Source organism: Sinocyclocheilus rhinocerous, unplaced genomic scaffold (assembly GCF_001515625.1).
Source record: "Sinocyclocheilus rhinocerous isolate Xijiao unplaced genomic scaffold, SAMN03320098_v1.1 scaffold153, whole genome shotgun sequence".
NCBI classification, from domain to species: Eukaryota; Metazoa; Chordata; class Actinopteri; order Cypriniformes; family Cyprinidae; genus Sinocyclocheilus; species Sinocyclocheilus rhinocerous.
Genome location: NW_015660878.1, coordinates 3042359 through 3103306, shown reverse-complemented (window position 1 = coordinate 3103306; position 60948 = coordinate 3042359). Strand labels below are relative to the sequence as shown.

The window sequence follows — 60948 nt, the reverse complement described above, 5'->3', positions numbered from 1 at the left end:
GGTAGAGCCAAAAACAACATTGGGATAGTTAGTTCTCACACACACATACTCACACGGGGTCTATGCACTGCAAACACTGTTGAGAGTGTGTAAAAGCCAAGCTCTGTGTGCAGTATAGTCCCTCTTTCAGCATTTCCCAGCTGAAGCTGTCAGGCACTGGTACACTGAAGCTTTACTGTGACACGATTTTTCTTTCATAGATACAGACTGAACTAGTTTGCGACTCTAATCGATATCACCACTATATAATCTCTATTCATGATGTGATGTGATGGCATGTGTTGATTGGCTCTCAGAAACGCACAGGGAACTAATTTATGTCTAAAAATGCAGCAGTTTCTAGAGTGCAGCTGTGCCCCAAAATAGCCTTTCATGGAGAGTTACGTGGATATGTGTGTGTATGAAAGAGAGAGAGATAGAGGGAGATCGTAACTCTTTGCCATGCTGTCCACAAGCCTCGGTGGAATTTCGAACTTGAGTGTAGAGTCAGACACTCATAAAGGGGCTCTGTCAGAGTTCTCCCTCTCTTTTTCTCTCCGTCTCACCCCGAGGACCATGGTCTGCCCATCAAGTACTCCCTGCTCTTCCTCCACTCCAGCTGGTCATTGCTTTCCTGTGAGCCTCTTATCATTCATATAACTCAAATTAGCTCAAATTCTAATGATGATAACTGTTGAAAAAAAAAAAACATTATGGGTTTGACAACAAAATATGAGAAAGAAATATGGACATTGTTAGTTATTAAGAACTTGTGATTAGGGCCATGTGGAATCTAATCCCAGACTTTTATCCAGTCAACAGAATTTCCCACCAAAATCAGCATAGAAAATGGAAAAACATCTGCAGATTTCCTCTGGGTCAGCTAATGACAATGTGAATATGATGTTTTACTTTCCTTCAATATGTATGCAATGAAAATGTTCCATGGATGTTAAAGGTTCTTCATGGAACCATATAGAACTTTTTTTTAAAAATACATTAATATTTCCATAACATGCTATATTTATAAAAAAAAAACTTTATATGTCATCATTATGTTTAAAAAGAAACCTTTTATGATGTCAGGCATCTCACCTGTGACCTTTCAACTTTAAAGCACAAAGCAGTCATTGAGTGCATTCAAGATGGCTGCTGGGTTAGATGGTGACTTCTTGGCTCTTGCAAGTGAGTTAAAGACTTTCGAGGTTTATATTTCAGTATCACTGGCTGTCTAAACCCTGGTAATGAACACTGAGTTACCCAACCTTAAAAATTTGTGTCCCGCAAGAACATCTTTATACTTATGCCCACAGAACCATGTAGACACTGTAAATGCAAGGAAGGTAACAATAGACTATTGATTGGAATTTTGCTTTTTAATTTATCTTTGCTGTGATTTTTATGTACCCTAAAATAAATTTGTATGTATATACCCAAAAAAGAAGCAACTTTTTTAATGGATGTGTATAAATAGTACTTGGTGAGCCAAATCCTTGATTTTTAAGACACATATGCCTCTTGTCACAACATGTAAATTAATCTCCCGAGGGTGTGATATATATTCCTTTAAATTATCACATATATAAGAAATTTTATAAGGTTATGTCACTTGATATATTGTGGACTGATTATGCTGCTATATCCAACCAGCCATTCATGTCCTCTGTTTACTAACTCTATTGCAGCTCTTCTACATGAACATTTTAAGATCTCACCAGACATTAATCCATCTGATTCAATGTCTAGCAGGAAGATGGTAACGCTGAGGTTGATGTGGGGACTCCTGGTCCTGTGTGTGGTGGCAGCCTCTCCCCGCAGATACATCCGACAAGCAGAACTAGATAACTACGACAACAACAATGTGGATTTAGACCTGAATGTGGATAGCGATGATGTCTATGACTATTACGATGGAATTGATGAACCACAGGTGAGAGAGTCATTCGAGAATTTCGGGATGACCCCATTTTTGCAGCTTTACTTTCCATAAATGAGTATTGCATTAGTACATGAACTCTTTCCTTTCAAACAAGCAAGTAAAAGTACTGTTTTCCAATTTATGTCTCATCTAAGTGTTTCGAATCAAGCCTTATTAATATTTGGACCACGATTGCTGATTCCTCTCTCTGCACATTCATTAGTTTCCTCCAGTCTGTTGAGATGGCTAATGTTCAAGCATTAGACTCAGTTCTAATTGTCATGCAGGAATGTATTTCTGCAGTTTTGCTTCAGGGTGTTTGACAACTTTTCATTTGCTCTGCTGATCCAAATGTTCCTGGGGATAATAGTATCCAGCTATGTCAGTCTTTGGTTTATGATTTCAATTTAAAAACTGGTTTTAACCCAGCTGCTGTGCTTCAGGGTTGGTCAATGAGGGAATGTGGGCCTGTATTTACTCATCCTCTTTGATTTCAGATCAGTGTTAGGCTGTGCATACTAATATTCGTCCCTTCTCAGTGAAGTGAAAGAACTGCCATTTTCAGTAAATTGCCTATTTATGATACAAAGCTAAGTTTTTGTTCTTGTACTTTGTTTAAAAAACTGATTGTGGACAGAGGCATACTGGTGCAGCAAAGTTCAGTGTGTCAGTGAAATGTTCTCAGCTGAATTTTCCACTGGCACAACCCTATGGAATGAGAGGCAGACGCTGGCATTTTTTACTGTACTGAAATACACTCATAATCAATAGTTGTACAACACTAGTCATTCTCGTGCTTGTCAGATTTTTTTCACTTAAGTGGCATTTTTTGCCTGGATGCACAATAACATCATTGGTGGTAGCTCAAAGCATCTAATTTTGCCAAAGTTTTCGGTCTAGTTGGTTGTCATTTCCTAAATTACATTTGTAGCAGCATCCACATTGAAAATATTTTCATTTTAAAGGAGTGTTTTAGTTAAGAACATTAATTTGGGAATGTCTGGTATTATTATACTTAATGTTGCACATCTTTACACGCTTTATTGTATTAAATGTTGTTGTAAACTGAGTTGTGCACTGAGGTTTGATAGCCAGAAGTTAAGCTGCGGGTATGAAGAAATGTATTCAGTAAAACGATGAGACAACAACAACCAGTTCATCATCTTCAGCATGGAAAAAAGTTGGGCCAAAACTATGTTTGACTGGCACAAACCAAGATGGGTTTTTAGAAGAATTACATTGAAGCCAAGAGACTTAACTTGATCCTGATGTGAATGTTATGTAGTTAAACCAACAATCAAAAGCACACTTGTGAGTTACAACACATTTTCCTTGTGTAAGGCTCTTCATTTTCAACTCTTCAGGATATTATGAATGTTTCATAAAGTGTGGGAATGTTTGTTGCTCCTCACCATCTGGAGAGTTTTTATTATTATTATTATTATTATTAAGAAATGAACCGTTTCAGACGTGTTAAGAAGAAATGTTTCAGAACTGTAGTTTATTTTGATTTCTGGTACAACTTCTTAATGTAAATAAACTGACTAAATTTATCTTAAATTTAGACAAAAACTTATCTATAAATATAATCTTACATAACTGAGTAGTTTATTTTGATTTCTGGTACAACTTCTTAATGTAAATAAACTGACTAAATTTATCTTAAATTTAGACAAAAACTTATCTATAAATATAATCTTACATAACTGAGTACATGTCAAGACTCTGTTTTTGAGTAGTTACAAGTTGAAGTTGCTTGTACATGTAAGAGTGCTTGTAGGTTCCTTAGGTGCATGCCTGTATTTGTCTGTGCAAATGCATGTATGAACAGGGACATATAATGTATGTGCAGGTGTATTTATATTACTCTCACTAGAGTGACTGCTGAAATGTTGCTCCTGATGCCATGTGAATCTTGGGGGTCTAAAGGTTGGACTTATAATATACTCAATATACCTGTTCTAGAGGTTTCTGAAAAAGCATAAAGCTATGCCGACAAAAAGCATGAAGGCATACAATCCTTTATGTATAGTTGCAATACAATCTATGCATGTTTGGTAATTTTTATGCTTACTTTTCTCTATTTTGCAAATCAGTCACAGCATGATGAAAAATAAAACTAACTTTCAGTTTAATCTAATGACCCCTTTATATAAAAGCATAAAACTAACTGTTTCATTGCTTCCACCACAGAAAGATACTTTCAAACTTCAACTTTCAACATTTATTCAGAGTACATTACTTTATAAAATCATCTTTTGTCTACCCTTTCTGACTGAAGAACAAAATGCTGACAGGCTTGTGAGTCACAGGCCTGGCTGCTGTAGAACAGATTTAGGTAGGGGTTCCAGAAAGCTCTCATGCATCCCGGTATCTGAGTCACTAGCACTGTTTATTGCTTTACACATTGTTGATTGCTCTTAGCCATCCCTTTAGCCTTTGGCTTTGCGTGTTTGGCTAGGTTTTTGTATGAAAAAGCAAGCATATTCTAAGCAAGGCCTCTCAAAGGCTTGTTGTTTTATGGATTCTCAGCATAGATTTTGGCCATTTGCCTTTATACCTTACTGTTGACAAAATTAATAGTGTAGTGCATTTGAGTAAAATAACTGTTCTATAGCTTAATAATGGTGTTTTTTGAAATATTGTTTAGTATGATAGGTTCAAGTTGACCATTCTGTGAGACAACTGAGAGACATCTCTGGAGTTAATTCAACACTCTGGAAAGAAGTGTTTTTCTGCTACCATGTATGTCTTGGTTCCACAAGGACCATTTCTGGAGAATTGCAGCTGCTTGCAGATAAGACTGTGAATGGTTTCACAGCTCCACACTCTGGATTGTAGTGGAATCGAATACAAAGAAGCTGATAAAACTAGTCAACATTACAACATTTGCGGAGTAAAAGAAATGAAAAATGGACCATTTTAAAAATCAGCACATCAATATGATCTGTAATTTGTCTCACACCTTACAACAATTAGCATTCATAAGGAAGAGGGTGACTTTGAAAGCTTTGAATGCATGGGGCGATACCAGTGAAAAGCCTATTCTCTTTCAATTGGACAGCCATTTGCTGAGTCACACCTTTTACTGAACCTCAAAACTGTTTCTGTCACAATCACTTGTGTTAATGTGTCTGCATTTTTTATAACCATATGTGGTGTGAATCAGTTCAGTATAGCTCAAGGGTGTTCAGTCCCACTCATGGAGGGCAAATATCCTGCAGATTTTAGTTCCAATCTGCCCCAACAAATCTAACTTGAAGTTTCTAGTCATCCTCAAGACTTTGATTAGCTGGTTCAGTTGTGTTTAATCAGGGTAGGAGCTAAACTCCACCTTACGGTGTCCTTCCAGGAGCAGTATTAGATACCTTAACAGAGTGAGATAATTATGTTCTACTTGTTTTCTGGAGTCTTTTTAAACCAGAACTTTAAATTGCTTTAGCATGTTTAAACCACAATTATTTAAACCATCGGCAGTCTGAAAAGGCATCGTTAGGGTTTGTAACATAACAAAAATGAGTATAGTGTTCTGACCTAAATTCTTCTTGCAGATAGAGATTGGCACCTTGAGCCCTGATGAGGACATTGATCTTTCACATCATGCCTCATTGGAGGAAGAAGAAGAGGAGGAAGTGGAGCATGTGGAGCATGAAGAACGGAGGACCGTTGAGGGGAGAGAGGACAAGGAATTACCCATAAAGCCTCAGCTTATTCCAACTGGCTCTGGGGAGTCCGGGACTCTGATGGGCCCTAGTGCACAGGGAGGTCTGTACTATTCATGGACAAATGCACACACTACTAATTGTCATGACCAGCCTGCCAACCATTTCATCATGCTGTCATTCCATTTAACTGGCAATCTGATTGGTTAAATGTGTTTTAATAATTCTTTAACTTGGCTTTTTTTGTGCATCATATTCAATTCATCACTCATAGTGTTTACTGAACCAGTCCATATGGTATGGTTCTAAGTGTAATTCTAATTCTAACAACTGTTCTAACACCTAACCTTGTCTTGAACAAGAGGAGGAGCTTCGTCTGACGCCCATTGACATCCTTCAGATTTCTGGGGACATTTCGGGTTCTGGTGACTTGGGCTCTGGAGACTTATTTGACGACAAAGCATCCGGTTCTGGAGAGCCTTTGGGCTCTGGAGGTTCTGGGACCTCTGGTGACATATCAGGTTCTATGGACTCAGAGGACCTTGGTTCTGGAGTCTCTGGGCTTTTTGGTTCAGGCATAATATTGATCTCAGGTGGAGGTCAGTACTCAGGACTTTGGTTTGCTTTATATATTTATCGTTAGGGGTACAACAGCTTATCACTGGGGTAGTAACCTTGTGCCTTATATCCCTTTAAATGGTGCATATTAGATGTCCCTTTACATTTTTTAAATAGTATAGCTTGAGAGGATTCTTGATTACTTTAGCACAATATTTGTTTTTTCTGTGGGTGGAGTCCAATTTATGGTCTCTACCTGTTAGACCTGTTGGGGAGGGATTTCCTGAGGATTTTAAAGCAAGGAATCATGATCTGTAATTCACAACCATTTAACAGTTTTGTATCGGTTAAAATTTTGATCCAAAATGGGTAACTCATAATCATTGCCAGCACTGCTGTTATCTCATCTACTTTTGAGGAGGCTAATTTCCTTCTTGCCACCCCACCTTGTCTCTCACAAGAGGAGGAGCTCCACTTGACGCTTGAAACCATTCCACACGAGGCCTCTGGGGATTTTGGGGAGTCTGGAATCTCTTGGGTGTCTGGAGCTTCTGGGTTACCTGAGTTGTCAGGAGAGCCTTCAGCCTCTGGGGTTCTTGATGTATCTGGAGAGCCTGTGGCTTCTGGGGTACTTGAGGTATCAGGAGAGCCTGGGGCCTCTGGAGTACCTGAGCTGTCAGGAGAGTCTGGGGCCTCTGGGGTACCTGAGGTGTCAGGAGTATCTGAGGTTCCAGAGATTTCAGGAGAGTCTGGGCTCTCTGAGGAGACAGAGTGTTTCGGAGAGTCCGGGACCTCTGGGGTGCCTGAGACGTCTGGAGAGCCTGTGATCTCTGGGCTGCCTGAGGCGTCTGGAGAGCCTGTGATCTCTGGGCTACCTGAGGTGTCTGGAGAGCCTGAGATCTCTGTGCTGCCTGAGGTCCCTGAAAAGCCTGGACCCTTTGATGTGTTTGGAGGGTCTGGGGTCCCCGAAGAGTCTAAACAGCCTGAGGTCACTTTGGAGTCAGGAGAGTCTGGGATCCCAGAGGAGTCTGGGGTGACTGAGGCCCTAGTCGTCACCACTGAAATATTAACTCCTGATTTAGATGAAGGTCAGTAACATGATATCAATACTATGCACTTCTATGAAATCTGGTAGTGTTGGTTACAACTTACTAGAATAATTTTTAGAAGAATAGTTTAGACAAGCTTAGCAAGAGTTACGATCACTATTGAACTTATTGTTGCACCCATCAATTCTAGGCTCTAAGCATTTTCTATCAATCCCCTGATGTTATTCCCTCTGTGACACCCATATACTTCATTTAACTGTCTAACCTTGGTTAAATGTGTGTTCATTTGCTTTGGTGTGCATTATAACAATATAATGTTCAACTTCTCAGTGTCAGTATTACTCACTGTCTGTCCTGTTCCATTGTCCATGTGCTAATCTGTCTCCTAACACCTTCATGTTGTTGTGTTTAACAAGAGGAGGAGATACTCCTAACTACCCCGACCACTCCCTTGGAGGGGACTGGGGGTGATATAGGGTCAGGGGTACCTGCTATTGACAAAGATATTGACACAGATACAACAGGTCAGTATTTCACTTGTATTTAATCATTCTGAAGGCAATTGAAATGATTTCATAACATGTATCCTCAGTAGTTCTAAGACCTGTTCAGTGTATCTAATGAAGTTCTGTTGCTACCAGAGATACCTACATATCACTATGAAGTTCTGTTCTGCAATATTGTGCAGAGGTGTCCAATCCTGCTCCTGGAAGGCCACTATCCTGAAGAGCTCCAACACACCTGCCTGGAAGTTTTTTAGTCCTCTTGAGGACCTTGATTAGTTCAGGTGTGTTTATTTGGGTAATGGACCTAAAAGGGGCTTTCACACCAGAGGAACGTTTCATAGTTCCTAGAACTATTGGCGGAAGTTCCTGCTTTTTAGCGTGTTCGCACCGCAGAAACTAGAAACGTATTTAGTTGTAAGAACTCCGTTTGGGGGAACTAAATTAGCTCCTACTTTAGAGTAGGGTCTAAAACAGTTCTATAGGAACTACGAGTGACATACATGTACGCTGATTGGCCAAATGCACATGAAACACCAGCTACCCAGCATTTTTAAAAAGCAGTGTAAAAATATTTACTCCATGAACATGGAAAACAGCAATAACAGCATTTACCTGTTGTCTGCAGCATTGTGTTCTTTTCTCAGCCTCGATGATATGTAACTCTGCAAGTTGTCATAGGAGATTGACACACCAGGAAAGTCCGCTAGTTCACTTGCTTTGGTCTGGACCAAATGCAATGTTGATTTTTTTTGGTGCGGTTCGTTTTCACTCTGCCCTTTTTGCAAGTTAGCCAGAAACTGTAAACAAAACCACACGTGTGCTTAAGGTCATCCATTCATTGGTTCATCCATTCAACCATACCAGAATTTGTTTGGAACCTCTTTAGCTGGGTCTCGGTACGGTTGTTTGGTGCGCACCTGAGTGTGATTGCTGTATTCACACCTGCCCAAAAGATCTGCACCAAAGGGGGAAATGAACTTGAGTTTGATTCAATTCAGGTGTGAATACACCCTTAGTCAGATTTTCATGCTCTTTCAATCGCGTAAATTGTGTGTTTACATTCCATTTCCGTTATCACGAAACCCACAACACACAACAAAAACAACTCCGATTACGGCATTGTCCAATGTCCATTCTCCAGTTGTTGACATTTGTAAATGCCGCGAATAAAGACGTCGCTGTCGGCCGCTTCAGAGTTCCCGGTGCCGGTGCAAATGCAACCAGGAAAACGGCCCGAGGGAGAAATTGATTCTCTAGGAAACACCCTGCTGGCTAGTTCCTAGAACTACGAGGTGCGAAAGCGCCTATTGTCTGCACTAAAGTGGCCCTCCGGGTGCAGGATTGGATACAGCACATGTTCATGTGACTTTTTTAGTCTCTTAACGATATGATACAAAAGTGCAAAAACTATTTGCCTCATGTCTCCAAACAGGTGGCCGCTGGCATATGCATCAGTACAGTTTCTGTGTTTTAATATGTATTTGTGTTTGTCTTCTGAATGCCACCTGTTAATTTGGTGGTAAGGTATGGGTACCTGTATGCTCTGCACCTGCCTGGTCGGATCTGTGTACTGTGATGACCTGAAGCTGGACCATGTTCCTCCCCTCTCCAAAGAAACCACTCATTTCTATGCCCGCTACAACAAAATTGCTAGGATCGGCAAGTTTGACTTCGCCAACCTGAGTATGTGTTTCATCAAAGGTTCACAGACAAAAATGTATCAAATCAAGCTCTGCCCTAAATTTTTTCTAGCTGAATATCTGGTTTCATAAAAATACATCAGATTACAGAAGCAAAATGGGTTGCAAATGGCAATTATGGTTTACTTGAATCCAAGAGTTCAGCAGTTTGTCTAATAACATTTCATAACCAGATCTGTTAGCTTAAGCAACATTTGATAGCATTAGCTCGATTCTAAAATATGAATTTGATGTTTTCATGAACTTTAATGTATGGTCTTTTTGTCTTCTGTTGTCATAAAGATAAATTAAAGAGGATCGATCTGACTAGCAATGGCATATCCAGGATTGATGATGATGCTTTCTTTGGCCTTCCTGCTCTGGAGGAGTTGGTATTACGAGAGAATAGTATTAGACAACTTCCTGCTCTGCCACCCTTTATGACCCTTATTGATGCCTCTCTCAACCAGCTGGGCAGCACTGGCATTCAGAGAGAAGCTTTCAAGGTAAAAAAAAAACAAAAAACAATAACGTGGAGTTTAATGACAAAGCATTATCCCACCTTTAGCCCATTCTTTTCTAAGCTTTCCTTGCATAGTGTTCCTTGATCCTGTGATAGCCTACTGTTGTGCAAACAGACCTGAGGGAACAACTTACAGTTCATTTAAATTAGAGAAAAACCAGACAGCAGAAAAATGGGAATTGCTGCTATTACTAGATGTGTTGAATGCACCTTAGACAATTTTGTTTGACGGGATTGTCATCAGCTCATGTTTTCTGTTTCCAGGACATGCCAAGGCTACTTTACCTTTACTTGACAAACAACAACATAGACCACATCCCGGTTCCTTTGCCTGACAGTCTGCGCTCTCTGCACCTACAGGTACCTGTACTCCCACCTCACTAGTGCCACCTTGTGGATATGTATGGCACTTGCCAACTAACTGAAACTGAACATTTGTTTAGATTTTAATTTAAAGAGCTAGTTTACTTTTAAGAAGTCTTCCTGGTGATCTGCATAGTGCTCTTTAATGAACATTGACATCTTTGCTGGATGCTACATTGAAAACATTCTCCGTTTTATCATTCAGAATAACAATATCCAAATGATGCATGAGGACACCTTCTGCAATCCACATGACTTGAATTACATCCGCAACGCTCTTGAGGACGTTCGCCTGGACGGTAATCCCATCAACCTCAGCAGAACCCCACAGGCCTACATATGTTTGCCACGTATCCCCGTTGGTGCCCTTATTTAAGCTGAGAAAACGCACACTCAAATGCACGCGTACAAAACTCACACGTATGCACAAACTCCTCTGTGAGTACCTCTCTCTCTCTCTTTTTTTTTTTAAACTTTGGGCTCAAGCAAACACTTGGATATGAATGGCTGTCTTTAAAGGAGCTTGGCATAAATACATAAACTCACACTCACAGGAGTTCTGGTGGACACTTCCAACTCTACGCTGCTTGTGTTTCTACCTTTTTACACAGTACATACTTTTCATAATGTAGGTGGTTTGTAATCATATCTGGATTTATGACGTCTCAAAAACACATACAGTGGGTACGGAAAGTATTCAGACCCCCTTTCTGTGTTTTTCTGTCAATATGGGGTGCTGTGTGTACATTAATGAGGAAAAAAAATTAACTTAAATGATTTTAGCAAATGGCTGCAATATAACAAAGAGTGAAAAATTTAAGGGGGTCTGAATACTTTCCGTACCCACTGTATGTGTCTAGCCTCATAAACAATCTCTTTTAGAGAAACAGAGAACCATGCATAACTCCGAAAAGTTTTTTTATTTATCAAATACTAATGAATCTTTGAGGAAAACAAGATGTCATTAATTTACAAGTGCAAATATGAACAAAACCGCACAAAAACACTCTTTTTGTGTGCTGTACTGGTTGCCTGTCTGGGGTTAGCTGCAATAGCCAGCCCAAATTGTTTAAATATGTTTGTTTTGTAAATGAAATATTGTTAATATTCATATAGAATTTAACAAATGTTTATCATAATTAGCATAAACTAATTGAAGCTGGCACTCAATGAATTTTTTGAAAGGTAAATTTGACTAATGCAATAAAAGAAGCATTCTAACAATGAATTTGTTGTAAAGTCTGTACTGTAATATAAATATATATAAGCTGTTTTTTTTTTTGTTTTTTTTTAACAAGAACTACAATATTTTGGTTTATCACAATTCAAGCTGTTGTTATGACCAATGGCCTTCAAAATGAACATTTCAGAACTGTTGTATTGGCTGAGGGGTTTGAGAATGACTAGGGGGAATGGGGGGTAAATATTAGCTCAGCATTGTGTGTTTTGTATGGAAATAATCACACCTGAATAAAGTTTTCTGATGACCTCTCCAAAACAGAGGTGGCTTAACGTTTTCATTGTTAGCTTCAAAGGCATGAAAGCAACACTTATCGCTCTCTTAAACAAGCATAGCTATTAACATTACAAAACCAATCACTGTAACACAGCACAATCCACTTCTGGCAACAGAAAACGGTTTTACTTCAAACAGAAGGTGTACAAAAATAATGACATATACATAATGGGTCCCATTCAGAACATTTAGTTCCATTTTAGAAGTTCTCAATGAGCTTTTCAAACAGGTTGAGGAATTTCTGCCTCCTCTCTAAGGAAGCCGGTTCCATCACTAAGGGAATTGAGGTATTAGTTCCTTCTGTATTATCGTTCAGATTAGCCGTCTGCTCCCCTTTTTCCGTCCCACGCTGCTGCTCTAGAATGGCGCGCTCTCGTTCAAGCTTTGCCCTTTCTCTGTCGAGAATCGCTCTTTCCTTTTCCAGCTGAGCTCGGATATACTCCACAGAGGCCCTGTCTCTCTCCACAGCGGCCTTTTCTCTCTCCAGAGAGGCCCTGTCTCGGTCCAATGCTGCGAGTTCTCTTTCCACTCCCGCTCTTTCTCGATCTAAAACCATCTTTTCCCGCTCCAGGACCATCCTCTCATATTCAATAGCGGCTTTGTCGCTCTCTAGGATGGCCCTCTCGTGCTCCATCTCGTCCCTGTCTCTGTCCAGCTCTACCCTGTCTCGCCCCATCTCTTCAGACATCATATCATCCTCTTCGACGAACAGCTCGATCTCGCTTCTGTCCGGCTCGCGCGATCTCTTGCTCCTCCTGCGCGTGGTATTGTTCGGGCGATACTCGCTGTCGTCGCCCACTGTAGAAGTGTCTAGAGTGACTTCACTTCCCGCGAGTCTACCCTCCATGGCGTCGTCCATGAGGGAGAACCACGGCCAGTTAGTGGGGTTCACCGAGACGCCAGGTGGGGGATTCTTCATTTCCTGATACACACAAGGTACACAGATACAAACAGTTTAAGTAGAGAGCAAGCAGAGTGCACAATCATGCAGATTAGGGTTGTAGAGTGTAATAACACAGTATGATGTTCATAATTATGTGTAAATAATTATAATATCGATATGTAATGGCATTTAATGAAGTTCAGATGTTTATGTTTATTAAAATAAATGACATTTGTGACCCTGGACCACAAAACCTGTCATAAGTAGCACGTGTATATTTGTAGCCATAGCCAACAATGCATTGTATGGGTCAAAATGATTGATTTTTCTTTCATGCCAAAAATCATTAGGAAGCTATTTTGTAAATTTCCTACCGTAAATATATCAAAACTTATTTTTGATTAGTAATATGCATTGCTAAGGACTTCCTTTGGACAACTTTAAAGGCAATTTTCTCAATATTTAGATTTTTTTGTACCCTCAGATTCCAGATTTTCGAATAGTATCTCGGCCAAATATTGTCCTATCTTAACAAACCATACATCACTGGAAAGCTTATTTATTCAGCTTTCAGGTGATGTATAAATCATCTGACCCTTATGACTGGTTTTGTGGTCCAATCTCACATTTAGTTAATTTGTGTAACTTTAATTAATGTAATGTGTAATTATATAATACATTCATTATATAAATTGTACTATATATTTTTATTAATTATATATAAAGTTTATTACATTCTGATGTATAATATAAAAAATGTAATTTAGTTAATTTTGTTTAATTTAAAAAAATGTTATGCATATAATACATTCATGAAAATATGAAATACATTTTAATGCTAAAATTATATATATATTTTCACACACACATTACATACATATTTAATGACATTCTGGTGTTTAATATTCAAATTTTAATTACTGTTATTTGTAAGTATATAACACACATTACATGGAATTATACTTATAAAATAATTATTTATATATTTACTATACTGTATGTGTGTGCTATTGTTTATGTATATAATGAAATCATTCAAATGCATAAATGTATCTGTAATATACTATGAAATATATTAAAATATGTAATATCTAATAATTAATCAAATTTAATTATTTATATATTAAAACCTTTACAGGACACTATCGGAAGACTGAAAGGTTCATGGAGTCCGGAACTTATGAGCTGAATGAGGTGTGCTAAATATGGGCAATATCCAAAATGTGCAGTGCTGGGGGATACTTCCAACTCTATGCTGCTTGTGTTTCTACCTTTTTACACAGTGCATACTTTTCATAATGTAGGTGGTTTGTAATCATATCTGGATTTATGACGTCAGAAACAGAGAACCATGCATAACTTTATATTTATTTATCAAATACCTTATACTTCATCTTAAGGTTTTCCCATTTCCTCCTGGCCTGGCTGGCAGAAATTTCCCTTTGCAGACCCAGCTCTTTCAAGATGGCCCTATGGCACAAAGATATGCAGACTTTACACACTAATTGCTGCAGCTTGTTGGCATAAACATCTAATGTATGCTTCTTTATAGGTGCAAAGACTTGAATGTTTGTGTATGCATGTGTAACTGTCTGCTGGTGGTGACTGGTTTACCTATAAGCCAGAGTTGAAGAATTTCTCTTTCCAGTGAAAAGTGAGTCGTTGGTCACGCGCAACTTCACGAATCTAACGAATTCTTCATTTGACACTTGAGGCACACACACACACAAATAAACACAAATGCAGATATTAATAACGGTAGGACACGTGATTTGTATAATGCATGCATCCTATTTACGTGGCCAGCTAAATGCTGAACTGCTAAAATAAGACAGTTAATTAAATACACTGGTACTTTAAATGCATAAAATTAATTGCTACTCACTTTTATAAATGAATTCTGCATGATCTGGGCCATCCTTAATGTCCTCAGAGGGACTCTGTACAGTGTAAAGTTCGTGGTCCATACTTGCGTCTGTTGTCTTTGAGTCATCAAGTGCGCTATTCATGGCGCTAGTGCACAAGCGAAGGGCACTAGAAGAGAAAATGGAGGGTTTGCGTTCATTTCTTCTGCTGTTGATTCATGGTGGTCCGAGTGTGCAGGCCGCCACCTACTGGACTGCTGTGAAATCACAATGTAAAAAGTCCGGGATTAAACATGAATTTGTTATTAGAAGTGTATATATTAGCGTAAACCTTTAAAAATGTGGAATTGATATTGAAACCTGCACATGTTTGCAGATATACACAACACATTGTTGGTTTGTTCACATCGTATGGCAGTAGTATGAAGTATTTGAAACAAATATGCTTTATTATTATAGCCTTAAATCTTAACGAAAGCATTCGTTTTCTAACTTTCAGGATGTGCTTGTTTACAAACAATTAAATGACTTTCAAAATCGTTTCTTCGTAAAACTGTAGTTTCGCAGTGGGGGCAGTGATAATGTAGTGATGGTCGAGAGTCAAATCCACATCTGTGAATGGAGAAACCTACAGCATGAAAAATTGTATATTATGAAATGAATGCTGTATATATATTCAAGAAAAACACACTGTAGATGTACGCACCCTCGTGGAAAACTGCCCTGTTAAAATGTCGTGTCATATGCAGCTTTAATTTGTCATTTCTGGTAGATTTAAATACAGTCTCAGAGCAAATAAAGGGGCAATGGAAACCACTGCAGCACGTCGTGCATTGATGTAAGGGGGCAGTAAAGTGGCCTTTCTGAATCGTTATATGTGTCTAAAAGAAAAACAAGACTACAAATTAATCCGCCAGGAACTTCTAGTCGATATTTTACTTTATAACAGTACAGTAATAGAGGAAAACTGGGTATTATAATAATGCCCCGTGTAAACTAAAGCACCACAAATGTGTTTATCCATAAATTCAGCCATAAGCATATTTCCATCACTAGGAACGCGAAAAGCATCCCGTTTTGTGTCAGCTGTCGTTGTCTCAAACCCGTCAATGTCTACTCAATGAGCAGCTTAGTGTCGAGATCATGTTGCACGTCTGTCTCGTAACGTAAAATTAGAATCGACAAAAAAGCACAATATACTCACTAAGATAGGACCAGATGTGCTTTCTTTCATTTTTACATTGTCACTTGTCATGATTACTAGTGTTGGGTCGTTCTTGAACGATTCGTTCGTTTTGAACGAATCTTTAATGTGACTCGGGAAGAACGAGTCGTCTCGGGGAGTGATTCGTTCAGTCGCGCATGCGCAACATCCTATAGGTTCTGTACTGGAATTAGTCAAGTAGTTCACCTGGTTGCTGAACGTGACTCAAAGGTCCGAGTCGGTAAAATGATCCGAACTTCCCATCACTACAACATTAACTCGAGTCCCGAAACTGTTGGCCTACATCGGTTGGACTAAAACTGCTGGTGGTGCTGTATTGTAAATGGCGGTGCAGTAATGCAAATACGCCCTTTGATACAGACAAGTCACTTTGCTTAATGAGAGAGTTTTTGTATGTAGGGTCAAAAGAACAAACATCTCACACATTTGGGTGGTTTTCTGGAGAAAAGGCTGACGCAAGTAAAGTTTTGTTTCGCAAATAAATGTATTTTATTTTTCGTAAGTCTCTCCGATACAAAGATGGCAGCAGAGAGCTTCAAGAGACAGGTTCAAGCAGATGTTTAAACTTTAAACATGGACGTTGCGTTTACGTGGCCTGGGAGCGCCGGCATTTTGGAGCGGTCAACATGGAGCTTCAGTGTGCAATATAAACCGCTTTTGTTTGGGAAATAACACAAATCGAAGGATAAATACATATTTGGGTTGATATTGCTCGAGATGTTGGAGTTCACTACAAAAAGTGGATTTTTTTAATCTCCGCAAACAGTGACTGTCGCCGAACTAATCAAACTAACCTAATGTAAATGAACACAGATCAAATGATCTCAGTGCAAGGATGTCTCGCGCTTTTAAATTAAAAGGGCGTTTTCACAGAGAATACGGGGAAAAAAAGAAGATCTAGAGACACTTTTTTAAAGGGGAACAACTTTTAATTTCAGAACTTAATAATAATTATAATATATTTCATTTATATTGTGACATTTCTTTAGAATGCTAGCCTACTTTATGAGATATCGGTCAACCATCTCAGCCAGAAAAACAAAGAAAAGCAGTGCCGTGAAATACAAAATCGTGTTCTGTGTGAACGGCCCTAGTCTATCAGGCGGTGACCATCAGTGTCATTTCATGCTGTTTTGGAGTTTTATATCATATGAAATATGCAAAATTGTTTGATGGTTATGTCAAACCAAGCATTTTAATCTGTAAATAAACAATTCGTGATTGACTAACGGATATTGTCCTTTTCAGTTTTGGCGATATTCAGTAGTCTAGGCCTATTAACATGTGAAAAGGCTTGCTTGTATACCTATTTTATTTTTTGTAAGTTTGTTTATAAAGTTCCCGATTGTTTTTCTTTATACTTGAATATGTTTTGCTGAAAAGGACCAACAGTTGCTAACGGGGCACTAAGTTTTCATATCAGAGCGCCACTCAACACCGCCGAATAAGACGAGATGAAAGCTGATTCGCTGGAAGCGAAAAACGTCACTTCCGCAAGTTCCTTAAGTACGTGAGACACACGTTCCTTAGCCACGTTTTTGTTTCGATCGTTGGGGAGTAAGTAGTTGGAGCTTGTCTCTGTTGTGGGAGCTCAAAAGCTTGTTTTGTTGTTCCGTTTCAACCACTACATGATTGTTTTTTTAATCATTTACTTTTGGGCAACCAAAGACTGCTTTTTTTGGTAATGTGTCTTGAATTGACGACAATGACAGGAAACTACCAGAAGGACATGAAGGCCGCGCCTGATCACAAGAAAAAGTGGTCAAAATCAAAGAGGAGGACTTTTCAGCGCGCAAATATGGGAGAAAGGAGGCGAAAGGTCCGCGTTTGGTCGGCCAAGAGACCACAGCTGAGTCCGGACCGTGTCGACGGTGCAGCTAACGTTACGGGGAATCAAAGTTACGTACCATCTGTAGCCATGGCACCAAGAAACACAACGCAATATTTAATGGACCTGGTGTACGCTGACCGATTAGATGTTTGTGATGTAAGCCATGATTTCTCAACACAGAGTAATGTCCCATCTGATGAGAGCGTTTTCTCAATGTCGGACTCTGATTACGACAGATTTTTGGACTTCCAACAGAGAGACTTCGAGAACGTGTTCTTCGGGAATGAAATCTGACGCGTTTCCGAAACCTAACTTGATTTCGTCGGAACGAGACGACTGGGCAGCTGTGGACCCATAGACAGTAATATGTGCGTGAAAATGTCAGTGCTTTCATTGTTAGCCCTGTAAAAATATGAAATCGTATCAGACAATGTTTATTGAAGCCAAGGCGTCCAACACAATGCTTTTGAGTTGCATGTTACGAGTTGAATATGGTTTCATTTGTCGGCTCTCCTTGTTCTCACAGCATTGCGCAGACTCCAACTCAGGGAGGCGGAACGCCCTGCGTCTCGGCTGCGTGATGACGTGTACACCACGCACCGCTCCCAGTACGGCCACCATCACGTGGCCAGCAGGTAAACTCGCTCCACCCTTTGTGTACGCGGTGTAAGAGCGCTGCAGTAGCGTGCTGTCGCAGTGTAATTACTGAGAAATGTGCATGCATTGTTCTGCCAACGGATGCATGTGTTTTGGGAGACTTTTACAGGTTGCTGATCCTCCTCGGTGGATCTCAGCTGTCTGTGCAACCCACCCAGAGCCTTGGGAAAGCCTGCTCATCGCTGCTGGGTAACTGTTTGAATGTAAATCTACACAAGTGCACTCAGAGCTACAACTCATGTGATATGATCTACTTTGTGAGAACTTTTGTAAATATTGATTGCATTAACTATTAAAATTTAATTAAGTTACATCTGACTTTCATGTTCTTTTGTTTTGTGTTTATTAAACATTTATATACACTGCATTCCGATATGATTATTTACCAGTATCAATCAAATCCTTGCAAATACACTACATAACCTGATATTTTCAAGGAAGCTTAAGTTTTATAAAGTTGGCACAAGAAGGCCTCACACCGTATGAACTCCTGGTTTTCATAGACCAAGAATGCATAGAACAGTGATTTTCAGCTGGGTGCTGCTAGATGACCTTAATAATAAAATGAAAGATATAGAATGTGCTAGCAGATATTTCTTGTCTATTGTCTACCGTTTTTATACATGCTGTACTTTTGAAGTCACAATTAGTTTGTAAGTTTTAAAATGAGATGTTTTTTTTTAGAAGTATTGTTTGAGTTGTTGTCTTGCACAATTTGGGCCCATGGAGCTTGAGGACTGCTGCTGAAGAACAATGGAGTAGAAAATGGGTAACTTGTTCAGGTGAGAACAGATAATGCATAATCGTTAAGTAGGAGTGTTTCTGTTTTTCTTTTAGGGTCAGAATTTAGCATAAATGAGACTTTGTTCCTTGAATTTACACACAGGGATTGGAGCTGATCGGGTAATGATGAAATGCTCCATGTTGTATTAATAAGTATTGTTTGATATTTTTGGAGTTAAATTATACAATTTTACTACTACTTGCTTGGGGAGTTTAAAAAAAGCCAGCCTACGCTGGGTGGTTGACTTAAACTGAATGTAGCTTGTCAAGTTAGTTATAGCTTTGACCAGCTAAAGAAGAGGTCAAAACTCCCCAATAACCAGCTAGTTTTAGCAGGGAGTGCACTCAATCCTAAAACAACTGAAAATTACTTAAACAGCTTTGCAAATCTAATATATTTTTAATTTATTTATTGCACAAGAATAAAATGAATACAATAAAACAAAAGTACAATTCATATTCCGCACTGTTTTAATATACTCCAAAACAAACCTTATGTGGTACATAAAATGCATTAAAAAACAATTACAAAGCACTAAAATGATCCTTTATACGTTTTTATAACATAAAGAGGCTATATTAAAGACCTCTACAAATGAGAACTTTAGGAAGATGAAAATGTGAAAAATGACGAGTTAAGTGACACCTGTGAATGTTCTTTAAAATACACGTTCTAAATTGCTCTGGAATGTTACCCTCACTTGAATATATTTTATACATAAACACATATTTGAAAAATATTAATATCATAAATAGTAAGAACCTGAGATGAAGTACAATGAAGAAGCAGATGAAGTATATGCATTTTATCGGGTTGCAATCCTAATAAAACGCCTCTGAAGGAATTTTTTTTTTTTTTTTTTTTTTTTTTTTGAAAGAGCAGTAGGAAAAGTACTCGCCCAAACTATATTACAATATGGAAGATACGTATAAATTAAACTATAGTAAAGCGTAAGAAGACACTGTAGTAACAAGATGCCTAACCCTCCTACCAGTAGATATAGGCCTATGATTTTTTGGTTTTTTTTCTCACGTAATCAGCTTGTTCCCTCCAACTCAAAGTCTCATCAACAAAAACTCACAAGAATGTAGTATTTGACACTTGAGGCACCTCAATAGACTCGATAGTAATTTTTTATAAATCCTTAGGGTGGCCTTTATGCAAAGTTTAACATAAGAATTAATGTATTTGTTTGAAATTATGACTTTAGTTTTAATTTTTGCTTTTTTTAAAAAAGGGTTTATGTTGATGATCAATATGCTGCCAGCTGAGTTTTAAAGTTCTATTGAGCCCAGAATATTCATCTGACCATAATCATGACCGCAGTTTCAGTTTAGACAAATGACTGCCAAAAAAAAATTCCAAAAGCACTTTTGTAATAGAGTGAAACATGGTTTGAATATGTTTTGGAAAATCAGCAAGAAATGTGTGACGTTGAGTCAGCATGGGTTGAAATCACTGTTTCAAGCGCCTTGTTAGATTCATACAAGCTATTCTAGAATCAAAACATTTGTTTCCTGACAAATATACTATTGGACAGAGCAATATGTGGGTTTTAAATAGGCGCACAAAGCACTTCATCAAATGAAATGTAAAAAAGCTGCGGATCAGCACTTCTGCTAATTGACTGTCTTGACATGATTGTTTTGAGCACAGGAACACCTTGTTCCCTTCCTCACCCCACAGCTCTGTTTTTGGCACAAGGCGGTTTCAAAAAACCCATGTGGCAAACAGGTGCAATTTCCTAACTGGTTTTCAACACCAGGTGGCCCTAAAGTGCCACAGTAGAGTAAGGCCCACCAGGGCAGTCTTTTGTAAGCAGTACTTCAAGGAAGGCTGACAAGAGCAATGTGTTGATAATCCTAGTGCCACATTTAGATTACAGTGCATGGCATCTGTTTGTGAGGGGCATGAAGCAATGGAGGAGACTCAGGCAGGACAAACCTCTTAAATTACAAAAAAGATGAGGATTGAGGACACACACCTCTTTGTCAATGGAAGGGTTGAAGGAACCCACACAAGACAAGGTCTGTCTCTATTTCTCCATGTTTCTCAACTCACTCTGGACTTTAATAGGCCAAACTTTGTTTCAGTCTTTTTTTTTTCCATTTTATGGTGAGTGTTTCTCCCACACTGACAGTCCTTAGTGTCAGCTCAGTTGCCCCATGGTCCATCTGCCAAAAGTAATAGATGAGACAACTCGTCCCTGGCCTGCTGTGTGCTGTCAATGAAATGACGGCAGAATACAAGGCTTGTGCATTATGATTGATATGGAGCCCTCCAGCCAGGCCTCACTGGCAGTCTATTGATTAGTCACCAGCCTGGTCTCATGGGAGGGCCTGTCCCTTTGTCATCCATCATACCGATTTTCTCCCGTTTTAGACAGACAAGAAAAGTTACCAGGATAAGCTCCTATTTGAAAGTGCAGGTGCACCCATTTAGAATATATATACTGTATATAATCTTACCTGATTTGAGGGAATGGTACGCTTCATTTAGGTGAGATAAGGTTGTAGGTTGGCTAAGTCATGCTGGCCTGAGCTTCATGGGATTTTAAACTAAATGTAAACTAAATAGGCCGTCATCTTTCTTGAACTTAATGATTCCCGTCCATTTCTTTCACATAAAACCTGTGGGTTTATAAAGATATATATATATTTTTTTTTTTCGAAATTATGTAATCCGGTACAAAAACACTCTGATTCACTGCCTGTTTCATCAAGGCCAGTTTTTAATGGAAGTGGAGTTTACTTCATTCCATTAATGATACCAAAAAATTTAAATTAGTCTGAAGATTGACGACTCAATGCAAACCATTTATCAAATTGATTGTAAATGTCCCTTTTCTTTAAAAGAATACATAAATAAATAAAATATATACAGGCTGTCAGTCTGTGCATTATGGTGAGAGTTATTTAGTGGCTCTTTCTGCTTACAAGTTAACATACATATTAAGCCATTAGGTGACGCAAGTGAATGAGTCTTTGAATCATTGAACCGATTTGTTCAAATCACTGATTCATTTAGGAACGTCACAATTATGTTTTGCTCGGAGACGTTTGGTTCGCTGTGGTTTTGTTTAAAAACATTTTCGTTGGCGGAGCCACAAAGGACAAAGTAAATGGCAATATTGTGTCTAAAATGTAAGCTTAACAATATTAACAGTTTATTGAACTATTGTATAAAAGATCAAGATGCTGTAACATAATTTTTAATTCAGTTTGGACTGCTGTTTCTTCCAGTGTTAATTGGGTAAAAATAGGAAGTTAATCCCACACTGAAATTGGTTTAATGTATACGTAGGCCAATATGTTTGACGTTCAGTTTACATCAAATCAACGTCATGTCAAGTTTTTTTTACATCAGTTTGATTTGTATATTTGTCCTGTATTTTGATGTGAAATTTGATGTCAATTTGAAGTCTTTTCAACATCAGTTACCCACTGGGATTTTCTAATCACGCCATTGTATTGTTTTCCAACTTTGCATTTCTCACCTCAGGTTAGCAATTTGTCTTACTGTTTTGGCAGATGTTATGAGAACATGGAAAAATAGGCTATGTGTGAATCAGCTGTTTGGTGCTGGACGAACTGACCAGCTTTCCGCCCTCAGAAAGCACGAGTTCTGTACAAAAAGATAAAGGTAAGACCCCAGGAAGAAATATGCTTCCCTTTTGCTTTTCTTTCTATTTTGTACACTTAAAACAAAACCACAACAACAACCACAAAAATTGCTGCTCGCGCATGCTTGTACTGCTTGTACTTAAAATGCAACGCAATTTTTAAGTCAGTTTAATCACATCAATTTACTTTCTGCAGTTCATTTAAATGGTAAATTAATTTAATTTGCGAAGTTCATGTTGAATTAATAAATAATTGACACTGAGCTGAATTGTCATTGCTGGAACTGGTTGGGGCTGGTTAGGGAAAGTAAATATCAAAATTGATTAGTTTAAATATTGCTTAAATAATGCCCGGTATTCATAAAATATGCATGTCTATAGACAGAGAAAACAGCACTTTGACCTTCACAGAGACAGGAAGAGACAGGTGCCTGTGGCATTGTGGTTGGACACACTCACGGAGTGGACTCTGTTCGGCCGAAAGAAAAGGTCACAGAAATGTCATGCAGTCATGTCCTTGTAAGTTTGATCAGACTTGATAAACGCAAACCAGCTGCTTGGTTTCTTCCTGCTGTACTTTTCAACATCCGTAATAATACCACACTAAGCATTTGATCTATGTTGCTTTAAATGTTAGCTGTGATGACTCAGCTAACAACCGTTGTGTCAAGTTTGCATTGAAATTGAGCATTGAAATTTTTTTTGATGTTCATTCAACATTATTTCATGTGACAGATGCAACTGGAAAAAAGGGAGCTCTGTTCCTCATGTTAGTTTACAGAAGGAAAGAAATGCAAGGGTAAACGTGACAATTATGTTATGATATGGCTATATGATCATTTCCACAATATGCACAGCAATCTGAAGTATCTATTTTGCATGTATTATAACTGGAGTCTTGCAAGATTTATGCTGAATTTGGAATGCCATACTGCCATTATAAATACAGGTTAGACCCACATCATAAAGCAGTTTACCATTTTTTAATAAGCCACCAATTGTTGGAAACAAGCAATATTGTTGGAATCACTTTATAATGTTTTTTTTTCCAGCTGTTGAACGTTAAAAACATTGATGTTGACAGACAATCAGAATCCATCCAAGCATTTAAAGCAGCAGACGACTTCAACTGCAGCACACACTTAAAATAAACAGAACAAAATGGTGTGTTGGTGTGTACGCTAATATAGGTATTGTTATACTGTATTCAACATTTGAAGTGGATCAAAAAAGTTCATCAAAGTTGTCCTAAGACAATAACGGGTATTGTTTTGGTTTTAGGACAACTTTGATGAAATTTTTTGATCCACTTCAAATGTTGACTACTATAGTTCACTTTATAGTTATCGTTCTTGGTGTGAACAGGCCTTTACTGCAGCTTTCAGGGTCACATGACCATTCAAAAATCATTCTAATATGCTTAATTGGTGCTCAATTATTAACAAATGGTTCTTCTTATTATCATTGTTGAAAACAATTGTGCTGCTACATATTTTTGTGGAAACCAGGAAAATATATATAAATCTTTTTCAACATTATTAATGTCTTTTACTGTCACTTTTGATCATTTTATTGTACCCTTGTTAAATAAAAATATTAACTTCCTAGTATCACAATTTTGTTTAAAAATATGAAGCATGATAAGCATCACAACTGTTTACAACATGGATAATAATATTTTATTTTATTTTGCACTAAATCTGTATATTTGAATGATTCCTGAAGGATCACAGATGTTTGACTGGTAGGGTAAATATATTTACTGTCACTGATGTACCTGGAAACAGGTGTGGAGGAGGGTGAGGTGTGTGGGGAGGGTCCTAGCACACCAAAAGTCAATGGTCAACCAGGACCTTTCACCCCATGTTCAGAGTCTGTGGCGCCTTCTACTCTGTGACCCTTTTAATGAATTTCTGTAGGGGAAATAGGCCACGGGTGAAGGGGGCAGGGGCTTTGACGTGAGCGTGCGCACCTCCGGGAGCATCCCTCTCCTTCAACCTCGCCTCATTAGTCTAACTGGGCAGTTGCAGAGCTGTTGTGTGTCACATCTATTTTGGTCCCCCTAAATGCCAAAGTGGCCCCTCAACTTATCTTCCTGTATTCTCCATTTCCTCTCTCACCACCCAGGAGACGAGGTGGAAGAGATGCGATTGGCCCCTGCTCCGTCATCATCAAGGAGACAGCTTGGCAAGGAGGAATCGGACACTAATGCGGTCGGCTAACTGTGTCAAGGACTCAGAATCCAAACCTGGTACAGTTCACCTGTGAGAGACCTGAGAGCACAAACGCAGAGAGGAACTGACCCACTAAACCAACTTACAACTCTACAGTCTGCACTCTTTCTTAAATTAAAGGTATAGTTCCCCAAAAAATGAAAGCTTGTCATTGTTTACTCACTGTTATTTCGGTGGAATGCAAAAATAATTTGTATAAAATTTTCATATAGATCATTTCCATACAATGACATTTCATAGTGAACAGGCTGTCAAGCTCCAAAAAGGACAAAAATTGCACTATAAAAGTAGTCTGTATGATGTTTGCTATATTTTGAGTCTTCTGAAGTTATATGATGAAAAAGACTGAAATTTAAGTAAATATTCTATGAAAATGTTTAGTAAACCACCATTTAAAAGTCTGGGGTCAGTATTTGTTTTTTTTTCCTATAAAGAAATTGATATTTATTTAGCAAAGATGCATTAAATTGTTCAAAAGTGACAGTGAAAACAAAGAAAATATATATTTTTTAAATAAATACTGTTCTGTTTAACTTTCTATTCATCAAACAACCCTAAAATGTTGATTAAAAATAATTTCAACATTAATAACAATAAATAAATAAAACGTAATAATAAAATGAATAATAAATATAAATAATAAAATTAATAATAAAATAATTAATAATAAAAAATCTTGAGCACTAAAACAGCATTTTAGAATGATTTCTGAAGGATCATGTGACACTGAAGACTGGAGTAATGGCTGCTGAAAATTCAGCTTTGTCATCACAGAAATATTATATTTTTATATTTAAATTTATATATTTTATACTTTATTTTTTTATATTTTAAAATATAATTATAAATTATATTTAAAAACATAAAATAGAAAACAGTTATTTTAGGCTGTAATAATAATTAACAATATTACTGTTTTTACTGTATTTTTGATCAAATAAATGCAACCATAATGAGCATATGAGATCTCTTTCAAAAATATTACCGACTCCAATCTTTTGAACATTTAGTGTACCTGTAGCTGAGGTGAATCTTATCAGTGAATAATGACTAAAATATCAGTCTGTTTCTCACACAAAGCTGTTGTGTGACTTTAAAAAACGTATTATATAGTGCAAAAGTCATATGGACTACTTTATAGTGCTTTTTGTATTTTAGGAGCTTGACAGACAGATTTGTAATGACATGAGACTTTTCATTTTTGGGTGAACTATACCTTTCACATGTATCAATTTCATAGCTATAAAACCTAAAGAATGCACAAAACTAATGTTTTTAAGTTTAGTTTTTGCGCGCTCATTGCATGGAAACATCACATCACTCTCATTGATTTGTCCTTGTGTAGTGTAACCTGGCCCAAACCTGGAATGTGCATGTCATCCGATCGCATAAAGCCTTTTAGAGAGTTGAAAGAGCACAGACAAGGGTCCTACTGTTCAGCAAAAGACATTGCTCTGTTTATAAAATCATGAACAGTTTTCTTTAGAATTCTTTGTGTAGTGCCACCAAATTGTTGAATGAGAAGGTGAAATGAGATGAGAGGACCTCACTGTGCGAGTGTGTCTACAGACCAGCCTGACAAACGTTTTTTAGTGTGATTTGAACCAAAGAAGCAGCAGTTTGTGATGCAGATTTTGTTGCTGGTTTGAACAAAGTTATTGAAACAAAATTTTGGGGTATTTTTGGATATTTTGATCCATCTCAATTCATGTAGATATGAGCTGCATACTTTTTACCTACATGCAAAGAAGGAGGTGTCTGCATACCCTCAGTGTACTATTATTATTATTATTATTATTTTTATTTTTTTAAAGATTTGTCTGTAAATAGGTAGGTCACATTTTGGGTTTAATTCTATAATTTTATTCTTAAAAATAATTTAAGAATTTGACATTAATATTAAAAATACATTTTAAAAAGTAAATTAAATAAAGCAAATATAAATCACATCAATAAAATAAATACATTTTAAAAATAAATGTTACATTTAACATTTAATTTGAAGTTCATTTAACAAAAAAGAGAGTGACACTTGGCATTACGTCAATGTTCGTTTAGGGTAGGTGTGTCCTCCGCTTTGATATTCTTCCACCTTGGGTTGATGCTCATGTTCTATTTCAAGTCAATGACTGCATGTACGTACCTCCTCTTAGTGCTGTTATGTAATTCTGTGTGAAAGCCAAGACACTCGTCATACAAATATTCGTCATCATTGCTAATCAGAGTGAGAAGTCGCACTTGAGTCTAACACCTTATAAACACACTAATGTGATTCAAACACTGGCACATTTGTCTTCCACTGCTGCTCACCTCTCTCCAGCACATCTTCTTGCATGCACACTCTGCTGTTCCCTTCTTAGAAACAAAACAAAATCCACCCAAGTCGTAGAAGGTCTAAAAACAGCACTTTGTTGAGAGACAGACAGTAGCTGGCTGTTGATCAGTTCAAACCAGATGACTCTCAGTAATGCGTCCATGACTTGGATCTTTGATCCGTCTCTGTACTTCGGCAAATGGAAGAGTCATGACACATTTTGTTTGCTATTCTGTGTTTGCTCCTGTGTAAGGAGGAAGATGTCATGGATTGAGGATGAGGCTTGTTTTATTTTGACCTTTTTGTGGGTTTTTTGTGTGATGCTGTTTGTGTTTGCATCATTAGAGTTGCTTGCTCATATTTATGAGTAAGGGATAATTCGCTCGAAAATGAAAATTTATTCCCCCTCAGGTCGTACAAGATGTAGATTAATTTGTTTCTTTATTGAAACAGATTTGGAGAAATGTAGCATCGCTTGCTTATCAAAGGATCCTCTGCAGTGAATGGGTGCCATCAGCTGATAAAAATATCACCGTAATCCACACAACTCCAGTCCATCAGTTATCATCTTGTGAAGAGAAAAGCTGTGTGTTTGTAAGAAACAAAACCATCAAGACATTAAACTTTTAAAAATCGCTTATATGAGTCTAAAATCCAAAATACCACTTCCTCCAGTGAAAATGTCTGTCCCCTGTTGTCACATCAAAATCCACCAATACATTTGTTTACCACTGGTTCTGACTGACTGACTGACTGACTGACTGCTTGATCTGTGCATATTTCTCTCCTGATTCGGACAAGATGACTTTTTCAATGGAGAAAGCAAGCTTTTCGCTTCACAAGACTTTAATTTATTAACTGGAGTCAGGTGAATTACTTGTGGATTATTGTGATGTTTTTATCAGCTGTTTGGACTCTCATTCTGACGGCACCCATTCACTGCAGAGGATCCATCGCTGAACAAGTGATGTAATGCTAAATTTCTCCAAATCTGTTCTGATGAAAAAACAAACTCATTTACATCTTGGATGACCGGAGAGTAAAGTTTCAGTGTTGGGTGAACTATTCCTTTAAACAGACCCATGTCTATTCCAAGTGATCATACACACACACAGAAGCAAAAAATATATAATTATTTTTCATGATTTGTTTTCATATATAAATATATACAGTATATGCATACTGAAAATTATATATATATATATATATATATATATATATATATATACTTTTTGAGCATATTATTTTATTTATTTATTTATTTAAAATGTGTATCTTTTGTATTGCAGCATGCAGCAATTCTGTGGTTCTGTTTCCTTGGGATGAATCACTTGCGTTGCAGCATTCCTCATTTAAAAGTTTCTTTGCATTAAAGGGTCTGCTAAATAAATAAATGTAAATGTCAAAAATAAATAGCCTTTTCATTTGTGCTCTAAATGCGCCATGACTGAAAATTAGGAGAAATGTCAGAGTTTTCAAGATCGCAACCTTAGAATGGGCAAACTGGCAGTGTTCGTCTAATGCTCATGTTGAAGGGAAAATCAAGTATAAATAGCCCTAACGCAGACCTCCGAGTATCTGTATGCGGTGTGATTCATATCTCGTTAGAGAAGTCAGCCTCGTTAACCTCTACGTAATTACCCAGTGCGCGGCTCCGGCCCACAGCACACACAGCTCCGGCAAACTGCAGCCAGCGTGCGTCAGTCGGGCCTCAGTGAAAGTGACGGTTCAGATCTCTCAGCTGATTACTCATTCCTGAGCTCCTACTTAATATTATTAATTCTACATCTGAAGTTTAGTTTGGCATGCAGAATGTTCTTCTTAACTGACGTATGGCAACCCTGTAATGATCTGCAGAGTGTTCTTGCCAACTGTGCTACATAAAAGCAGCAGTCATTTGTCAAATAAGGCTAAATAAATCCCTGAATGTGTGTTTTTGTGACCTTCTACCTTTTTTCCTCTGCTTTCTGGGTTCTGTCTTGGTGATGTGCAGAAGACGTTTTTTTCTGTGCCTCCCTACTGTTCTCTTTCCATTCGGGGACATTGCAGAGCCTTGGGAACGGTTTCCATAGCAACCATAACTGCAGACAAGGAGAGTGTGCTGAGACAGGGATGTGAACGCACTGGCACTCTCGTCTCATGTGGAGCGCTGGCCTGCCTCCTTCCATACCTCTCATTAGGAAAATGAGCTGCTATATTTGTTTGTTGTTTTTTTTAAGTTGAGCTATTTATTATTATTTTTTTTTTACTTGGTTCATTGCAAACTTATTACAGCGCTGGTTGCAACTAAATCAAATAATATTACTTTTAAAGACCTTTTTTTTTCCTTAATCTTTTTTCTTTGTCACCCTTTTATCATCTCCAACATGTCAAATGTAAGATTATTCCACATGTATTAAAAAATATCTTAAATTATTTTTTAAAACCCTAAATTTGTACAGATAGGTCATGCTTTATATATTTTGTATTTTTAATAATCATTGTAACTGAATATACATATCAACATGATTAGCACTTATTTATGAAATAATTAACACTCAAGGAACATTTTGATTATTTTTAAACCTTAGATTTGTACAAATAGGTCATGCTTTATATATTTTGTATTTTTAATAATCTGTGTAGTTGAATACACATATCAATATTATTAACACTTATTTTTTTTAAAGAACCTTTTATACCTCCAGCATGTCAAATTTAAGATTTTGACATTTTTTAGCTCAAAGAACATTTTGATTATTTTTAAAAACCCTAGATTTGTACAAAATGATGCATCATATATTGTATATTTTGTGTATTTTTTTAATAATCAGTATAGTTGAATATACATATCAGCATGAATATCTATCTATCTGTGTCGGTCGGTCGCTCGCTCGCTCGCAAACTTATTAGACTCCTGACTGCAACTTGATCATATAAATGTACTTTTAAAGACGTAAGTTTTTTTTCTTTATTACCCTTTTTATCATCTCCAACATGTCAAATGTCAAATATAGGATTTTGCCACATTTATTAAAAATAGATAAATAAATAATCTCTTTAAAAAGAATAATCTTTAGCTTAAAGAAATTGTATTATTTTTAAAACGCTAGATTTGTACAGATATGTCATGTTTTTTTGTCATTTTTATGTTTACATATTCAGTGTAATATACATATCAGCAGTACTAAAATTACAATTGATTTTTTATTATATTACTACATTTAGTATTTTGTAGATATTGTAGTATTATGCTTACATACAGAATTGTATGTACATACAGAATTGTATGTAAGCATAATACTACAATATCTACAAAATAAATATAAATATAACTTATATTTATTTATAAATTATTTCCATGAGACTAAATATAGGTTAACTTTCAGAAAAGTCTTTTTGTCTGTGCTGACTTAGAAACGGAGAACTAATACACTTACATGTTCTGATATTGCATCAAGCAATAACCAGAGAGAGTAGTATAGTGCATGAACATGTGCTTATTTTCCTGTGTGTCAGTCTGTGCAGAGGTCAAACCAGATAAATGGGTCAGCTGCAGTGTTCATGTGAACACCGATTAAAGCAGAAAACAGCAACTGTCATCAGAGTGCTGATCCGTTTCCTCAGATGAAGTAAAGTTGGGATCAGAAAGCAATCGGTGGCAGTGGCACACCTCACTCCACATCACTAACTTTAACAGCTCTGAGAGGCTCCGAGATCTGGATTTAAGATGGCCCATGCAGCACCCTTAGGGGATATATATATATTTAAATAAGGTTAATACAGGTCCAGGCACTCTTTGTATCTGAGGAAATGTTTCATTGCCCTTTAGAAATAAGAAAAATCATATTTTATTTCTAGCTACAGGAAAGAAAGGCTTTTACTCGCACCCCCACAAATACATATACTTACCTCTGTATTAATTGGTTTGTGCCTCTTCAGTAAATTTGACCAGCAGCAGCCTTTGGTAGGTTGTGACATGGCAAGGCTTCATAACTCTGAGCTATTTCGAACGCTCAGTGAGTCTTTATTGTAAATCAATTTGTTTTGATGTGGAGGAGAAGAGAAATGTAGAGATGTCTTTGTGTACACAGATGCTGTACGCCACTGCTATTTCATCCTGTTTGCAGCAGGTGAAGTGAGGAGTAATTGGCTTCTGTCAATACAGGCTTGTGAGTTTTAGCAGCAGCTAAACAAGATTGAAAAGAGGTCGATGCAGAGAGAGAAAGAGAGAGGCAAGGACAGAACGGTTCACTCCCACCCACCTCAAAGCTGCCATTTCTCACATCTGCCAGCTCGCTGTGAACGGCCTCCTTTGATGCTTTTCTGTCTAACCACAGTGACATCCACAGATATATATATATATATTTTGTTGTTGTTGTTGTTTCACACTGGTAAATTGCATATGAAGCATTATTGAGTAGAGAAAAGACTCTCATTCCTGCACGAGGTTCGCCAAAGCTCTTCATGCTGCTTTTAGTCCCCTAAAATTTATATTTTAAGATATTTGAAGTCTTTAATTTTTTGTTTTCATTTTATTATTATTACTATTATTATTAACAACAGTAGTAGTAATAATAATAATTATTATTATTATTGCTTTCATTTTTTATATTTTTGTCTTATTCTGTATATTATATAATTTTATTAAAATATTTTTTTATTTTGACATGAAGTAGTGACATTATTTTGACATGTGAAGTACTTTACTACTACTACTACTACTATTTTTTTTCTCTCACTTTTTGATTTTTTTTAAAAATTATTAGTTATTTTTAATTTTCCCATTTCTGCATTTAGATTAAAAATTAACATGGTAAGAGATATGGCCATCCTGAGATATATGGTAAAGTCACATTGTGAATTACAAGAAACCGATATCATAATTGTTTTTTTTTACTCCGAAAACAGTATTACATTATGTAAATGCTGTAAAAAATATTATTATTATTATTATTATTATTATTATCTCATGACCACAAAGGTCCTAAAGTTATATATTCTCTCATTCTGTGGTATGTGACTACCTCTGTTTTATTTGTAATGAATGACTGTGAGATCCTGCCTGTCAGTTTTCTATTATCTCTGCTCTGAGTGCCTCTTATGATTATTAAAATGAGAAATATGTAAATTTGCAGCAGGTGCATTAAAAACACGTACTCTCATTCGACTATTTTTGTTATAAGAAAAATGTTATTAAACCTGTTATACTGTATTATGACAGCACTTTTTAAAACTAAATTTCAATATCGTGATAATACCGCATACTGTGATAAAAGCATTAGCAATTAATCGCAACATGAAAATTTGATACCGGCATATCCCTAATCCAGGACTTGTGTGTAGTCAGTGCATTCAAGTGGACATACTTAACTATTGGATGAGAAGCTAGAAATTTAATTGCATTTCAAGGCTCCCATCTTTTTCTGTTTTTCTTTTTATTTGTAAAGGTCAGACCTTGCAAAATTAACTAACTAGACTGGCAGCATTTGATGGTTATTTTTTTTCCCAGTTTGGAAGACAATTGAAATCCATTTTAAATGTGTGTCAGGCTAAGGTGTTGATTTTCCTGTCAGTTACTTTCAAAGAAATATGAAATTATTCAATTTGCACCATAATATTTCTTTGTTTTAAATATTTTTATTTCCAGTTCTAAATCAGATGTTTAAATCATTGCAGTAATTTTGGACTTGTGTAAGTGTTAAGCCACATTTAAAAAAACTTGAATATTCTGATGCCATTTTGACTTCAGTTTTTGCACTAGACTCTCAGTATGTTTAATTAAATTGATTGATATGTTTTCTTACGTAAAGCGTGTCAATTCACACTAGGGCTGGGCGATTTTGCAAAAAATTTAAATCTCGATTTTTCTAGAATGTTTGACCTATTCTCTATTTTATTTTTATTTTTTTTAACTAGTCAACTTGAAAATGTAACTACAACATGATTCAATTTACTTTTTCTTTATTAATCCTTTAGTTAAAGAAAATTCTATTAGAGCGCGTCACACGTGAGCGGTTAATCACGTGCGCCGACATGCGGTTGGATCGTTCTTTTCTCTTTACTGTTATCACCGGCATATTGTCAAAGTGTCTAATTCTAACATTTGGTAATATTTCTTTTCAACATCTCGATTCCTCGATTTCTAAAAAATAAAATCGTGGCAGAACAATAAATTCGAATTAATCGATAAAATCGGGAAAATCGCCCAGCCCTAATTCAAACCTCGAGGGATGTGTTATATTTGGCATTTGAAGGCTCTGTCCCATAGCCACCGTTCTCTGACGGCAGAGCAACGTGTCTCTGAGGACATTACGCACTCTCATGACTAGGCTGGCGTTTGAGCGGCATCAAGGACACTCCATGCACTGAATAACTCTGAAGCAGGTCTCGCTCGCTCTCGTTCTGCTCCTCTCTCTCAAGAGCCATTTCCTTTTCATCACGTTCCAGCCTCCAGGGGGCATCTTTTACCCTTAATGTCCTCAGCTAACAGGTGTCACATCTGCCCTAAAAATACAATACGCCTGTTGCGTGCAGGAAAATCTTAGATTAGAGCCACCGGGGTCTCACATTTCCACCCCGCTGCTTTCCATTGCACTAATGCACTGTGAATCTGTGTGCCATGGTGGACTCTGAGAGATGCAATTTAATAATTTTTTGTTAGTCTTCTCTGTGTAACTCTAAAACCTGGGACAGAATTTTGAGCCATGGGTTCCATTGATAATTTTTTAATGTGGTTTACACACATTCTGTTAATTTAATAGAAAATCATATGATTATAATGAGAAAACATTATCTAAGGTCACCATCCTAAGCATGTAAATGGTTATTTGTTTAAAATGGGAAATTTCCCTTGCATATCTAAAAGTTACGTCCATATTCACTACAGTAGCTAACATCAGATCGGCGGACGGACGAAAAACAAATGTATTACAAATGTCAAAGTGCTCATTCTGAAATCTAAATAAAGATGCTTTGTAAGGTATGCACATATATCTTAATTCACTTTGTACAGTTATTCACTGTTTTTATGTAATTATGGTGTAGTAGCTACAGTATATACTACTGTTTTTGTTCGTACAGTAACTAAATGATGTAACAGTGATTTTGTTAACAGCGTGTAATTGCAGTTAAGATAATTTTAACATTAATTAATAATTCAACAAAATATAACACTTAATTCCTTTGGAAACTATAAAGGCTAGCAAAACGGCATAGAATTTGCTCTTTTGATTAATAGTCTTAAGTAGATCAGGAAATAAAATCAATAGATCAAGAAATCTCAATCAGGAAATAAAATACACACATCATAACTGATTCAGAGAAATAACACTGACTGCATATCGACTCAAAGCTTTATTTCCAAGGACTTATACCAGGGGTGGCGAACTCCGGTCCTGGAGAGCCGCAGCCCTGCAGAGTTCAGCTCCAACCCTAATTAAAACTCACCTGCCTGTAGCTTCCTAGTAACTGTTCAGACCTTGATTAGCTTGTTCAGGTGTGTTTGATTAGGGTCGAAGCAAAACTCTCTGCAGGGCTGCGGCTCTCCAGGACCGACGTTCGCCACCCCTGACTTATACTGTCACTCCAACCAAGATTGAATACATTAGCAGAGGTATTGTAATGCTTATTGTATATTTGAATCAATTTCTGTGACTAATTCCAGCTATATATTAATGTTTAATATTTACTTCATAATTGTTTATAAATATGTTTTGTGTTAAGTCGGTTACCTGTGTCAACAGACACAACCATCTTAACGATTTCTATAAATTGTTTTTCCTGCCCAAAAAGACCAGAAATATTAACTGAAGTAACAATTAATTTACGTATATACTAAAATCTACGACTGATATCATGCAAATTGGGTGATTTTAGATCAGGGAACAGCAATACAGCTACTCAAACACTTCTGGTAGCTTTACTGCCTGCTGGCAGTTTAGAAGTCTGTGAGAAATTGAATCATTTATATAGATCCGCATCTACAACAGAAATTTGTGAATTCTCCTTATCACATCATGCACACTCCTTGGCCTTTGTGTTACATATTCCCCTGTCTTGTGTTTTATTGACTCTTATTTTGAAGTATTGTTTCTGTGTTCTGTCTTCCTGTGTTTAGTTCCTGTTTCCTTTGTTGTCTTTGTCTCCATAGTCACCCTAATTTATTCTCATGGTAATTCAATTAATGTCACCTTTTTCTCATTTGCCTCTTGTTACACTGTGTATTTATAGGCCACTGTGTTTCAGTCTTTGTTTGTCGGTCGTTGTCTATACTTCTCATTGTATAGCTAACAACTTGCTTGCTAGTTAGAAACTTGTCAACAAGATGAGGTTAGTTTAGGTAAAAACATGTTGTGATTTTAAATTTTAAAGATTTTTTAAGGATGAATTCAAACCAACATGACATTACTGTAAAGTTGGCATATGTTTAAAATAGGGATGCACCGATACCACTTTTTCCAGTACTCGCCCGATACCGATACTTTTATTTTTGGTACTTGCCGATACCGAGTACCAATACCAATATTTTTATTGCATTTGTACATTTTTTAAATATTGGGTACAGAAACCAAAAGAGTATGTATAATGTTAGTTGGTTAACTTCATTTATCAAATAGATACAGTCAAACCAAAATCTATTTAGACACCTTCATCTTTTCTCACATTATCACAGTTTATTCGCTATAGTTTAGAAAATGGTAATAAAATATGACAAGAACTCAATTCAGTCAGAACAAATTCAACTTGATAATGTTAGATAACGTTGATAGAAAGGTATGTAATAGATTACAATCAACCCGCCCGATACCGATACCAGTATCGGTATCGGTGCATCCCTAGTTTAAAACCCTAAAATGAACCACAAACCGCTTATTTTATACAGTATATTAGCTGTCAGAGAAGATCTGCTAATTTACTTTGTGACTGAACAGCTCTATTTCAATCCCAGTCCTCAGACACATCAGTGATATGGAATATATAAACATCACACAATCTCTTCAGTGTATTGCTGCTTCTAGCCAATCTTATCCTTCTGTTTCTTCTGTTTTCCTTTGCGACAAGAGGTTGCCCTTTTCTCCATGAGAGTGCTTTCACACCCTTGACTCAAATGTGAGTATGTGTAATGCCGTGAGCCCCCTCATTGTGGATCATGTCTCATCCTGTATGCTTCATAAAAGCATGAAAGATCATCCAAGGTGAGAAGTGCTAACAGTAGGTGGTCCTCACACTCTCATTTAGAGTCATCCTGGGAGTGCCTGACTGAAAATGCAGGTTCAGCTGGAGAGATGGAAATGGCACAGCAGACAGGAGGCGTTAGATATCCAGGAAAGGGAGGGCAGGGGGATGGTGGGATGGAGTAGTTATATCGCTTTTATTAAGCTATCTCTCCACCCTGCCCCCTAATGCTATTCTAATGAGAATCCCACCTGGCCCCCTGCTGACTGCACATCAGAGTGAGACCACAGCAGACCTGCTCAAATTCTGTGTTCTTTCCAGGGGGTTGTGTCTAAATACATATTTTGATCTATCCGACTATTGATTAGAAATCTTTGACAAAACTGACTGTGTTGATATGTGCAAGTCAGACCATAAACGTGTAATTTTGTGAAATCAAGATAATGGCCAAAAAACAACAACAACAACAAAAAAACAATGTGCGCTTGTATGTTTTTTATATTTATGAACTGGCTATGATCTTTAGCCAGTAAATCAAATCAAATTTAATACCTTCCTACAGTCAAGATATGTAAATAGCAGGGATTTTATGAAATATAATATATATATTTTTTCTTAGACCCTGAATACGTGAGTACAGTATACATTTGTATTATTTTCAAAAACAATTTTAAATTCATAAAAAAAACATTGTTTAAAGAGATTAAAAACAACCATTTTTTCATTATTTTTACTTTATAACTAATAATAGTAATAATAATACATAAAAATGCTGATGGCATTGAAATATCTCATTTAAAAAACATAATGCAAGGAAAATGTTTTTGCATGATATTTAAAAAAATTTTTTTTATTTTTTTATTTTTTTTGAGTGTTTTAGACTGTAAACATTGTGAAATTAAGATAATGGGCAAAAGACGCTGATCAGGTTTTGACTTTTTATTCCCTTTAATGATCTTTAGCTAAAAAAAATAAAATTCTAAAATTCACTATATGACCTTCCTACAGTCAAACAAATATGGAAATACCAGGGAAATTTGTTAGCTTTAGTTATGGGGGAAAAAAATCATGGGAAATTTAAGTGAATTAAAATTTTCCTAGCAATGCTTAGCTCAGATTAATAAATAAATTATATACAAATGAAATTGCTCTACAACAGTAAATTTGACATTAAATTATTATTATTTTTTTTAATTCTAAAAATTAATTTTTTTTAAATAAATCTTAATCTATGATATCTTAATAAAATCTTCAGATATCATGTTGTCAAGATGTCAATTATGCAAATTTTGATAGTGTAGTATAATTATTTGTAAATATGCTTAGCTTGTTTAGAAATTCCAAGAATTGAGTTCAATCTGTATAAAATTATAAAAAAAAAAAAATCATTTTATTAGTCATGAATGACTGGAAACGCAATGGAAATGTTTAATGTTCAAAAAGTGTGAGAATCCTGTTAGATGTTGCTGATTTATTAAGCTTTATTAGTGTAAGATTGTGTTTGTAAACCCACTAACTGAACTGATTCTGAGATGGAGGTATGATTTTCACTCGCTGACACAGATCATCTCTCTCTCTCATTCTGTCATCCCTTCCTCACAGACTCAAAGGATTATACAACGGAGCATTTCAAATCAAAATGGGATTTTCTCACTGATACTGCACACACTCACACACTCAACTCCCTGGATGATGACGTAATCCAGTCGTAGAGCTGGTCCAGACCGGTCAGGCCATCTTGTGCTTTGTAGTGACATGCAACTTGTGCTTTCACATTCACCACATCTCCTACATTGCTCAAAAGACACAAACACGCACATTCAAAGGCTGCAGGCGATATTCAATTTGGGTTAAAAGGCTCCATGGATGACAAAGGTTTGTCATTGCGTTTCTCACATAAAGAGAGTACAGTGTCTCTTCAGGTTAAGTACTACACCAATTCTGCTGCCAGCAGCGGTCCTGCGGGGTAGATCTCACCCGGGAGGATGCTTGGCACGAATGCACTCACACTCGGCACACTATCAGGAAAGCTCAAACAGGGCTGCACCAATTAATTCAGTTGATAAAGAAAATGATCAACAACATATTTCATTATCAGTTACTGATAATTTGACTTTTCTGCTGCTTAAAAATTGGGTTTTGATAAAGTGGAAAGCTATTTAAAATGTTTTTTTTCCACACAAGGTTTAGCACAGATTTTGATTTTATAGTCTTCAGTTTACAGATTATTTGGAGGGGAACATTGAGTAAGATGTGGAATAACATATTTTCCCTATTTAGGTAGTGAAAGTTTTATGCATTTATTTTATCCAGTTGTCCAACTGACTTCAAAATTAATCAAATAAATAAAGAAAATGATTAACAACCAATTTAATTAATTAATTTGTAGTTTTGTTTTTCCTTATTGATAATTGAATGAGTTTCCTATTTAAAATTGAATTTTTATAATGTGGAAAGCTATCTGCATTTTATATTATAACGTTTATATTAAAAATAGTTTTTCACACAATATTTAGCATGCGCTGATTTTATCGCTTTTAGTTTGCACAGTATTTGAAGTAGAACATCAAGCAAGATATTGAAAAGCATATTTTCTCTATTTATGCAATGAAATTTCCACGCACACATTTATGTTATCTAATTATCTGACTACATAAGGCTGCAAAAATTTAATTAAATCAGTAAAGAAAAATGTTCATCAATTTTTTTTATCAGTTAATTTGTGGTTTTTTTCCTTATTAATAATTGTATGACTTTATTGCTGCTTTAATCATGTGGACAGCTGTTTTATATTACATATACATTTTATATTTAAATGTATATTTAAAATATTTTTGCAATATATTTGTAACTTTTTTTTTTTTTTTTTTTTTTACAATATTTAGCATATAATTTGCTTTATAGTGTTCAGTTTGCACATTATGTGGGAAGAACACTAGAGTATTTTCCTTATTTTTGTGGCAAGATTTTAATACACAAGTTAATTACTAAATAATTAACTCATTGACTAATACATTTACTCGGTTTTTTATTTTTTATTATTCATTTATTTTCCCCATTTTTCCAGGTGCTTGTGTGTGTTCAGAAGTACCTGCAAATGAGAGTAATGCTTGTCTGCTCTGAGCTCTGTTGCCGAGTTTGTAGAGCGTGGCCAATTCAGACTGGAAGATGAGTGAGTGAACAATGTATCAAATGAATGAAAGCCACTCTGAGGCAAACCGTGTATGACAGCGGGCAATTTTGTGTGCGTTTTGGCTAGCCAGGCTCCTCGATTTTCTGCTTTGCACCCAAGAACGCCCCTACTTTTTTACGCTAGACCTTATATTTAGTCAGCTTGGGAAAACCATTTTGTTAACTGAAGGTAAAATCAATACTCGTCTCTTTCTCTGATCCCGGCTGGATGCAGACAGCAGTGCATTGAGTAGACGAGTTTTAAATTCTCAGACTTCTTGTATGATATAAATCCATTAGATGCCTTTGAAGCCAAGGTACAAACCTATCTCGTCTCCCCAGGCTCTGTTTTGGTCTGGCGCTGCGTCCATCTGTCCGTGTGTATCAGAGGTCAACAATCAGTAAGCACATGCCCAAACATATGGCGTGGTAAAGCACCACAAGGTGGCGCTGTAACCCAGTCCCTCTCTGGGAGCAAAGTGTTTATTACCCATCACGCCCCTCTTGATAAAATGTTCTCTGTATCCTATTGATAGGCTGCTAGATTGTGCTCTTTGAATGTCACACCATCTGGCTTGGCATGTTTTAGCTTTGTGTGTGTGTGTGTGGTGTTGTGAATATTTCATGTCTGTTCTGGCTCAGTACAGGTTGGCTCCAACAATTTCTTTAATACACCAGCGGCTCTAGTTACACACCGAGTCGCCCTCTCAAGCACACTTAGTAATATGCATGTAAACCCAAAGGCCCTTGCATGGACAAACGCGCATAGTAATACACTCGCAAATGTACATACTGTTAGACATGCTTTTAAACGATGGCTCATTTGAGGAGGAGTGTTTACATTACTCAGTATAGGATCCTACGCTAACATTTACACTTCCAAGGACCAGTTTTGTCTCCTAGTGACACTAAATCATGTTTCAAGTATGACTCATGTTTTCCTTAAAGTCACTAGTCTGCCGTTCTGTCCTCATGCTCACGTCTAAAAGGACAAATGACAAATCTAACACTTTTTGCAGTGAATGTTTTGTTAGGAAAAGCAGTGGAATACAAATAGAGCTACATTACCAGTCAATAGCTTTAATAATCAAGCTTTATTCATGTTTTTGAAATGAGTCTCTTATGTTTGCCAAAACTGCATTTATTTGATTAAAATACAGTAAAATTTGGAAATATTATTACAATTTAAAAGGACAAATGTCTATTTTAATATATTTTAAAATGTAATTTATTCCTGTGTTGGCAAAGCTGAATTTTCAGCATCATTACTCCAGTCTTCAGTGTCACATGATCCTTCAGAAATCATTCTAATATGCTGATTTGGTGCTTAATTATTATCAATTATCATTGGGACTCAATTATTAATAATGGTTATTATTATTAATGTTAAAAAGTTCTTGCTGCTTATTATTTCTGTGGAAGTCATTATGCATTCAGGATTGTTTAATGAACGTAAAATTCAAAAGCGCACCATTTATTTGAAATGCAATTCTTTTGGTAGCATTGTAATTGTTTTTACTGCCACTTTTGATGAATTTAATGTGTCCTTACGGAATTTTTTAAAAACCATTTTAAAATCTTTCTTTCCACAAACTTTTGAATGGCATTGTCACAGTTTCCACATAAATATTAGGCAGTGCAACAAGTTTTCAACAACTGTTTTCTTTACAAGAAAAAATATTTCAGTGTTGTCTAATGAAAATGAATGGGGCCCAGGGTTTTGGACATTGGAATTGACTTTCATTGAATGGACAAAACATGTCTTCATTTGTGTTCCACAGAAGAAAGTTATTTTTTGATTTAAAAATTACAAAGGCATTTTTTTTTTTTTTTTTGGAATAACCTGCCCCAAAGACATTGTGTCCTTTACATAGAAAGACCAAGTCAACGTGATGCACCAATTTATCCAATCTCGCTTTCATTTGTCCAAATAAATGATCTCCTATCATCTTCTTAGGCCTTCACCATTTGATCGTATGCACTTCTATAAGCTCATGTCCCTTACTAAGCCTTATTAGTAGAGAAACAGGCATCTGAATGGGGCCTCCTATCTGACTATAATGTGTAAATAGACACATGATGTCTCTCCTTCATTTCACCACCTGAGACACTCGTATTGGTGCAGTTTTGCACTGCAGGCATTGGACACGTTGATGGTCATATTTAAGTGAGGGATGGTTTAATATGAATGTGTGTTGAGTAGAATGCATGCAAGCGCACGTAGATGGGCTCTGTACTGCTAGCATTTGAATATAAAGTAAATGTAGTTCCTCTTACTCTGCATAAAGTTGCCGAATTGCTGTTTGTAACCTATTTTACTTCCATTATGTGACTTTATTATATCCATCAGAAATTTGATTGTAAAATGAATTAGATTGTAAAAAGTGGTCATTATTTGGGTTTGCTAAAACAATCCCAATACCATTCAAAATATTTTTTTTATACTTTTATTTTGCAAGGATGCATTAAATTGATCAAAGGTTACAGTGAAGGCATTTATAATGTTACCAAAGATTACGATTTTATTAAATTATCATGGTTTCTGCAAAAATATTCAGCAGCACAACTGTTGTCAATGTTGACAATCATAATACGTATTCCAAATCAGCATATTAAAAAAACGATTTCTGAAGGATCACGTGACACTGAAGACTGGAGTAATAGCTGCTGAAAATTCAGCTTTGCATCACAGGAATAAATTACATTTTAAAATGTACTTAACTAGAAAACAATTATTTGAAATTGTAATAATATTTCACAATATTATGGTTTTTAATGTATTTTGATCAAATAAATGTAGCCTTGGTGAGCATAAGAGATTTAATAAAACATAATAACCTTAATAAAATGTATTGAGAAACTAATAATTATATATAATGTTTCATTACTATTTGTTTAATATATATTTTGATTTGATTTTGACTTGAACTGTCATGTTTTCACTGATTGATGTACCTGGCCTGCTCTTCTTCTGCTGGTCTGCGTGCCCTTTAGTTAACGACATCAAATTAGACCTACTTCCTGTGTCACCTCTGTTCTGTACAGAGTCACAGCTCTGCTCTACTAAGAGACATGCGATTAACCCAGAGTATCATTGCCTTCACTCAGCAGGGTCCACGAATCAGCAACTGCCCCGTGTACCTCCGTTGTTCCCTTGAACTCCTCATTTGGTCTGTGTCATCCTGTACTCACAAGCCACAAAACGGTCTGCAACCTATTTGATTGATGCGCTCACGTCTGTGGATGTTATTTCAGAAGATGATTTCCTGCAATAGGGTAGCCTGCGTTTAAATAGTGAGGCTATTTCATCATTCCCATCTCAGTCACCAGCTCCAGTAACAAAGTTATTGCACTTAACATGATGAAAATGTCAGGTCACGTTATACAGGGCAAACCTAACATTGGATCTGTTCTGTGTCCTCATATTGCAAGTACACATGGACGAATGTTTTTTTTTCTTTTCCAACTCGTGTTCCATAATCAGGTTCCTATCATCATCAACACACATTTATCGTTTTTCTGTCCATATATATCTTCATAAAGCCATGCACTTCTGCTATCTCTGTATTTCTGAAACATGGATATCCGGATGATAGCAAAAAGGAGAAGAAAAAAGTTTTCCGTCTGCCACCCATCATTAGGCTCAGCCATTAGAGAGCTAGACCGATAACATCAGAGCTGCCATGTTGTGGTCAAAACACACATTAATTTAGCTGAAGTCTACTAGGTACATGTAGTATATGAATATAAACACTGGGCTATAATGAGTTGTATCTTCAAAGAACAGTAGATGTAGAGCCAAATCTTGTTTCTTCTTTCCCTGTTTTCCAATGTAAAAACTGAGTTCAGAGCCATTTTACTACATTAGGATTGTTTAACAAGCTGAAAGCGCATTCATTAAAGAGATATTCTAAGTTAAATACATGATGGCTCTAATAACTTGTCACTGTGTAACTAAAAGCCAGCTCCAGCTTTATAATTTGCTGTGAAACCTAAACCATATATCCCTTTCCATTTACAACTAATTTATTGTTTTTCTATAATGTTTATTGTTGAGCATTGCTCACAGTGTGTCTAAGTCTTTTTATTTCTATAAGTTGCTTTGCAGACTTGGTGAAACATTATTTCTGTTTCACTGATGCATGTGTGGCACCAGTTTATAATAGAAATAGAATAGAAATATTTTAATGTTTCATTTTTGCCACCTAGACTTCATTGTAAGTGCAGTGATTCATTTTTTATTTTATTTTATTTTATTTTTATTGTGGTGGTATGTAGTGCCTCAAATGTTTTAAAATAGGTTAATTTGTATCTGGTTTTTTTATATTATTTTTCACATAATAATAATAATTTCTAAATCTAAACAATAATAATCCAATGGACTTAATGGTATCTAAATGGGCTTCATTTTTAAATTATTATTATAGTTATGTAATTATTATTATAGTTTTAATAATAATAATAAAATTATTGCTTGTTTTTAAATTATTTTTATGAAAAAATAATAATTAAAAACAAAAATAAATACAAATGAATGTTTATAATAATAAAAGTATTATTATTGTTTGTTTTAAAAGTATTATTTATGGGAGAAAACAAACAAAATACAAATTAAGCCCTTTTAGATGCAAATGATTGCATTAAACATATTAAGCCCATTTAAATACAAATTAAGCCCTTCAATGGTTTAAATGGCATTTGAGGCACCACATAAATTTGACACTAAAATCTAAAATTAAAATAATACATTACTGATTTTTTTAACTTATTTTGTGTTCCACACAAGAAAGCCACATGTTTTTCTGTAAATAATGACGGGAAAAAATGAGTTAATCATCATTCATACATGATACAGTAGCTCGTCGAACTTCCTCTCTACTGTTTGTCCTGTGTAGAACGACCAGGTGATTGTTATTTGACTAATTAATTGCTGCTCAAAATGAACTCAGATTGTGTTTGTTACTCACACCCTGATGAAGGCAAAATAGCCGCAACGCGTAGGTGTGCACTTGTCACCTGTTCTTAAAACTTATAGCCATGATGAAATAAAGGCTTTTTAATTTTTTTTGAATAAGATTCGAGTGCCTTGGACCACTATTATTCTTATGATACAGTAGCTGTTTGGGTGTAATCCGTATGTGATGCCTGAACATCCAATCTTCTGGGTGGCATGAACATAGTGGAATATTCCAACCTCCAAGGAGCACAAAGGCAAAAAAGAGACATATTTTCATACACTCATTATACATCTATTTTTACTGTTAGCATGAAGGCTGGGGGGGGGATCTCCCTTCTGCCCTGTCATTGCACGGTAGAACCCCCTCTCATGCCCCCTTTCTACGTGAGTCAGAGCTAAGTTTGGATGTTGCTAAGTCCCACTTGGAAACTGAATGCCTGTCTTTGTCCCTGAGAGCAGGATGCCTCACATATGACATTTGGAAGGAGAGGGAAGCAGGCAGAGGGGGCAACTTCCAGTGTAGGGTTACGCAGTCTGGCAGCTGAGAGCCACAGAAAGAAGAGAGCAGTGGCGTGAATGTGTGTGCGTGTGCACATGTACGTGGCTCATCAGACACCCAATTCTTTTATGAATTATTCATGGCTGTCAATTTAACACGTTAATTTAGTTCAATTATATGCTCAATGGTCAATGATATGGAAATAATTGAATTCAAAAACCGCTTGTAGTATGTAGTCTGTTTAATGATTTTATCTGTAATGTCTTTGAATCGTCATTTGGTGACCTTTCTCACCAAATATTATGTTTTTTTGTTTTTTTTTGTTAAATAATGCATCCTATTTTAATTGATTCATAGTTAATTCATAGACATCAAATGAATTATTTCAGTAGTTTATGAAAGTCTTTGCAAGGCTTATTTTAAGGAACTGTTATTCTTCTTTCATGCAGTGTCTTTTGAATCTTTCAGATAATGATATGTGTGGAAGCTTGTTTCCATCATGTAATTGTGACTTTTTATGTCATAATTAAATTTTTTCAGATTTAAACTGAAAAAATTGCATTGTGTTAACTTGCAATTGCGAGTTTCTAAAAAGTCACAACTACCTTTATTCCATTGAAAAAAAAAAAAAAAATATATATATATATATATGTGTGTGTGAATTCAGAGGAAAAAAGTCAGAATTGTCAAATATTAAATCAGAATTGTAAGATGTAAACTCAGATTTGTGAGAAAAACATCAGAATTGTGATATATAAACTTAGAACTGCATGGAAAAAAAATCTAAATTGTGATTTATACACTTAAAACCGCATGGAAAAGAATTGAAATAAAAACCCAGAATTACCTTTGTTTTTATCCCATAGTGGAAATAATCTATTATAGATATGTGATTAACTTCATTTAATCAATATGTATACTGTGTAATTTAAAAAAAATAAATTTAACAGCCATGGAATGAATTACAGTTGTTTTTAAAAGGTTGGTTGTATGGTGTTACAGTGAACTCTGGCTTTAGTAACAATGAAAACGGTGGCGGAAATATCATCTGGTAGTGGAAAGATGACGTAATGCTCGTCCAACTTTAGAGATGCCTAGAGAGCAAGCGTCACAACTGCGCTCAACTTAAGCACAAGCAGAGATATGTATATCCCTCTCACATGCCTTTCTGCATTTATCTCCAGCTTCCTCCCATTGCAAATGTGTTGAAAAGCTGTAAACCAGTCACCGAGGTACATAAGGATAAAAGGCAGACATCCACTGGTTTACCATCTATAGAGCTGTTAAGCCTTAATGATTTTACAGTGTATGGTTTATTCAGTTTGAGCCAATGCAACCTGAACGCACTATTCTGTGGCTTCCAAAAGATTCAGGGTCCAGTTTCAGCAATAATCCTTTCCAGGGAGGGGAGCGAGATGTTGTCGGATAAGAGAGAAATTACAGCAGTTTTAGGGGCAAGTCAGAAATTAGGAGTTGGAATTGGCATTGCACTCTGATAACATCAGTGCCGACACAGCATACTGGGAAGCGTTTTCATAAACTCCCTTGTTGACCCGTTGACAAAAATGCCAGGATAATGAATGCAATACTATGTAAATATTTGTATATTTGTACCTAAAAGTTAAAATTGTAATTTACTCTCCCTCATGTGGAACACAAAAGAAAAACCTCTGAAGAATATTTTCCATATAATGGAAGTGAATGGCAACTGGAGCGATCAAGCTGCAAAATGACTATAAAAGCAACATAAAAATATAAAAAAACAAATCCATATGACTTGTGTATGAAAATTAAAGTAGGTATTTACTCACCCTCATGTCATTACGAACCTGTATGAGTTTCTGTCTTCTGTGCAACACAAAAGGAAAACTTCAAGAACATTTTCCATATAATGGAAGTGAATGGGGACTGGAGCGGTCAAGCTCCAAAATGACAATAAAATCCCTATAAAAGTATGCAAAAAGGAGTCCATTTGACTTATGCACTATTTTAGCTGTCAAATCATATGTTAGCATTATATTATTTACGAAAAATTACATCAGTTTTAGTCTATTCCTCACATAAGGCTATCATATAGTTTTTAGAAGACTTATAATATGGCATAGAAGCCATATGAATCACTTTAATGAAACTTTTTAATGGCAGTTTTTGTCATTTTGGATCTTGACAACTCCAGTCCCTATTCACTTTTATTAATTGGGAAAAAACAGCCAGCCAGGATATTTGTTAGAGATCATCTTTTATGTTCCACGGAAGAGAGAAAGGGTTTAAATCAACAAGGTGAAAAATTGATAACACAATTTTGCTTTTTTGATTAAATATCCCTTTAAAGTTGCATGTGGAGTGAATGTTTTGGGCATCTTTAGGTGTTCCATTTGTCCTCTGTGTGCAGGGCTTTAGCACATTTGATGCTTTAACCTGATTTTTGGCTGAAAGCATCAAACACACTTTCCCTTTGCCTTTTCTCTCCTTTTTATTCATCTCCATCGCTTTCGACCTTGTTCCTCCCCACTCCCCCTCTACATGTCTGTCTTATGTAGCAGTGGGAGACTGATGAGTCCACCTGGACTCCCTGGTGTGTGAGATGTCCCTGTGAGAGTGAAACACCGTCCACTCCGCCTCACTTAGTGTGTGTTTGGAGTCAGAGGCACAATCTGTGCTGCTGTGCCCACAGATGGTCACACTACAGGAACAACATTCTGTTCTGTCTCCAATGGTGAGAAAGATTTTGGGGTTTTTTCTTTCTTGAGAGAGAGAAACAACCACATTGTCTGACCTAGGATGCATACAGTGTGGTTAACAAGCCTCATCATTATTATCATGACAGGTTAAAATTGCAGTATTAAAAGGGGTCTTTTTTTGGTGGACATATCAGCTTTTCAAGTTCACATAGGTGTCCTAAGAGAATAACCTCAAGTGTATCTTCACATCAACCCACTGTAAATATCCTGTTTAAATTACAGTAAAAAAATAAAACAAATATGGCAGCTGCGATTACCAGAAATTCACTGAAAAAATGCAATGAACATTTCTGGTATTACTTGAATACACTAAAAGACAAAACACCAACAAATGTGATACTAAACATGCAATAAGCATTAACCAAATAAAATAAAATGTAACATAAAACACCCTAATGTGCATTACTGATTAAAAATATAAAAATCAAATGTAATCATATGTCGTGTTAAACAGACATGTTCCACTAACATTTGGCAACCAAAAATTAATATTATTATTAATTGTATTAATAATATTATTATATTGTATTATATTATATTATATTATATTATATTGTATTGTATTGTATTGTATTGTATTGTATTGTATTGTATTGTATCGTATCGTATCGTAAGTTTTTTTATGTTCATTTTCTGTGGTTTATAGTATATAAATTATATTTATATATTCTGTGCCCTGCTACCAAATTGTCTAAACACTGTTTTAAACAATTGATTTGTGTAATTTTGTTATTTTCTATCAATAACAATAAATAATACTGTGAGTAATGTAGGGACTTCTGGGAATGTCCTTTTACTGCACTGAAAAAAACAATAAGTAGATTTACTTAATTTTTATTTTGCAAGTTTTTGCACACCTACATTTTAAGTAAAATTTAAGTATTGAATTAAGTAAAATCTACTCAACTAAGTTAGGTAAATTTAGCAAAGGATATAAGTAAATTTAACATGGCCAGTTAGAGTTTGATGAGTAATTTCTACTTAATTATTTTGTTAAATATGCAATACTCAAGCACATTTCCCTCAGTTACAGTTTGTAAAATTTACTCAAACAATGTAGCACTGGAAAACATCCATGTTATTAAAGCACGTGGTTTACTTGCTAACAAGTTAGCAACTAGACAGCTTGTTAACCTTTGAAGATAATATGTCCACACAAAAGAATTATTACCCATATGAACACAGAGATCTCAATACTTGGTACATCATACACAATGACGGTAACAATCAGTGGACAGTGTTTGAGTATAAATGGGTCATTTTGAGTAGAAAATTAACTCCAGATATCACAAAACAGTAAGTTACTAAACCTAACGACAAAATCAACCATAAAACAGTGTAAATACAACTCGAAAACAGTGAAAATTTTAACCTTTTTAATTATTCATGCCCCAGTGCATGATGGGAAAAACGGGATCATAACTTTGATATTTACTTAATGAATCCTTGTAAACATAATAAACAATTCCAAGTAAAATATGTTTATAATTTCAAACTTTAATTTCTACAAGCTTAAATTGAGTAGTAATATAAAATTTACTTTCTTTTTTTAATTCTTGCCTGAACTAAATTATTTAATGTAGAAATTACATTTGTTTTTATGTCGTATTTACTTCACCACAAAATTATTTTTATCAGTGTGGTTTTCAATGTAAATTATATGGTTGTTCATAGTTTTTACTTGCAAAAACAATAAAATTACTCAAATGTTTTTTCCACTGTATATGATAAAGTAACTTATAGTTAACTGATCAACATATTTTTACTGTATCATTTTAGATAGACACATTCCAGTAACATTTGGCAACCAGTAATCGTCCAAATACTTTTCTTAACAGACTTCTATCTTTGTGAACTGTTTTGTTTAACGTGCTTATACTATATATCTTTAAAAATAAATGCCATTTACATTTTTTTTATATAATATGAGTACACTAACACTTCTTAAAGTGTGGCTTAAGTGTCCAAATGCATTTTGGGCCACTCTGTGAACTTAAGGTTTTACTTGAAGCGTCCTGTTTTTTGTCCGTATTTCCACAAATACACAAATTGCAACAGGATGTGTCCTCAAATGCCTTTTGGTACATGCCTGAGTGATTATATACACACAGCTTGCTTGAACTCGAGAGTCTGAACTATCTTCTATTCAAGCCTTTTGAACACACCATTGCTCGCTTAGGAGGGTCTCGATTGGTTGCAGAGCATTACATCAGCAGTGACATCATGAGCTGCCAGTGGTCATTACTTGACCTCAGAAACATTCAAAATAGGGATGGGTGATACCACTTTCGATTACTTTTCGATTCGAAATACTGTCCAATATCCAATACGGCCAATATGAGCTATTTGAATGAACATGATAAGCATTATATAATGTAATAATGATAGGTAATGTTTCACTGAAAGTGTCACAGATAAATTCTAGCTTCTTATATTAGGGGTCTTTGGGTCTATAAAATTTTCGAGCCAGCCTATACTAGCCGTCCCTTCCTATTCCACTCCTTTGACCTTCCTTATATTAATTTTTTTTGAAGAAGTGGATTTACTTAATCGAATTATATAGCAGTCGTGCGGTTTTTAATAAGCCTTCTATCTGAGTGACATTGCCTGCCATTCACTGAGACACGGCTCTGTATCTCCCCTTTCAGCCTCATTCTCTTTGTCAGACACACAGCATTAACCTGGTTTTCTTGCAGTGTATTATAAGTAGGTCAAGCTTGAGGTCAAGTAATGTTGCATTTTGCTTTCAAATAGTGCAGCGTTGTTCACCTGGATAAAAGCATGGTGGCATTTGTTGCTAGTGAAGAGACGACATTTTATATTGAATGATTTAAATTAAATGTGATTCCTCGTTTTTATGCTTGAGAGAACATCATGTCCCATGCATGCCCTTGTGTGTGTGTCATTCAGCCTGATTTTGAGGTCTCAGATTGGCCGTGTCTCAAAACAGTGAGCTGCCTTCCTTGAAAGCTTTTTAGGTTTATGGCGTGATAGATGTCTGAGCTGTGTCATGTTATTTTATATCATTATTCGTTACTTACTAGTATCATTAAGAAATAAATCCATATCAGGACTCTAACCAACATATGTCTCTAATGTTCAGACTATTGGTTGATCATTATGGGTTTTTCATTGACCAATTCTTAAATTTCATTCAAAAATTGGATGAAGTAAATGTGTAGGCTTATAGTTACCATTTACTATTGTATTTAGAGATATCCGCTTAAATGTTCTACATTTGTATTAGTTACTTAGTTATTTATTTATTTTGTTGGTTTAATTAAACATCCCAGCAGTGCTGGCAGTATTGTATTGTGTTGTATTATATTATATTATATTATATTATATTGTATTGTATTGTATTGTATTGTATTATTTAATATAATTTTATTTAAGAATTTAATATAATTTTATTTAAGAATTTAATATAAATATATAATTAATAAAAGAATACCCCTCTAGTATTGAATATTTTATTATTTTATTGATCCATATAATTAAATATGCATTATTTCACCCAGTATTTGTATGTGTTATTTTTTCTGTGCTTAAGGAAAGGTGAATAGGGTAAAAAAATAACAAATAGGTTTTACCATACTTCCCCAGTTGATTGATTGCATACATTTTTTTAATATTACAGGTTTTCTGAAATTGTTTAAATATGCAAACATTATCTAGTTAAATATGCACAAATTTTGCATACAAATCTGAACACTGGACAAAGCTAGGTTCAAAATTCTTTCTCGTTTTGTTGACATATTAGAGTTAAAGGTTTTTACAGAGGAAATTTTAGAAAAATCTTTTTAACATCCCATAAATCAGAAAATACTGTCAGAAGCCTGAAAAAAAAGTGTAAAATCAGGCAAATGAACCTTCAGTTTAGTGTATGCTGCCTTTGCTGCCTTTAAATATATGTATTAATCTACAGATGCAAATAGATAAAGTGTAAATAAAATAATAATTTAAAAGTGTATTTTGGATGTCTTTTTTCCACTAGTCTGAAACAACACGTTATGAAAGGCCAAATAGGCCAAAATCTCAAAATTGACCAGTGCATGAAAAAAAAGGTTTTTGCCTGTAGTGTCTTGCCTTAATGGAGTATAGATTTTCATTTGAAGTTTTGCACACTGTGTGTCTAGATTTTTGTCAAAAATTCTTTTTTTGGAAGACTTTTTTTCCTCAGTACCCACGTATGACTTGCGTAGTCTTGCTTTTGTTGCATGTATGCGATGAATGAGTCCGTGAACCGGAGTCGTGGCCAGTCATTAAGTATAGCCTCTGAAATAACACCGCAATCACTCTCTACTAAGTGCATTCAGAAATGCCTTGACAATCTCACATTCCCATGCTTCCTGGACATTTTAATTGTGCTCACTGCTGCCCGGGCAAACTCATTCTGAAGGTCTTGCTTATTAGCCGGAAGGAGCTTGCCTTTCATTTTTACTCTTTAATCACCTTGCATATTACCATATGCAAAGTACATGAATAAATTCAAGTTAATAAGGTTGTATTGTTAGGGAGCAGTAGGTCTTATGAACTGGAACTGGAGCAAACGCACACATTCAGACATGCGTAAATGCTAGGCTATACTGAAAAGTAAAGCCATCATAAAACAGTGGTACATTTTTTACACTTAATAGATAAAGCTCAATAGTTTATCTCATACAGCACTTGACTAGGACATACTTGCTAACTGCGGTCAGCCTCACTGAGTTAATGTAATAGCCGCTCATCTCTCGTTCTACTTTCCAAACAGCCTGAGCATCTGGGAGCTGTTCTATATATTATTATTGGGCTCCATGTTTTATTATTGTGAACCCCCCAGTGAGCCAATGGCAGGCCAACCGATGTCCTCATGTCTGCCAGAAACTGCCCACAGATTATATCGTCTGTGACCACCGTCACCTCCTGGTTTATAATGTATGTTCTGTATAATGCATTCATTTTCTTATGGTGTGGATGTCTATATATGATGTGTGTTCTAGTTTGTCTGTGTATCTTGTTCCTTATTTCTGGCAAGCAGAGTGATTGACATATATATATACTGTATGTGTATATATATATATATATATATATATATATATTATGTATAGTGTATAAAAACGTTATATAAGGGTCAAAGACGAGATGTCCTATTTAGGTGGCCACATGCATGGAAAGCATATTAAATGGAAGTCAAGTGCTGCCTTGAATGTTTCAAATAACTTTTCTAATAATAAAATGTCAAAATATAGGTGAAATAATGTTCCATCGTCATTCAGCATAGCGAATATATATGTAAATATGAAACGACATTAATCTGACCTGTACTTATTTAAATATATAAAATAATTTTTCAATTGTATTACATTTTAAATGTTTAAAAACTTTTTTGCTGACAAATGGGTTAAACCTGTGATTTGAAGGATAGCAATGATTGATAAAGATTTAAAATGACCATTTTAATGAGTTTTTAGCACTTCATAGAGTCTTTAATTCATTAAATATAGTCTTTTTAATGTCATTTAATTGTTCTAAAAATGCATGACAAGATTTTTTTTTGGTATACAAATTCTTTGTTAAAAAAATTTGTAAATATAAATATGTCATAATTTATAACAGTAAAAGTGTTGTGTATATATTCAGTATATTGACTCTATAATATATAATGAATTAACTTTTTTATACTAAATAACAATATAAGGCATTTATGACTCACTAGTGTAAAAAGCTTTTCACACCAACTACCCATATGATGTGAGACGTTTGAGTGGCAGCGAGACCCTGCCCTGTTTAATTACATTTCATCATCTTTGCAAGCCATACTGGCAGACCAGCTATCTGTGACTCTGGCATTTCACAGCGAGCGTTACGTAACACTCTAAAACATCATAGTCAGTGTCATGTTTCACATAATCTGGCATAAGATTAAAATGTTTGTCACACTACACACAAATAAGTTATGACAGCACCATTTGTGTCTCTTAGATGAGTCAAACTCTTTGATTGCACGGAGCAATTTTGTGAATGTATGAGCTATTTTATTGCAAGAAATTGGATGAAGTAAATGCCTGGGTCTTATTTCACAGTTGCCTTTTAGTGTTGTGTTCAGAGATGTCTGCTTTAATTTTCTACATTCTTATTCATGTATTTTGTTTTATTTGACTATTAATTTATTGTAATGTTTATTATATTATATTATAATTTTGAATATCACATATATCCAAGAAAAAAATATATAATTACATAAAAAAATACATGTTATTTTATTTTATGTATGTATATGTGTCTCTCACTCTCTCTCTATATATATATACATCTATCTGATTTGAAGGATAGCAATGATTGATAAAGATTTAAAATGACCATTTTAATGAGTTTTTAGCACTTCATAGAGTCTTTAATTCATTAAATATAGTCTTTTTAATGTCATTTAATTGTTCTAAAAATGCATGACAAGATTTTTTTTGGTATACAAATTCTTTGTTAAAAAAAATGTGTAAATATAAATATGTCATAATTTATAACAGTAAAAGTGTTGCGTATATATTCAGTATATTGACTCTATAATATATAATGAATTTACTTTTTTATACTAAATAACAATATAAGGCATTTATGACTCACTAGTGTAAAAAGCTTTTCACACCAACTACCCATATGATGTGAGACGTTTGAGTGGCAGCGAGACCCTGCCCTGTTTAATTACATTTCATCATCTTTGCAAGCCATACTGGCAGACCAGCTATCTGTGACTCTGGCATTTCACAGCGAGCGTTACGTAACACTCTAAAACATCATAGTCAGTGTCATGTTTCACATAATCTGGCATAAGATTAAAATGTTTGTCAAGCTACACACAAATAAGTTATGACAGCACCATTTGTGTCTCTTAGATGAGTCAAACTCTTTGATTGCACGGAGCAATTTTGTGAATGTATGAGCTATATATACTGTATATACGCTAATCAATAAAATTCAGTTTTAAATAAATCCTTTTTTAGTAAGCAATTTAAGTAATAAACCAATAAAAATATGCAAATTACAAAGTTAAAAAAGCTGATATTTATGGATCATTATAGTCATTATTGTCAAGATTTACGAAAATCAAAAAGGGATATGGTATTTATATTTATAAACTAGCTATAAAATATTACTAATTGAACATTTATTTTAAAAATTCACATTCATTATTAAATATAACCAAAGATAGGATAAAATTAAATGTTCAAAATAAATCATTTTGTCAAGTAAGCAATTCAAGTAATAAACCAATAAAATATGCAAATTACAAAGTAAATGTAAAGGATATAATCATTATGGTCAAGATAATTTTGTTAGGTAATAGCTAATCTGATATCTAATGGTCCTCACAGTAAAAAAATATAGGAATTATGCCTCTATGCTTTACAATAGCATAATGGGACACCACAGTGTACCGTACTTGTGGAAAATGTCATGCCTCTTCCTTTCTCCTTCACAAAGCCTGAGCAGAAGAAAAGAGGCATAGAATGCCTGGCATCTGCAAACAATATACAAATAAATAAATAAAGAAGATTGCACATTCATGTATTAAATAAGAAAATACAAAATAAGATGTCATTATGTTCAAAATTAATGTAATTTTGTCATGTAATAAACCAAATTATATATATATATATTTATATATATATATGTCTGCACACTAGCAAAACCGCTCCTATATATATATATTTATTTATAAACCAACAGATAACCAAAGATAGGATAAAATTAAATGTTCAAAATAAATCATTTTGTCAAGTAAGCAATTCAAGTAATAAACCAATAAAATATGCAAATTACAAAGTAAATGTAAAGGATATAATCATTATGGTCAAGATAATTTTGTTAGGTAATAGCTAATCTGATATCTAATGGTCCTCACAGTAAAAAAATATAGGAATTATGCCTCTATGCTTTACAATAGCATAATGGGACACCACAGTGTACCGTACTTGTGGAAAATGTCATGCCTCTTCCTTTCTCCTTCACAAAGCCTGAGCAGAAGAAAAGAGGCATAGAATGCCTGGCATCTGGACAGATGGCACTGCCATGTTGAGAGAAGTGCCCCCAATCCGACCGTGGCTCAGAAAACTAATTATGCGCGTGTCAGAGAGGAGCTAAGCAGCAGTGCTGTGGCATTTAGACATCACAGGCGCGTACAATAGCCCCGTTTATCCTCTCCGCTTCAGCGCAGAGATCATTCTGCAATTAAAACGTTACTCATTAAACAGGGGAAAAAATTCAATTGTTGTTAAGTCTTTTCAATTTCGTTTGATTTCAGCTTGACGTTGACGGACCACCCCAGGGGAGGAGGGGTCAGTCGTGCTAAAAGCATAATTTAATCAAGAGGTAAAAAAATTATAAACAAAAGAGTTTTGATGAATAACTTAAAAAAGCAACAGGGGACAGAGAGGCAGGGGCAAGGTTATGGCGATTACCTGAAATTCATTTCTAATGCGTTTATGCTGTGGATTTTAATGTGTGAATGCCAAATTTAGTCTCTCGTATGGTCATGTGGTGATTACAGAATGCAATTAGAGTGGATAAAGGCAGGTGATGGCAGAGTAATTATCATCTAACTAAATGAGTGTAGCGGCAGCATGCAGGGAGAAAATGAAAGAGAGTAGCTGACATACACATCAGCCACATCATTCTTTTCATCCAGTTCCCACACATATTACTGTATTATCCCACAGATATATATATATATATTGTCAAAAACTGCTATATTTTATACATTAATGTGTATAGAAAGCCAAGGACAATTTTCTACATGATAGATAGACATAGATAGATAGATAGATAGATAGATAAGAGAAAGAAAGATGTGATAAACAAAAAAATATTTATTAAAATGTATTTAAATGTATTTAAAAATTCACATTCATGTAAATAAGAAAATAAAAAATAAGATGACATTCAAAATAAATATTATTTTGTCAAGTAATTCAGTAAACCAGTAAATGTTTGTTTATTTGTTTGTTTGTTTGTTCGTTTGTTTTATTTAAGTAAAAAACAAACAAAGAAAGAAAGATGGCATTTTTATGTTCAAAATAATATTATTTTGTCAAGTAAGCGATTCAAGTAATAAACTAAAAAATATTATTTATAAAAATGTATGTAAAAATTCACATTTATTATTAAATAAGAAAATCAAAAATAAGATGACATTGTTCAAAATTAATTATTTTGTTAAGTAATTCAATTGACCAGCAAAACTGTGTTAATTTGTTGTTTGTTTTTATTTAATCAAACAAACAAACAAATATAGAAAAAAAAATAATTTTTTTTGTGCAAAATAATATTTTGTCAAGTATGCAATTCAAGTAACAAACCCAAAAAATATTATTTATTAAAATGTTTAAAAAAAAACCATAAAAGATGATTTTATGTTCAAAATAAATAGAATTGTATCAAGTAATTCAATAAACCAAATAAATATTTATGTATATATACATAAATATTTACAAATTTACATTTAATATTCACACACACACACACACACACATATATATATACAAAAAATATATGCATATGTATGTATACATAAAAGATATTATGTTCAAAATAAATTAAATAAACCAAATTAATATACACATACACGCGCATATTTGTCTCAAAGCTCAAAGTCATAGTGTAGGTTGTTAGTCGTGTGTGAGCCATACTGTTGGCTTTAAGATAAACAGGTTGGCTTTTGTTCAGGGCTCTGTCATCAGGAGCTGCTATGAAGCATTCACATGAACCGTCTGTGTGATAAACTGGACAAATTCGTGTTTGGTTTTGTTCCACAGTCTGTGTGTGCACAGTGCAAGGCCCAAGGCCAGAGGAAACAACAAACACATCTGCTTTACCCTCTCCCTCTCTCTCTCTCTCCCGCTCTCTCTCATCAGCCCATCTGTCTACCTTTGTCAGTGTGTGTAAGAGAGTGTGTGTGTGTGTGTGTGTGTGCCGTGTGGGTAGAGGTGACTGCCAGACAGTGGGGCGGCAGGTGTGCAAGCAGAGCTCTAATAGACACACACACACACACACACACACTAGACCAGGGGTAGGCAAGTTCGGTCCTAGAGAGCCGCAGTCCTGCAGAGTTCAGCTCCAACCCTAATCAAACACACCTGAACAAGCTAATCAATGTCTTCAGGATTACTAAGGCTATAGGCAGGTGAGTTTTTTTTTCAGGGTTGGAGCTGAACTCTGCAGGACTGCGGCTCTCTAGAACCGAACTTGCCTACCCCTGCACTAGACAGAAACAGCTCATTGTCTAGAAGTGTTCTGTTTCCTCTACCCCTCACATATGCCAGTGTTCCTGGCTTAAGCCGCCCTAAACAAAAACCCTCCTGTTTAAGCTCTGACCATTCTTTAAAAGTTTCCATTGCATCCTTTGAATATCTGACCTGCATTTTACGGTCAGTTGCATAAAAAAAAAAAAAAAAAAAGAAAAAAGTTTCTGGGGGTTTAAGTTTGGACTATTTCAAATAATTAAAATCTTTTTTAAAGGTTTAAAAGTTTCTGGGTGTTTTTTCAAGTATGGACACTTTTGGCTGGGTTGTTTTAGAAGATACATATTACATATTTTTCACAAAAGTAATTTCTATCAGCATCCAACAGCAAATATAGATGCAGATAATTTTTTTCAGATTTTTCATGATAAATGAATAGAATATGTGGTGGAAATAACATTATAAACATTTTCTTTTCATAGCTAGCATTTTATGTATCTAAATAGATGCAATTCATTTTATTTATTTTTATTTTACTTTGTGCAACTTAAACTTGATATTTAGCTTGATTTTTTAATATATTTTTTTCTCCTTTTTTTCATATTTCATCTTAAGCATGCTCTTCTTTGTCTCCTTTGTGAACAAGTTCACTAACTTGCATAAAACATTTGTTGAAATATTAAACTATTAGGGACCAAAAATTTGCTTGTGGGAGTTACGTCACAGCAGAAGTTGTGTGCAAAAACTGATGTGATTTTCACAATAAATATTGAAATGGTTTATGATTATTTCTTTCTTTATTTAGGATTTCATTTTTTAATAGATTTTCATATTTTTAGACTGAAAGTCTTGTTCTAGCACAAGGTTAATAACAAAACTACTAATAAAAAAAATCTCGAATTTTAGAAGGCATTAGAAATGACACAAAAACAAGTAATGCATGCATGGGTAAAGTTTCCAAGACAATATGACATTCATATAACAAAAAAAAAGTTATAACCTAATAAATTATATCCTAAAATCCTAATTTTAATAAAAAAATCGAATCCATGGGCATGAAAGTGCCTCTACACTTTTAGAAATAATGGTTCCAAATGAGATTTTTCACAGTGATTACGTAGAAGAAACATATTTGGTTCACAAAAAAACCCTTCAGTTCTTGACCTTTTTTTTCTTAGTGTAAAGAACATTTTAAAAATCTAAAGAAACTTTTAACCACCATAAAGAACATTTTGTGGAACCATTATATTTAAGAGTGCAGTTGAAGAAAAACCTTAAGATTTTTGTGTACATGCAGGTTGATAAATGTTATCCTTTGCTCGGAGTCATATTCCTCAAAACTGAGTCCTCCACACATTTAATGAGGAGCATGTGTGAGCTCGCAGATGTACCTGTGAATTATTGTATGTTTCTGTATTTGAACTCTTGGTTTGTGTTGATCACTGGATTAGACTCTCTGCTGTCAGACACGGCTGTTCTGAAGAAAAAGAGGCCTTTGGTTCTTTCTCTTCCAAGACGTTCTTGACCGCAGCTTTCAAAACTCCCTCCAAAAACAGCGAATTGAGATTTTTCAGATTCGAGCTGTCTGAAACATCTGTTAAAGTGGAAAATGGACTTAAATTCTTTCAGTTCAAAATTGGGTTTAACATGGCTCTGAACTTGGCCTGAGGTGTCTAGTGGCAAAGCAGAAAACCGCGTGACTCACTCCTAACACAAGCATAGGTTTTTGCTTTCAGCATCGTAGCATTGCTAAAATTGCTGTGTTTTTTTATTTCCATCAATCTATTTTGAGTCTCGGCAGCAGGTGCTCTAGAGGTAGAAAATGTTTTGGTGCTGTTAATTGGCCTATACAGGATGAAGTGCAAAATAAGGACACAGAACCTACAGCTGATGTAACATTAGAGGACATGGCAACCCAAGATGCAAAAGGCTCCAGGCTGCTTGCTCTGCCTCTCCCAGCCCAGATATGAAGTGGAAAGAAGCGCAGAGGAAGCTAATGAGGTGTGCTACATAGCAAACATCTGCTCGCCCAGTACATCACAGTAATTTAATGCCACGGCCGTTCATTCAAACGACATTTGCTCTGCGTGCCGTGTCTGATCATATGGAAGACGTAAGATTCTGTAGTGACAGTGTGTCTTTAAAGGTGAAATGTGTTGTTTTATTCAATGCTAACATACTTTCTATCCGTGCTTAGTTGGCTCAACTGAAAGACTGCAATAATCAGGTTTTCGGAAGTAAAAATCAATTCATTTTCTCCAGGAGAATTGATTTTGAACTTATTAACCATTAAATGCTGAGCCATGAGCTGTGGCTTTTGTTCAAGGAATCAGCCCTCATTATTTCAAATGGGTTTTTAAATAATCATGTTGAATAGAGCAATTCCATGTGGAAAGCTGTGATTACTCATGATTCTGCGACGAAATCTCAACCAATCAGAGAATTGCGACAAGTTGTGAAAAAGAACATTAAAAAGCACCTGTGAAAGGAATAGTTCACCCAAAAACAAAAATTTGCATGAAATTGAATCACCCTCAGTCCATTAAAGATTTATGAGTTTATTTCTTGATAGGAATAGATTTGGAAAAAATGTATCATTACATCACTTGCTCACCAAAAGATCCTCTGCCGTAAATGGGTGCCGTCAGAATTAGAGTTTGATTAATTCACAAGTAATCCACACAATTCCAGTCCATCAATGAACGCCTTGTAAAGTGATAAGCTGCATGTTTTTAAGAAACAAATCCATCATTAAGGCTTTTTAATGTTTAAACCATTGCTTCTGGCCAAAATACGAGTCGTCAATCCATTATAACACTCCCTCCTGTCAGCGTATGATGTGGAGTAATTCTCAAATTACTTAAATATTTGTATGCAATAATCTTAAAATATAGTGCTTGTATATCTTTACATATATAAATAAATAGTTTTATATTCTGTATTCATGGGGGTTCTATAACAAAATTAATAAAAAAAAACTAATTTAAAAATAAAAATACTGTTTGGCTCATGGCTTACAACTCTTTAAGAAAGACT

The 60948-nt window shown here is 35.4% G+C and overlaps 2 protein-coding genes and 1 long non-coding RNA gene across 4 annotated transcripts; 2 read left to right on the top strand and 1 right to left on the bottom strand.

The window, feature by feature from the left end:
• The first annotated feature begins 1121 nt into the window (after positions 1–1121).
• LOC107725680 (aggrecan core protein-like) lies at positions 1122–10909 on the top strand. Its single transcript, XM_016535042.1, has 11 exons — positions 1122–1164; positions 1726–1909; positions 5449–5529; positions 5584–5662; positions 5922–6158; positions 6579–7205; positions 7583–7690; positions 9197–9355; positions 9655–9857; positions 10139–10234; positions 10443–10909. The coding sequence occupies exons 2-11, from the start codon at positions 1733–1735 to the stop codon at positions 10611–10613; spliced, it is 1938 nt and encodes a 645-aa protein (XP_016390528.1). The 5' UTR covers positions 1122–1164; positions 1726–1732; the 3' UTR covers positions 10614–10909.
• A 948-nt stretch (positions 10910–11857) lies between these two features.
• LOC107725679 (SAFB-like transcription modulator) lies at positions 11858–15748 on the bottom strand. Of its 2 annotated transcripts, XM_016535040.1 has the most exons (5): positions 15706–15748; positions 14522–14758; positions 14251–14344; positions 14019–14106; positions 11858–12675 (listed from the first exon to the last, which is right to left on the bottom strand). In XM_016535040.1, exons 2-5 carry the CDS (start codon positions 14643–14645, stop codon positions 11953–11955), a joined length of 1029 nt encoding a protein of 342 aa, XP_016390526.1. In that variant the 5' UTR covers positions 14646–14758; positions 15706–15748; the 3' UTR covers positions 11858–11952. The 2 variants fall into 2 exon arrangements, with proteins under 2 accessions (XP_016390526.1, XP_016390527.1); XM_016535041.1 differs by lacking the exon at positions 15706–15748 and having other exon boundaries at positions 14522–14768.
• A 1482-nt stretch (positions 15749–17230) lies between these two features.
• On the top strand, positions 17231–18551 carry LOC107725672 (uncharacterized). Its single transcript, XR_001638147.1, has 2 exons — positions 17231–17925; positions 18084–18551. It is a non-coding gene; the product is annotated as an uncharacterized LOC107725672 (long non-coding RNA).
• Positions 18552–60948: the final 42397 nt, after the last annotated feature.

Coding starts and splice junctions, on each gene's coding strand:
- LOC107725679 (XM_016535040.1), bottom strand. CDS start 14,645: ATGAATAGCGCACTTGATGACTCAAAGACAACAGACGCAAGTATGGAC. Junction 14,107..14,250: donor TCTTCAACTCTGGCTTATAG/GTAAACCAGTCA, acceptor TTTGTGCCATAG/GGCCATCTTGAAAGAGCTGG. Junction 12,676..14,018: donor ACCTTAAGATGAAGTATAAG/GTATTTGATAAA, acceptor TGTGTGTATCAG/GAAATGAAGAATCCCCCACC.
- LOC107725680 (XM_016535042.1), top strand. CDS start 1,733: ATGGTAACGCTGAGGTTGATGTGGGGACTCCTGGTCCTGTGTGTGGTG. Junction 5,663..5,921: donor GGGCCCTAGTGCACAGGGAG/GTCTGTACTATT, acceptor GTCTTGAACAAG/AGGAGGAGCTTCGTCTGACG. Junction 9,858..10,138: donor TTCAGAGAGAAGCTTTCAAG/GTAAAAAAAAAA, acceptor TTCTGTTTCCAG/GACATGCCAAGGCTACTTTA.